This window comes from Mus caroli, unplaced genomic scaffold (genome assembly GCF_978045245.1).
Source record: "Mus caroli unplaced genomic scaffold, Mus_caroli_1 scaffold_3, whole genome shotgun sequence".
Lineage (NCBI taxonomy): Eukaryota > Metazoa > Chordata > Mammalia > Rodentia > Muridae > Mus > Mus caroli.
This window is the reverse complement of record NW_028227258.1, coordinates 57,861,156-57,933,244: the sequence shown is the minus strand read 5'-3', so window position 1 is coordinate 57,933,244 and position 72,089 is coordinate 57,861,156. Positions and strand designations below refer to the sequence as shown.

Sequence of the window (72,089 nt, the reverse complement as noted above, 5' to 3'; positions counted from 1 at the left end):
ATATAAAATACCTTGGTGTGACTCTAACTAAGGAAGTGAAAGATCTGTATGATAAGAACTTCAAGTCTCTGAAGAAAGAAATTGAAGAAGATCTCAGAAGATGGAAAGATCTCTCGTGCTCATGGATTGGCAGGATTAATATAGTAAAAAAATATAGTAATATAGTAAAAGTGGCTATCATGCCAAAAGCAATCTACAGATTCAATGCAATCCCAATCAAAATTCCAACTCAATTCTCCACTGAGATAGAAAGGGCAATTTGCAAATTCATCTGGAATAATAAAAAACCTAGGATAGCAAAAACTATTCTCAACAATAAAAGAACCTCTGGTGGAATCACCATGTCTGACATTAAGCTGTACTACAGAGCAATTGTGATAAAAACTGAATGGTACTGGTATAGTGACAGACAGGTAGATCAATGGAATAGAATTGAAGAGCCAGAAATGAATCCACACAGCTATGGTCACTTGATCTTTGACAAGGGAGCTAAAACCATCCAGTGGAAAAAAGACAGCATTTTCAACATTCTTACTTCCTTGTACAAATCTCAAGTCTAAGTGGATCAAAGACCTCCACATAAAACCAGAGACACTGAAATTAATAGAGGAGAAAGTGGGGAAAGGCCTCGAAGATATAGGCACAGGGGAAAAATTCCTAAACAGAACAGCAATGGCTTGTGCTGTAAGATCAAGAATTAACAAATGGAACCTCATAAAATTGCAATTCTGTAAGGCAAAAGACACTGTCAATAAGACAAAAAGGCCACCAACAGATTGGGAAAGGATTTTTACCAATCCTAAATCTGATAGGGAACTAATATCCAATATATACAAAGAGCTCAAGAAGATGGACTCCAGAAATTCAAATAACCCCATCAAAAAAGGGGGGTACAGATCTAAACAAAGAATTCTCAACTGAAGAATACAGAATGGCCGAGAAGCACCTGAAAAAAATGTTCAACATCCTTAATCATCAGGGAAATGCAAATCAAAACAACCTTGAGATTCCACCTCACACCAGTCAGAATGGCTAAGATCAAAAATTCAGGCGACAGCAGATGTTGGCAAGGATGTGGAGAAAGAGGAACACTCTTCCATTGTTGGTGGGATTACAAGCTTGTACAACCACTCTGGAAGTCAGTCTTGAGGTTCCTCAGAAAATTGGACATAATACTACCAGAAGATCCAGCAATACCTCTCCTGGGCATATATCCAGAAGATGTTTCAACTGGTAATAAGAACACATGCTCCACTATGGTCATAGCAGCCTTATTTCCAGAAGCTGGAAAGAACCCAGATGTCTCTCAAAAGAAGAATGGATACAGAAAATGTGGTACATTTACACAATGGAGTACTACTCAGCTATTAAAAGCAATGAATTTATGAAATTCTTAGAAAAATGGATGTATCTGGAGGATATCATCCTGAGTGAGGTAGCCCAATCACAAAAGAAGTCATTAAATATGCACTCACTGATAAGTGGGTATTAGCCCAGAAACATAGAACACCCAAGATACAATTTGCAAAACACAGGAAAATCAAGAAGAGGGAAGACCAATGGGTGGATACTTCGTTCCTCCTTAGAATAAGGAACAAAATACCCATGAAAGGAGTTAAAGAGACAAAGTTTGGAGCTAAGACGAAAGGATGGACTATCCAGAGACTACCCCACCTGGGGATTCATCCAATAATCAGCCACCAAACCCAGACACTATTGCATATGCCAGCAAGATTTTGATGAAGGGACCCTGGTATAGCTGTCTTGTATGAGGCTATGCCAGTGCCTGGCAAATGCAGAAGTGGATGCTCACAGAAATCTAATCCCAGTTCTTCACAAACTATTCCACAAAATAGAAACAGAAGGTACTCTACCCAACTCATTCTATGAAGCCACAATTACTCTGATACCTAAACCACAAAAAGACCCAACAAAGATAGAAAACTTCAGACCAATATCCCTTATGAATATTGATGCAAAAATACTCAATAAAGTTCTTGCTAACCGAATCCAAGAACACATCAAAACAATCATCCATCCTGACCAAGTAGGTTTCATCCCAGGGATGCAGGGATGGTTCAATATACGGAAATCCATCAACGTAATCCATTATATAAACAAACTCAAAGACAAAAACCACATGGTCATCTCGTTAGATGCGGAAAAAGCATTTGACAAGATCCAACACCCATTCATGATAAAAGTCTTGGAAAGATCAGGAATTCAAGGCCCATACCTAAACATGATAAAAGCAATCTACAGCAAACCAGTAGCCAACATCAAAGTAAACGGTGAGAAGCTTGAAGCAATCCCTCTAAAATCAGGGACTAGACAAGGCTGTCCACTTTCTCCATACCTATTCAACATTGTACTTGAAGTCCTAGCCAGAGCAATTCGACAACAAAAGGAGATCAAAGGGATACAAATTGGAAAAGATGAAGTCAAAATATCACTTTTTGCAGATGATATGATAGTATATATAAGTGACCCTAAAAATTCCACCAGAGAACTCCTAAGCCTGATAAACAGCTTCGGTGAAGTAGCTGGATATAAAATTAACTCAAACAAATCAATGGCCTTTCTCTACACAAAGAATAAACAGGCTGAGAAAGAAATTAGGGAAACAACACCCTTCTCAATAGTCACAAATAATATAAAATATCTTGGCGTGACTCTAACTAAGGAAGTGAAAGATCTGTATAATAAAAACTTCAAGTCTCTGAAGAAAGAAATTATAGAAGATCTCAGAAGATGGAAAGATCTCCCATGCTCATGGATTGGCAGGATCAACATTGTAAAAATGGCTATCTTGCCAAAAGCAATCTACAGATTCAATGCAATCCCCATCAAAATTCCAAATCAATTCTTCAACGAATTAGAAAGTGCAATCTGCAAATTCATCTGGAATAACAAAAAACCTAGGATAGCAAAAACTCTTCTCAAGGATAAAAGAACCTCTGGTGGAATCACCATGCCGGACCTAAAGCTCTACTACAGAGCAATTGTGATAAAAATTGCGTGGTACTGGTATAGTGACAGACAAGTAGACCAATGGAATAGAATTGAAGACCCAGAGATGAACCCACACACCTACGGTCACTTGATCTTCGACAAGGGAGCTAAAAGCATCCAGTGGAAGAAAGACAGCATTTTCAACAAATGGTGATGGCACAACTGGTTGTTAACATGTAGAAGAATGCGAATCGATCCATTCCTATCTCCTTGTACTAAGGTCAAGTCTAAGTGGATCAAGGAACTTCACATAAAACCAGAGACACTGAAACTTATAGAGGAGAAAGTGGGGGAAAGCCTTAAAGATATGGGCACAGGGGAAAAATTCTTGAATAGAACAGTAATGGCTTGTGCTGTAAGATCGAGAATTGACAAGTGGGACCTCATGAAACTGCAAAGCTTCTGCAAGGCTAAAGACACCATCAATAAGACAAAAAAAAGACCAACAGATTGGGAAAGGATCTTCACCTATCCTAAATCAGATAAGGGACTAATATCCAATATATATAAAGAACTCAAGAAGGTGGACTCCAGAAAGTCAAATAACCCCATTAAAAAATGGGGCTCAGAACTGAACAAAGAATTCTCACCTGAGGAATACCGAATGGCAGAGAAGCACCTGAAAAAATGTTCAACGTCCTTAATCATCAGGGAAATGCAAATCAAAACAACCCTGAGATTCCACCTCACACCAGTCAGAATGGCTAAGATCAAAAATTCAGGTGACAGCAGATGCTGGCGAGGATGTGGAGAAAGAGGAACACTCCTCCATTGTTGGTGGGATTGCAAGCTTGTACAACCACTCTGGAAATCAGTCTGGCGGTTCCTCAGAAAATTGGACATAGTACTACCGGAGGATCCAGCAATACCTCTCCTGGGCATATATCCAGAAGATGTCCCAACCGGTAAAAAGGACACATGCTCCACTATGTTCATAGCAGCCCTATTTATAATAGCCAGAAGCTGGAAAGAACCCAGATGTCCCTCAACAGAGGAATGGATACAGAAATTATGGTACATTTACACAATGGAGTACTACTCAGCTATTAAAAAGAATGAATTTATGAAATTCCTAGCCAAATGGATGGACCTGGAGGGCATCATCTTGAGTGAAGTAACACAATCACAAAAGAACTCACACAATATGTATTCACTGATAAGTGGATATTAGCCCAAAACTTAGGATACCCAAGATATAAGATACAATTTACTAAACGCATGAAACTCAAGAAGAATGAACACCAAAGTGTGGACACTGTGCCCCTTCTTAGAATTGGGAACAAAACACCCAGGGAAGGAGTTACAGAGACAAAGTTCGTAGCTGTGATGAAAGGATGGACCATTTAGAGACTGCCGTATCCAGGGATCCTTCCCATAAGCAGCTTCTAAACGCTGACACCATTGCATACACTAGCAAGATTTTGCTGAAAGGACCTAAATATAGCTGTCTCTTGTGAGACGATGCCGAGGCCTAGCAAACACAGGAGTGGATGTTCACAGTCAGCTATTGGATGTATCACAGGGCTCCCAATGGAGAAGCTAGAGAAAGTACCCAAGGAGCTAAAGGGATCTGCAACCCTATTGTTGGAACAACATGATGTACTAACCAGAACCCCGGAGCTCTTGTCGCTAGCTGCATATGTATCGAAAGATGGCCTAGTCGGCCATCATTGGAAAGAGAGGCCCATTGGACTTGCAAACTTTATATGCCCCAATATAGGGGAATGCCAGGGCCAAAAGAATGGGAATGGGTGGGTAGGGATGTGGGGGGCGCTATGGGGGACTTTTGGGATAGCATTGGAAATGTAATTGAGGAAAATATGTAATAAAAATATTAAAAATTAAAAAAAAAGAAGACACACACAAAAAAAAAGATGGAACACAGAGCCCCCAATGGAGAAGCTAGAGAAAGCACCCTAGGAGCTGAAGGGGTCTGCAATCCTATAGGTGGAACATCAATATGAACTAACCAGTACCCCCCAGAGTTCATGTCTGTAGTTGCATATGTAGCAGAAGATGACCTAATCGGCCATCATTGGGAAGACAGACCCCTTGGTATTGCAAACTTTATATGCCCCAGTACAGGGGAATGCCAGGGCCAAGAAGCAGGAGTGGGTGGGTAGGGGAGCAGGGCTCAGGGAGGGTATAGGGAACTTTCGGGATAGCATTTGAAATTTGAAATGTATATAAAGAAAATATCTAATAAAAAATAAAATAAAATAAAAATTACCCTATACTTCATAAATATGTAATTCACTTATATGTCAATTAAAAATGCATGCACAGTGTTGGCAAGGTATCTCGGCAGGTAATGGTGTTTGCTGCTAAGCCTGATGATCTGAGTTCTGTCCCTGGGACCCACATGATAGAAGAGAACTGACTCCCAAAAGTTGTCCTCTAACTACATGTGCACTGTGGCGTGTGCCCCTACCCAGTAAGTAAGCAAATGTAATTTAATTGCAAATACAAACATTTAATCATATATCAGAGGGCCTAGGGAAAGTCAACTTTATTGGTGATATTCTTTCTATACTCTGTTGGCTTTTGTGATGGTGAAGGCGCCAGCCACTGGACCTGTTGGGGGCATGAAGAGTGTCATCCAAAGACCTCAAACTTGAAAGAACTCCACCAAAGGAGCTTCGCAGACACCCAATAGCAGGCTTTACGGTGCACGTTCCCAATCGGCCAGCACTCACAGGATTTGCCCAGCTCTAGGAAGGAGCCCACCCCTCACAGTGGGGAAGACAGACATTTCTCTCCCATCTGCCAGCTCCAGGCAGAAATCCTGTTGCTGTCATGAGGCACAGGCTGGTTCAGCTGCTTTCCCACAATCTGGTTCTGAAAGAAACACACGGGCCCGCTCAAAACACATCCATCCTCGTTCCCCATTTGATCTTCCTCCCACATGCTGTTCAGATTAATGCCGGAGTTTTGTTTCCATCTGTTTTCAGTCCGTGGCTAGAAACACACAAGTCCGGTTCTGGCCCTCTGTGGGTCTAGGCATTCTGTCACAGGGCGCCGATTTGGAGCAGGGGTTGGCCATGGGAGACCCACGACAGACCAACTCATGTCTTATTTCAAGTCAACAGACACTGGATGTGGGCCTTCTCTCTGCCAGGAATCCTCACCCAGTAGATGCCAAGACATGCAGCTATTCAAATTCAGGCAGGCTTCCATAACTTCCCGTGTTCTCCCTGTGACCTGCAAGAACTAAAAAACGACCCATGGCCTGCCTCTGTGACCTCATCTCCCACCAAGTCTTCTCTTCTTACTCTTCCATGGCTTCCCCCACAGTACCTTTGCACTGCCCATAGCATGTCCTTTTGCTTCACTAATAAGGCCCTCTCTCTCAGCAACTCAAGTTTTTGTGCAAATATCTTTCTCAGTTGAGAGCCAGAGGCCAGCCACTGCCCCATCCTTCTCTTTCTGTTTTGCATCACATCTGTCATATGATGCTTTGGCCATGTCCTTAGAAAATGTAACTGGGAAAGATGGTTCTAGAGAGGCAGACATGAAGGAGAGAAGAAACAAGGAAAAGACGGAGGCAGAGAAGACCCAAGGGAATGTTCTCTCTGTGGCGGGAGTTTTGGAACCAGATGGCCTCGTGGGACACCTTCAGATAATCTGCCAGCCCGGAGTGTCTTCAGGTGCCCGTGCATCCTGCGCTCTCTTTCTCCACTCGGTCCCGGTGAATACCAGTAGTTTCATGGTTCCCCGTGGTGAGACGTGGCTTGGTACACAGTCTCTCACCTAAGTGGCCATAAGAAATCCCCATGGACAGCAAGCAAGGGACTATAATGGTAAGTCTGTGAAAAGCAAGGGGGACAGAGGCTGAAGGAATGGCGGGGGCATATAAAAGAGGCTCCCTGACTTCAGGGATAGATTGAGATCCAGGAGTGCTCCAACACAAGACAGTGTCCGGGCCAGATTCAAACCCTTAGAACCTTCCAAGATGGTCTCCACCTCTCTTAGCTTTATCTGCTTGTGTTCCCTGGTGCATGGGCAGAGTCTAAAACTGCACCTGCCATGTGACAATTTTCAGCATGCTTTGAGAGGATGAAAGAGCTACCATGCTGTATAAGACAGACTCTGAGCTTTTGTTGCCCAGGGAAACCCAAACAAGCAAGGGATGTGCACAGTGCCAATCATGGAGGGCTGTGCAGAGGCAGGCTGGTGCCTGCAGGGGCATCTGTCAGTGCAGCAGGCCACCAATCTCAGAGCTCCAGAGGTTCCGCTTCAGATGTGTCTGGCTTCTCTGAGGAACCAAGAGCACTAGTGTGGGAGGAAGGACATCTGGACTCAGTGACCCATCAACATCTGGGCCTGGAGGGAGTGCCCTGATGCTGACGTTCCCATGAGAACTCACCAATGGGAGCTCCCTGATGCTGATGCTCCTGAGTACTCACCAATGGGAGCATCCTGGTGCTGATGTTGCTAATGAGTACTCACCAAACATCTAGCTGTGCCAGTTATAGGCCGTGTTGTCATTAATGATCTTCCTCCAGTCTTGATGCCATATATTAGAAAGGGTGGGATGTTCCTCATTTTATAGAAGAAAACTAACCAGAGTGTAGAGGATCCTAGTAGATCCACCAAGCTTTGCTGGCCAAGAGATCTCAGATTTGAACTTGAAACTGACCAGACCTAAAAGACCCATCCCAAGGTCATCCAGATAGTTCTTAGTTCTGATGACCCAGAACCCACACAGTGAGGCCAGAACCAACTCCAGAACATTGTCCTCTGACCTTCACAGAAATGCCACTGCACATGCATATCCATGACTGATTGATTGATTTAATATAAATATAATAACAAAAATAAAGTCCTTTGCCACTAAGCTGCATCCTTAAAATGTCAGGGTCAAAGGGAAGAGACCAGTCCAGGTTTAGAAGAAGGCGATCACACACTGTCCAGGACTACTACAGCTAATTATATGGTGTTCTATGATTATAAGGACTAATACAGATGGTGACCTGTAGGCCACCAGTCCTCTCCTCCATCACCAGCAGCGTCTTTCCAGCCCTCAGATCCACAAGCACCAGTGTCTTTATTCCGTCCATGATGACATGCACAGGGACCCAGCTGTCAAACAGTGGAGATGCCACCCGAGGAACCATGGTGTGCACACAGCACACTCTACCCTGAGGTGGAGCACTGAGCCTATGACAGGACAGGGTGACTGATGACCTCGTAACTAATCCACATCAGCATTGTCCAATAGAAACATAATATGAATTACATAGAGGCCTCTATATATACATATGGGGAGCTGCCAAAGAATAAGCAGAAATATTCTTTTTTTAAAAAAAGAAAAGAAAATTCCACATACTCCAGAAGGCATAGTTTGAAAACAAGCAAAAAGAGGTGAAACTAACATATTATCTATCCACCCAAATCTAATACATCATAAGTATTATTATAACACGTAATCATATAAAAATTTGTTTACTTTTTTCCCCTTTGAAACAGGGTGTCATGTAGCCCAGGCTGCCCAAAAATGAAATTTTTGAAATTCCGATTCTCCTGTCTCTGTTTCCAAAATGCTGGGATTATAAGCATGTGACATCACATCTGATGTATTTCTAGGGCTGAACCCATAGCCTCTTGCATGGTAAGCAAACATTCTATTAAATGAATCATATTTCTAGGTTGAATAAAATGTATTGAAATAATTTACACTCTAGTTCAAGAGCTTAGTTGCTAGACACGGCTTGAGGTTGCTGTTCTGGACAGCACGAATCTGCTGCTGTTGATAGAGGACGCACACACCTACACACATGTTCATGTGCACGCGCACACCTGTATTCACATTAGAACATCACAAATAACAAGAAGCGTTTCAAATCCCTGAAGCAAATCACACCAGTTAGAGTCTCACGCCCAGGCATCTGGGTACCACACTGTAGACAGCCTGGGATGCAGAAGCAGGGATACCTGAAATCATATCCAGAGAGCAGACCAAAGAGGAAGCCAGTCCCTCACAGGGGGAGCGAGGGAAGGAAGACATCTGGCTTGCTGCCCTTTGAAGTTCAGCTCACCTTCTAGTATCTGGAGTTGAAGGCCAAGGAAAGAGCAGGAGGCCTTTAAGCAATTGAGGCAAGAGAGCAGAGGTCTTCGGTCAATTCCTTGGGAAATGGGTTTCATATGAGATTCAGGAGAGAGAAGGGAGTGATTGCAAACTTGTAAAGTTAACAATTTGTGCGTCCAAGCAGCATCAAGCTGCAGGAGGAGGAAGCCCTGACACGTTAATGAAAGCCTCAGCCCTAGACACATTTACACTGAAATGAATTGATCTCAGGACAGACTCTCACAAGCAATGGATAACAGGGACAAGTGAGGGCTTGGAGACTGCTGGGGGGTGGCAGGTGTTCTAGGAATGGGGTGAATTGAAATGGATCATAAAAAAGAAAGAAAACATTTCCACCCCCACCTTGGGAGTCCCCAGTGCCATTAGAACATGCATTCATTGAAGGAGGGACATCTGCCACCAGCAGAATGCCTCCTGTCCCCCTTCCCCCTGCCCCCTGATACACTAACCCCTGTCCCCCTGCCCCCCTGCCCCCCTGCCCCCTGCACCCCTGCCCCCTGCTCCCCTGCCCCCTGCTCCCCTGCCCCCTGCACCCCTGCTCCCCTGCTCCCTGCTGCCTGCACCCATTTGAGACTGCACCACCTGAGCAACACTGCCAGGCTCCACAGGGAGTGTGCCGACTTGCTGCGTTTGTGAGGTAGAAGCCTGAGCCACATGTTAGACACATGCAGGAAATGCATCGTAACAATCTGATGTTTATAATTCAGAGAGGAAGGCAGAGTCTGGCATGGGACTGATCAGGTTCCAAATCTCTTTCCTGGATTCAGATTTAAAAGAGAAATGTTAAGGGAAAGTCGGTGGTGATATGGGTGAGTCCCAACAAGCCACACGTTCCTTTCTATAGCTGTTTGTAGATTTCTGAAGTCTCTTGGTCTCTTCTCACAAGGACGGTTCCATCCGTGTGGAAGTTTACAGAGCTCTGAAAACTGCCTCTTATGATCATTAGCATCAAGTTCAGAGATTCTGATTTCCCATGAGTTCATTTGCAGGACAGCAGTCTCCTTTTACTGTAATACCTTCCTAATGTTTTATTGTTGTTGCTGAGACCTTAAGTGCTGCCATCTGAATGCCTTGTCTAGTTTCACTGATGTTAACCAGCCACCCAATCATAAGCCAGTCTCCAAAATTTCTCTCTGAGACAAACCACAGCTTAGATTGGTCTTGTTCCAGCTCCCTGGCACACGCCCGTTGGAGAAGACACTCGAGCCTGAGGACTCTTCAAAGCCTTCTGTCTGGGCTGCTCCCCTGCAGATGCACTGAGTCACTGCTCACATTGGGTCTCACACGGGATGGGAGGGTTTGTAGCTCTTGCTGGAAAGTCCATTTCCTGGGCTCCCTGGCCTCACATTTAAACTCTACAGTCACACCACACAAGAAGAGAATCAGGAAGCTGGAAAGCAATGGAGTACACAAAACTCACCGGAAGGATGACAAAGAGTCATCCCTGTGAGCCTGGCTCTTCAGAGTCATCCTGTGAGCACGGCTCTTCATAGTTCATCGAGGCTGAAAGATGTAGCCTTCCTTTTAGAATAAGAAAACTGAGGAGCTGGAGGGACAGTTCAACAGTGAAGAGCACTTCTTGTTCTACACCCAGCTGCTTCACAGCCATCCCTAACTCCAGTTCCAGAGACTTTGATGCCCTCTTTTGACCGCTGTGGGCATCAGGCACACACAAAGCACACATGCAAAAGGCAGACAAAATAACTCATACACAGAAAATAAATAAATCTAAAAAGGAAAAAGCAAAAAATAAGGAGATGGCCCAGTTTGCAGCCATGGCTCACCTGAAGCCTCAAACAGTTGGTAGTGGAGCAAAGAGCCAAATACCCTTCAGCCAAGACGCTTAGCCAGTCTGTCCACGTAGCATCTCTTCCTGCAACAGAGATTTCAGACATCAAAGTTGGTTGTCATTAGCTTTATTTAATCAAATAGTGATTGTTTAATCTCAAATCGCACTCCCTTTTCACCTACGCTATTGCTAAGATCCTTCTTCTCTCAGCCTTCTGATGGTGATGGCACTTGGGCAAAATAATAAATAATTTCACTCAATAATTAACAATAAGAGAAAAAAGTAAAATTTCATTCGTTTTTGTCTGTTTATTACTTGGACAGGATCTCACCATGCAACCCCGGCTAACCTGAAACTCACTATTTAGAACCAGGGTGTCCCCACATCTACAGCAATTCCCCTGCCTCTGCCTTTCAAGGGCTCAGACTACAAGAGAGCATCACTATTTGATTGGAAATAAGATCAAATAAATTCAAGAAACTAGCAACAATGAAGCATTTGTCCTATACCGTTTTTACAGAAAGGGATGTCAGCATACAGAAAAGGAAGAAATGGCTGGTGGTGTGGGGTTGCCAGAGGATGGTGGTTTTTAAAGTTCTCCAGTCTTGAGAAATTCCAATCCCCATTTCCCGAGGGTCAGAACTAACGAATAGTTTAGAGCTTGTGACTGCCCCCTTTCTCTAATCATGGGTTCAGTTACACGCCAGATGACTTTTTTAAAGTCTGTTTTTATTTCATGTGCACCTGTGTTTTCTGTGAAGGTGTTGGATCCCCTGGATCTGGATTTACAGACAGATGTGAGCTACCGTGTGGATGCTGGGAATCGAACCTGGATCCTCAGGAAGATCCGCCCCTGCTTTTAACTACTGAGCCATCTCTCCAGCCCAGGCAGACTACTTATAACTTTCCAGCCCTCAGAGTTCTGAGACAAACAGGCACGAGCCACCAGTGGGGGGTGGGGGTGGGGGGGCTCCATGCCTCCTGCTTATCTCTGACTCTGATGAACTTAGTCTAAGCGAACCTCATTAAAAATGGAGCGTAGTGACATTTCTTACAAAAACCCAGATTTCAAGGAAACACCTACTGGGGATGTACATTGTGAGAAAAATATACGCATGCCAATGTTTAAGAAATTTCTCTACTTTGAGCAACAACAACAACAAAGCTACAGGTTGCTGAGGACAAGAAGCCCATGTTGCCAAAGGTGTGAGATGCATGCTGAGCTTGGGAGAGTATGGGCCCTACTAGGATGAGCAATGTGAGCAAGCCTGGGCAGTGACTTCCCTGAAGACAAGTCACCAAGTCACCAGGGCCACCTGCTAAAAATAAAAGCTCCTGAACTTTGTGCCAAGCCTCCTGAGTCAGAATTTCCCAGACAAAGGGCTGGTCAAGCCTGTCTTTAACCTGAGTCCTAGGTGACTCTTCTCCTGGGGCAAGCAAGGAGACAGTGGACAGTATGAGTGAGCCCGGGGTCTGAGGTGGCTGGATGCAAAGGGGAGGGGAGGCCAGAAATGTGGGAAGGAGACTGGGAGCGTGAGACTGAGTAATGACAAACGTCACCTGAGAGCAGGGCCACCAGGATGTCAGTGGGATGCAGGGCAGATGGAAGGGCAGGCTCCAGGAAACCTGTGGCTCCCTCCTGCCCTAATGTGGAGGAGATGGCAATGTGGGCAGCAAGGTGGTGCTGATGTCAAGGCATCACTTGTTGGTCAGGAGCCTTCTCTGGGAGCCAGTCCTTCCCTTCATCTGGAGGAAAATACGCAACAGAGTGACCCAAGTTGCTAAATGACATCACTTGCTCAACACTCAAGCTTTTTCTCTTTTGACGCATTCATGACAGAGCCCCGGGAGACTCCAGTGGAAAGACATCCCAAAGGTAGCGTTTAGTGGCCACGGCACAAATAGGAAGGCCCTTGGACTACATGAAAATTGGGTTGACAGCCCAGTTTGACAAGAACATCCCAGTGAAAAGGCACTTTGGCCCACAATTCTTTCTACAATGAAAAGACAGCAATTTCCTATATTGCTTACTGTGTGTCCAACGATTTCCTACATAGTCTATGTGTTTAGATGCAAACAGTCCTCATTATAACAAGGTAACTGAAGTTGTGATATTGTTCCTGCTTTACTGATGAGAAAAGTGAGGCACAGAGAGATTATATTACCTTCTCTGCTTAAAAAGGCAAACAAGGCTGGAGAGATGGCTCAGAGGTCAAAGGCACTTTGACTCTGCTCTTCCAGAAGTCCTGAGTTCAATTCCCAGCAACCATCTGTAATGGGATCCAATGCCCTCTTATAGTGGTCTAAAGACAGCAACAGTATACTCATATACACAAAATAAGTAAATCTTTAACAACAACAACAAAACCAGAGGTCAAACACAGACAGTCTGGTTCTAGAACTGAACTCTTGGCCTCTCTCTCTCTCTCTCTCTCTCTCTCTCTCTCTCTCTCTCTCTCTCTCTCCCTCTCCCTCTCCCTCTCCCTCTCCCTCTCCCTCTCCCTCTCCCTCTCCCTCTCCCTCTCCCTCTCCCTCTCTCCCTCCCTCTCCCTCTCCCTCTCCCTCCCTCCCTCTCCCTCCCTCCCTCTCCCTCTCCCTCTCCCTCTCCCTCTCCCTCTCCCTCTCCCTCTCCCTCTCCCTCTCCCTCTCTCCTTTCCCTTCTCCCTTTCCCTCTCCCTCTCCCTCTCCCCCTTCTCCCTCTACCTCTCTCTCTCTCTCTCTCTCTCTCCCTCTCTCCTCTCCCTCTGTCTCTATCTCTCTCTGTCTCTCTCTGTTTGTGTGTGTGTGTGTGTGTGTGTGTGTGTGTCCACCTAGGGTGACAAGAGGCAATACAGAATGGTCAGAGTCTGTGCTCATGGCATCTGAGAGCAGCCATCTGTTTCAGTGACATGAGAAGTTTGCTGTAAGTGTCACAGCAGTTGGTGTGTGTGATGGAGCATGGCTCTAAGCTGGGTTAAGAAGTCCTGGTGATGAGCTTCCATCCACTAGATAGAGGAAGTCAACAGGAGTTGTGGCCAATAGGGTAGAGACTGGGAGAAAGGACCAGGTTCATACATTCATTCAATCAGCAGGTGTTTGCTATCATACCCCACCCCAGGCCCCACCTCGGACCCCACCCCAGACTTCACTCCAGGACCCACCCCAGACCCTGGAGACCTAGTGCTGAGAAACAGCTACCTCCCACCTTGGCAGATCTGACAGTGTGGCAGAGGTAAGAAACTGAGAAGAAACCCAAGGGACTAAAGTCATTTTGAGGATTTTAAGGCAAATGAAGGAAAGAACTGGAATTTTACAGCTCCTTAGTCTGTAATGACAGGAGACCTGTGTGAGGAGGGAGCACGTCCACAGGAAACAGCAAAGGGCCCAGTGGGAAGGCCAACGAACTTCAGCACACTGGACAGAAAAGCTGGGGTTGGAGAAGCAGAGCCTATGGCTTAGGGACCTGGAGGACTTAGGGTGATTTTTTGTGTGCCCTGGGAGACACTGGTGGGCTTTAAGCAAGGAAAAGACACAGTACATGTGTGTTTGCGTGTGTGTGCATGCACTTTAGGAAGCATCGTATGCTCATGCATGTGGAGGTCAAATGTCAAAGCTGGGTGCCATGCATTATCCAGGAGCCTGCCACACTCTTTTGTTTGTTTGCTTGTTTGTTGCTGCTGAGGCAAGGTCTCTCAGTGGAGCGGGGAGCGTCCCGTTAGACTTGTCTGGCTGGCCAGCAAGCCTGAGAATCCCTCCTTCCTTTGCTTCCCTGGTGGTGCTGAGATCCCAGGTGAATGAATCTCTCTGACTGGTTTTCCAACGGAAGCTGAAGCTTGAACTCCGCAGTTCCTCCTGCTTGTACAGAGGCTCTTTACTGACTGGGATGTGTCTTTGTTGGTGGTGTGGGTTTGGGGGTTTTAGGGCTGTTGTTATTGTCCTTGTTTGTTTGTTTGTTTGTTTGGTTGGTTGGTTGGTTGGTTGGTTTTTAATATTTTGCTAACCTGGCCAGAGAACAAACCACCTGTAGGTTACCACCTCTATCACACTGTCAGATCTGCCAAGGTGGGAGGTAGCTGTTTTCTCAGTAATAGGTCTCCAGGGTCTGGGGTGGGATATGCGGTAGGGTACAGGATAGAGTCTGATAGTGAACTCTGGCATGACTTTTTTTCTTTTGGTTTTTGTTTTTCGGAGACAGGGTTTCTTTGTGCAGCCCTGGCTGTCCAGGAACTCACTCTGTACAGCAGGCTGGCCTTGAACTCAGAGATCTTCCTGCCTCTGCATCCTGGGTGCTTGGGCAGTACGTAGACAAGGAATAGCCATGGAAGTGAAGAATGGGGTGCATTTTAGAGACAGGACAGTTGCTCATGTGTTTCCCCCACCAGCGTTCAGAACATGTTTACAGCAGTGGAGTTCAGACCACAAGCCACTGACTGAGCTGTAAAGTATGAATGCAAAGAGAACCAGAAAGGCCACACACTTCCACATGTGCCCTGGTGGGAAGGACAGACAGACACAAAAGATGCTCTATCTTCCTAGAAGCAACGGGCCCATATCACTCTCTAGGTGTGTCAGAGCTGAAAGGCAGTGCCAGGTTGTCTTGGGTGTTTTTTAATGAACCTGAAATCAAGGGCAGTGCTCCAAACAAGAACAATGCCTGTTCTGTGGAGAGCTGAGCAGGCTCCCCACACCCACGTGGACCAGTCATGGCAAACAAGCTCAGAGACTGAGGTGATCGGGAAGTATGACCTCCTAAGACCCTGAGCCTCAAGCGAGCTCAGAGTAGAGAAGAACAGACGACCAATGGGCCACACGGCCACCTTGAGAACATGCGAAGAGAAGAGACAGGGATACCAGTGAGTGATCGATGCCTACAGCTGGGACTCACTGTGGGGAGTCTGTTGAAAATGAAGTAAAACTGAAGATGAACGTTAGGTTCTTAGCTCTGTCAATAGACTTTTCCTTTTTTTTTTTTATTACATATTTTCCTCAATTACATTTCCAATGCTATCCCAAAAGTCCCCCATACCGCCCCCCACTTCCCTACCCTCCCATTCCCATTCTTTTGGCCCTGGCATTCCCCTATATTGGGGCATATAAAGTTTGCAAGTCCAATGGGCCTCTCTTTCCAGTGATGGCCGACTAGGCCATCTTTCGATACATATGCAGCTAGAGACAAGAGCTCCGGGGTACTGGTTAGTTCATCATGTTGTTCCAACTATAGGGTTGCAGATCCCTTTAGCTCCTTGGGTACTTTCTCTAGCTTCTCCATTGGGAGCCCTGTGATACATCCAATAGCTGACTGTGAGCATCCACTCCTGTGTTTGCTAGGCCCCTGCATAGTCTCACAAGAGACAGCTATCTTTGGGTCCTTTCAGCAAAATCTTGCTAGTGTATGCAATGGTGTCAGCGTTTAGAAGCTGATTATGGGATGGATCCCTGGATACGGCAGTCTCTAGATGGTCCATCCTTTCATCACAGCTCCGAACTTTGTCTCTGTAACTCCTTCCCTGGGTGTTTTGTTCCCAATTCTAAGAAGGGGCACATAGTACTACCGGAGGATCCAGCAATACCGCTTCTGGGCATATATCCAGAAGATGTCCCAACCGGTAAGAAGGACACATGCTCCACTATGTTCATAGCAGCCCTATTTATAATAGCCAGAAGCTGGAAAGAACCCAGAGGTCCCTCAACAGAGGAATGGATACAGAAATTATGGTACATTTACACAATGGAGTACTACTCAGCTATTAAAAAGAATGAATTTATGAAATTCATAGCCAAATGGATGGACCTGGAGGGCATCATCTTGAGTGAGGTAACACAATCACAAAGGAACTCACACAATATGTATTCACTGATAAGTGGATATTTAGCCCAAAACTTAGGATACCCAAGATATAAGATACAATTTGCTAAACGCATGAAACTCAAGAAGAATGAAGACTTTTCCTTTTAAATAAAACCAATAGTCTAGTAACTTACGCTAGCTTCCAAATCTCATCCCTTCTGTTTATTTACTTAGTTTGTAGCTATTTACAAAACATTTGAGACCAAGACTCTTTATCAAGCTTTAACAGGCTCACAGCTGCCCGAGATTACTGTTGTAAATGCAGAGTCTGGCTCGGCAGGTCAGCAGTACCCGAGCTGCCTTCTTACCTGACTCTGCAGATGCTACCACCGCAGGCCCCACTTAGGCTAGGAAGGTGCACTCACTACTGTGTGTTTCTGTCACCATCCCCTGAGGAGAGATTTATCTAGGGTCCCAGTTGAGGTGGGAAGGTGTAGTGATGGGAACCACTGGGGGGGGGGGTCTGGGGAGCAGGTCGCAGTGTCTGTAGCTCAGAGCAGGAGGCACAGAAGGGAATTCCAGCAGCCATGGGCTTTCTCCCTCCCCACCCCTTTTTAAAATTCAGTCCTTCACTCTCCATCCATGGGATACTCACCTGCAACATTTCAGGTGGATATCCCCCCTCCGTTCATCGTCTGCCAGCACCCTCACTGACACACCTCTGGGCTACCTCCATCTCCTAGGTGATTCTGAATGCAGTCACATGAAGGAGGAGGGGCAGCCACCACAGAGGCTTTGGGCCTGGCACATATCCCCTTCCTGTGCCCTTTCTCACCCTGCTTTGACTTGAATAAGATAAGCTCATGCACCATTCACCACTGTCCACAGAGCAAACGTCATTGAGAGAAAGGGTGCATTCAAGTGAGTGAGACACAATGCTGCCTTTTAAAGAAGAACAGTAAGCATGGTGGAGGACTGAGAGAGACATGGAGTGAACATAGCATCTTAGGCCTGGGTCCTGCCAGGCCACATATACACGAATTGTGCCCAATGCCCCAACTCCATCTTCACACCAACCTTGAAGTAGAAAGGGCTCTGCCTTACAGAGAAAGAAAACCAGGTTTGGAAAAGATAAGTAGATTTCCTGGTTCACATGAGCACTGAAAAGTGTGTTTGGATTCTAGCTTTGTCTCTCTGGATCTGGAATTCCAACTGTATCCACTCACATCACATGACTTGTGTATACATATGCGTATGAGTATGTGTATGTGTGTGTGTGTATAGTGAGACATACTGACAGCTTCCTACAGGAGTCCAGGAGTGAGGTGGTGGATGACCCCGTTGTAGACCCATCCGCTAAAGAAATATGGAAGAACTGCACCGAATTTGTCTGGCCTACCAGAAAATAGCAACAGTGGGAACTTCTTGCCAAAAACATAGTTTTTACTACTGCAGAAAAAAAAAAAAGACAGGTTTTCTTAACCGTCCCTAAGTTCTCCTTTTATGGACTGCAGTTCCACAGTCCACAAAGCCACAGGCCCAGCCAAGAGACACTGGCATCTCTGGCCCATGACTCCAGATGCTAACAGACATTTGGTCTGCAACCACCCGGGAGCAGTCTTCTGGGACATGCCTGTCTCTCTCCGAGGAGAGCAGAGCTCACCCTGGACATCCTGGGTGGGAATGTGCTTCAACAATGCACTGTGGGGCAGAAATCCTCACAGTGAGGTTCCTTTTACAATGGCTGTCCCTTTTCTGGAGTCCCTTGATTCTGTCTTGACCACTCACTTACCCACATACATGTCTCCCTCCCAGCTTCAGCCACCCACTGCCCTGGTTGACCGCTAATTTGGAGCCCTGGTGGGTGGTGTCACATCTGGCTTTCAGAAACAACTCCATTTTCTCTCTGTCTCTGAGTCACTGTTGCTCGGCTGAAGGCAGGAACAACAAAACCTACTGAAGTCATCGAGTCTTGTCCAGTGGCCACTCCCTGCTCTGCCTCAGAGAGGGGGCCACCTGAGGCTCTAGGTGCCTGGATGATAGCCACATGTTCCATTCCATATTTGGAACACAAAGAAAACCAAGACAGTCTGTCATTAGAGGCCAAGATACCTGGAAGTCAGGCCTTCCCGGAGAGTCACCAGCAGGCTTTAGTTATATTGTTCGTTCATTCCCACTGACGCCTGCTTTCTATTTCCTGTCCAACACACAGGAAAGTGAAGTCCACCAGTTAGAGAAAGGATCCTATCAAGACTGCAGGTGTTTCCCCCAAAACAGCCCAGCTTCATCTCTAGGCTTGTTACCCACTTTCCCTGATCCCACTCATTGAGTTCTGGGACAGAAGCTATACCAGGCCACAGAGGCAAAGAACAGTTTGTCAGTAGATGCCCCCACAAGCCCAACCACCTGCCACCCCAAAGACAAGAACTCATATCTTAGTATCAACAGTATATTTTGTCCTTAAGGAGTTAGAGAGAGAACCGGACACAATATCATGCCTTTTGCAATGTATTATGGAGGCCTGCAGGGGTCCCATCTCTTTCCACTAACTGTTGACTACAAGGTAGCACTCAATGCCCAGGGATGATGCTTGAATACAAATTGAGCCCTTGCCATCATGAAAAGAGCTAGGTTTTAGGGGTGATTTGCTTAAAAGCCAGATCATAAATCAACTGTCAGTTTTTCTTTCTTCCAGGCCTGGCAAGCTCACCTTTACATTGAATTAATCGCATCTGAAACTTGACCTCGAAGCCCCACCCCCTCCCCCTGGCCTGTTGGAAACATGTGCACAGGGGCCTTGCAGTCAGTGCAGCAAGAGCTTAAATTGTTCCACATTTTTAATAAATGAGCCAGAAACCCATGGGACAACTCCCATTGACCCCAGCACTCGACATATTGATCAAATGAAGTAGGCAGAGTCAGATTGGCAGTGACCAGATTTGAGGGAACAGTTACAAACCGTGGCAGGCCTATGCCTGGACAAAACTGACCCACACTCTCCATCGAGGCCAGAGCGCCTCTCAGCCTTCAGAAAAGCTCAGAAATATTAACTGCCAGTAACAGCTCAGCTGGGGAGGTGGGGAGGGACAGGGCAAAGGGACGAGAGGAGAAGAAGGGGAGGAAGACAGGCAGGACCACCTGCCAGAGATGGAGGAGCCTTTGCAATCTGCACAGAGCCAGGTCTCTGGGACTTCTGCCATCTTCTTCCTTCTCTGATGCTAAAAAAAGAAATTTGATGGCAAAAAAAAAAAAAAAAAAGTTTGGAGTTTGCTGTAACAGGGCCTAGGAGTCCATGGCATAAGTCAGCCTGAGTGAGAAGCCCACAGTGACACTGGAGATAGGCTTGGCATGGAGATCGGTTCCTCCCCAAGGAGCTAACACTTTTTGGCAAGAAACAAACAGACATGAAAATCGATGTGGCAAGTGGCTACTCTAGGCCTGTGCCAGAATCTGGAATGTACTGCAGAGCAAGCCACAGAATCCCATTCCCTCACACACACAGTCCAGCCAGGCAGGTGATGCAGTGGCAGAGACGTGACAGGGACTAAGAGAATCCATGGGACCACAGAATCCACGGGAATACCACGTCAGATGCACATGCTTGGCAACGTTCCCATAGAAGCTCTCCATACATGCTGAGGCCAAGGACGCACGGGACAGGAGTCATCTGCAGGGCTGTCAGAAGGAGGACTGACATGTATACAAGCTTGGGGCCAGAGAAAGTAGAGTGCCCTTGGGAACCAAGAGAATGACTTTACAATGCAGAAAGCAGGACCAGCAGGGGAGCTGATGAAATTGAACAGCCTTGACAGTCCCAAGCCTCAGGAGCTTAGACATAGGCACCAGCACAGAGCTGGGGTACACAGAAAAGGGAGCGACGGAATTCGCTGAGCATGGCCGGAGAATGCTTTGCAATGAGCAGCCTGCTAAAGAATGACTAAGGTTTGCTCCAGATGTGAGAAGACTGCTTCAGAGGGAGGAAGCCGAGTAATGCAAAGGCAGTGTGGCTCCGGCAAGAGTAACTTTACACTCTCTCCAGTCCCAGGTGAGATCCTGGATGAACAACACATGCTATGCCAGGTTCTCTGAGGCTCAAAATATGGAGTCTTAAGCTCCAAGAAAGGTGGAGGGAACACGCATGGAGTCCACGATCCTTCAACCCAGGGACCCTCCTGCAGAGAACAACCTGTATCCAATATTCAGAACCATAGGCCAGTCAGCTGGAGTCACATTAGGGGGACGAGGGAAATGATCCCTTTCTAGAGAGGCATTCATACGCCAGCAGTCATGGCCCTGGTCAGATATTGCGTAGAAACACCATCCAGAACAGGATCCTCGAAAATCATGCCAATTCAATCAGCACAACTTGGTGTGTGCTGTTCCAGACAGAGATGTTACAGAAATGTCACATTTATTCTTTTATCACCCTCAAAGAGGAGGTTAATTTACAAGTGAGAAAAATGGCAGTCAAATATCCTGCCCAAGGCTTGGCATGATTAGTAAGTGAGAGTGAGAAAGGTCCGAGACTTTATGGGCCATATTTCCCTGCTGTTACTACACCGTTGCCCTAGACATGCACATGTGCACATGTACACACACACATACACCCATGAAGGCAGAGGGCTGAAGAGTCTCCAACTGAAACAAATTCTACATAAAGCAAGTTCGGGACAGCCCTCAGAGGCACTTCAAATCTGTATCACTCCTCAGGCAGGCACCCCAGCACCCACATGCATGGATGAGAATATAAAAGTTGTGGATGAACAATAAAGAATAAAGAAGCTGACAACAGGTATCTCAGAGAAAGCTGACTAACAGGCTAAGATCCTAATATGGCTGGCCTAATCTCCAGCACAGATGTCCCAAAAGGCTGAACTGACCTGGAGAATTAAAGATAAGACATGGAGAAAGCAGCCCTCAGAGGTGGTCACTCTGAGAATCACCTGTCCCCCAAGCACAGGAAGGAACTGCAGAATTTGAACTTGTGAGTCATTCCGTTTATCTGTACCACCTCTGTTGAGTCATTGTTAACCAGTGGGCTTGCCCTTGTGTAAGGTGTGTGTTTGCATCTGGGCCCACACATTCAGCAGACAGCACCAGCCAGGGTGACTCATGAGTCCTCACGTTTTGTCACCATTAAGTCTTGTCAGAGATTCTCTATGCTTGTCTGACTCCAGAGAGAATGTTGTTCCACAAATGGGAAGCCAGGGCGCAGGATGGGAAACCACCCACCAGCTATGTCTGAGTGTGTTCATCTCTCCTCAGAGTTCATCCACCAACTGCCCCCTCTTCCTTCTGCTGTCTTCAGCTTCTGTGTCAGTTCCTAGAAGATTGGCAGGAAACATAGTTTCACTGAGGGCCATCACTGTCTATTACAAAACTCTTCAGGGTCTCAAAGGTTCCCTGGTTCCTCTCATGCACTCTTCTGAAAGTCTATTCATAGTCTTTGCCAATGGTGTCATCCCTCACAGGAAAACAAAATTCATATCTTCATATGTTACTCACTGCCCAAAACCCTCTCATCTCCTGCCATACACAGACCCTGTAAATGTTGGTTTCCCACACACACACACCAAATGTTATGGCTCTGTCAAGAGGGACAGGTCCTGCGACCTGTAAAATGTGGTCACAGCTGAGCAGTCCAGAGATGAGACCCAACCTAACCTGTGTCTGTCTGGATCACCTTCCTGGGATATTATGGACAGACTTGCTCAGGAATGACAATCTTAGCATCTATGCCTTCCACAGGTAAATTGAAAGCTGAGGTGAGATGGGGAGACAGGAGCTGCTTCCCCAAGCCATAACCAGGAAAGCCCAAACAGTGGGTCCATGGTAAGGGGAGAGTAAAGCTTACCTGAGAAGTGGGGCTGAGAGAAAACCCACTCATTCCTGAGTCCCTAAGGCTTAGAACCCAGAAGGTGCTCTCCCCAGTGTTAGCCCTCAAGCATGGAAGGCCGTAGATGAAAGAGTTAAATGTCCACTTACAGTGAAATAAAAATGTGACTGAAAATGTCTGAGTCACAGAGTACCTACAATCATATACTATTTCAGAAATGGTTTTTCCTGTACTCATAAAATGCCCCCCTCCAAATTCTTCATCTTTCCCTTTAGTGTGAGCTCCTGGGTCTCCCTGGACCCATCTTCTGCGTTACCAGACATCCATTTCCGGAGTGTCAACACAGTTTTCTGTGGATGTCGTTTAGCATTATTTATAAGCCAATCCCAGGATGTCACTACATGCCACAGAAAGAAGTGACAGAGACACAGAAGGCATGGAGAGGGGAAAGGAGGGATGGATTTATAACTTCAAACGCGTTACTCTTTTTCTTCTGGAAAGTTCTTATTCATGGCCTAAAATTGATTCTCCTCTGAGGTCTTGCTTACGATTGCATCTGTTACTTGTGATAGGAAGATGTATCAGCAGCAATTTTTTTTCCTATAAAACATGTCTAAAGATTTCAAAAACCCTTCGAATGGACTTTGGTTGGGTTTGTTTCAGGCCAGGCCTTAACGGTACCCCTACACTGTCATTGCGATCAACTAAGAGAGAGTTCACTGTGACAGGAGAGCTTTCCAGTGGCAGGGAACATAGAGCTGTTCCCTTGGAGCCACTTGGTTAAATTCTTACATGTTGGTATTAGTGTATTAGTATGGCATTATAGTCATTGCTGTATCTCATTTCAACTGTACATGCACCACTTGAGGCTGCACTGTGGTTTTTATCCCTCAGATGGTATGATCAAGATCTCCAAGAGATAAGCTTGCCTCAGGCCACACTGTGTATAAGGAAGACAGCCAGATTATATATATATATATGTTCATATTATTCTCTTGGCTGGTAGGATATGGATCTGGCCTTCATCTTTACATGAGGGTTCTTACTTGCACCTGAGCAGTCGCTCGCTTCCCAGATGGATCTTGGCACACCCCTCCCCCTTGTCTAAGAAAGAAAGAAGCACATAGCTACTTTCCTCTGTGAGACAGCAAAGTTCACCAAGTGCCTTGGAGGAAAGCCGAACTATAATCTTACAGAGCAACAACCACCGTGGGCCAGGATTTATGCGTCATTTTATGACCAAAATTTCTCAACTCAGGTAGCTGTGACCCGCAGAGAAAAGGAAGCTTAAAATAACAAGGAATCACTGGGTCATGGCGCACACCTGTAACCCTAGCACTTGGAAGGCAGAGGCAGGCAAACCTCTGAGTTCGAGGCCAATCTGGTCTACAGAGAGGAAGTTCCAGGACAGCCAGGGCTGCACAGAGAAACCCTGTCTTGGAAAAAAAACAAAAAACAAACAAAAACAAAAAAAACAAAGACAAAGGAAGAGGAAAAGGAAGAAGAAAAGGAGGAGGAGGAAGAGGAGGAGGAAAAAGAGGAGGGGGGAGGAAGAAGAGGAGGAAGAGGATGAGGAAGAGAAGGAAGAGGATGAGGAGAATGAAGAAGAGGGGGAAGAAGAGGAAGAAAGAAAAACAAGAACAAAAAGAGAACAAGAAGAAGGGAGGGAGGGAGGGAGGGAGGGAGGGAGGGAGGGAGGGAGGGAGGGAGGGAGGGAGAGACAGAGAGAGACAGAGAGAGACAGAGAGAGACAGAGAGAGACAGAGAGACAGAGAGAATAACAAAGAATCTGAAAGCCTGGATTTCAGGATGAAGACAAAGCTAAGAAAAGGTGGAGAGGTAGCTGAAAGCCAGCCTCCGGTCACCATTCTGACATGGGGCTACTTGTGTAAAGCAAATATCAGTGGCCACATTGACACAGTCACGGGACATGATTCTACCTCAAGCCTTAACTGTCTCACTTGTCTTAACTCAAGAGCTCACTTGTCTCTTTAGTTGGAATTTCACTGTATTGCATTATTTCTGCATGTGTGTGTGTGTGTGTGTGTGTGTGTGTGTGTGTGTAAGTGCAAGTGACCATGGAGACCAAAGGCATCAGATTACAAGAGCTAGAGATCTAGAAAGTTATGAGCCACCCAACACGAGTGCTAGGAACTGAAATCAAGTTCTCTGCAAGAGCTGTGCTTGCCCTTAACCACTGCCCCATTCCCCTTTCATTAGAATTTACAGGAAATAACCAATTGCCTCAGGACATGAGGGGCTCCTCCCAAACTGTTTCACTGTAGACAAATCATCCAGGCTTGGGTGAGAGGAGCTAAATCATTCTGGAAGAATCCATTGTGTGAACTAGACTCCCACCCCACCCCCTCTGATTTTGGATCTGGTATCCTAGAAGGAAAGTCCAGTGAATCAAGAGAAACAAAGAATGAGAAAAATGGCCTCCTCTAAGAGCCCAGTGCACTTGCTAAGCACCTACTGTGGGCCATATGCCCCAGTTATACTGCTGGCATGGCCTGGCTGTGTAAGGGTTTTAAGCTGAGCCCAAATTCAACTGGAACTCCAGGCCAGCCCCTGGTGGGGTAGGGGGAGTTGTTGAAAGTTGAGACAAGGAGAAAGCACGCCACTATACCACATTTAAAAGCCTGTGGCTCAGACCTAGCCACATCTCTGACATCCTTTGGTCAGGTTCCCTGTGGTCAGGCACAGGGCCTGACAGCCTCCACTAACCAGAAATCTGGAAATCTGGAGCTATGAGGGAGAGCTGGAGGGGAAGGAGGTTGCCAGTCAGGCAACTGTTCCACAAACCCTGGCCCAGGTACAAAAGGTAAGTTGTTCTCCAAACACAAGAGCCAAAAAGACCAAGTCCCTATACTCTGCCACTCCTGGGGCTCCAGGGAGGGGAGAGAAGGAGGCCCTCACCATGATGCATCTTGTTGTGTTTGATCCCTCAGAAATTATCCCCTACCCTTGTCTAGACCCTGTGAAGACTAAAAGAAGCATTCTTACCCCAGTGGGCGGAACTCAGAGTCCCGTGCAGAGCTGCAGTGCACTGGAGGGTATGACAGTCAAGAATGCTTTCATAGATGTGTTCTGCTGCCTGATTCCGTCTGGAATGCACAGCCCTTGTCCCTTTGATCTTTAATATGGCTGCTTGCAGGGGCCTGGTCCCATATTCTCAGCTCCTTCTGCCATGTTCCACATAGGGTCTCCACCCCAAGTTCCTGGACACAATTCTGAAACCCTGGTTCCTAACTCCCTCTCCCTCCCTTTCTCCCCAACCATTCCTGAAGGTATGTATGTATGCCTTCACGCAGACCACCAACAGCCTGCACACAGGCACACAGACACACACCAGCAGGCACCTGACCACCCATGGGCATCCTCTGCTCATCATGATGAAGGGACACTGGCCCCTCCTCCTCTTGGGTCTTCCAGCCAGTGTTTCCAACACCCCCAAAACAAAGATCCAGTTGCTTCGAAACCAGCATCTGGTATCTTGGCTGGGACTTCTCCTTTTTGTTTAGTTTTTGCTTTGCATCCAGATGTTGGTGTCATGTAGGCCTTGCCTGGAAGTCCTGCAATCCCAGCAAGACGTCGTGTTTTCCATTACCACTCGGGTAAGTCATCCCAACTGGGAGATGGGAGCTGCAGCTTGTCCTTTCTGAGCAAGAGGCTCTGCCGCTCAGCATCCGAGGCTCAACTTGCTCAGAGACACTTAGTTGTGAACACGCTGCTCACTGTCTTTTTTACAGGTTTCAACAGAAAACTGTTGAGAGCAAAATGCTGGAGTCTGATCTTTGGGCTGAGTGGAGAACCCAGAGATATCAGGTCGCTTTCCCCAGAATCTAGGAATGTTACCTCATTTTGGGAAATGAATCTGAAATTAGAGAAATGGCTCAGTCTATAAAGTGTTGCAGTACAAGCATGAGAACCCAGGTTTGGGTCCCTGAGACACATAAAATGCTGGGTACTGTAGGGTTCATCGGTGATTCTAGCACTGTGAAGGCAGAGGCAGGGTGAGTTCGGGCCGCTGGGCTGCTAGTGGCCTCAGAAGTTCTTGAGACCAATTTGGCTCATCTATTCCTCCCCCTAGGAGAGAGGCAAGCACATGCTAAGTGTCCAGTGGGAAGACAACCTAGGACACTATGACAACACAGCTTAGACCTGTGCAACCACTGCAAAGTTCCTGCTGAGTGGAGTCCTGATGTCAATGGAAGACCTAAGGGTCTCATCACCTTCTGGTCAGTTGTAGAAAACCCTAAAAGATGAATTCCACAAACCCGTGTGTGCTGGCAAGCAAATCAACCTGGCATCCTCAAATTTGCCCCATGGTAAATGTGGTTTCTTGTGCAGAAATGTGACTGGCTTGATTAACAGTAGCCCCTCCTGGCCAGACCTAAGAAGCATGACTGGGCAGAGTTCATCCCTCTCGAATAAAGAGCAACAATCTCCCCAAGACCGCTGACGGGATCTCTGCCTGGGCACATTGGTGATAGGAGTACATCTGCCCATCTCTGCTTCCCGCTGAAACCTCTGCTGTGGTAAAGAACGATCAAGCTTACTGTGCCGGGCTATCACTAATGGCAGGCCCTATGCCAACGACTGTGTGTTTACAGGGCAGAGGGACCTGGCTAACAACCTTACCACTGTAGAATGCAGCCCACTGAAACATGCCTCAATCTTTTCACCTGCCATCATCTAGGACATAGTCACCCTTCCCTCCCAGGACCATGCTGTCTGGAAACTCAAGAACTAGAATTTTCACAAGAACCATGACAAGAGTTTGAAAAACAGATAAAGTTCTTGATGGCAAAAATAAATAAATACCACAAAAAACACAAACCTTTTTAAATGTAGTTATAACCAATTTGATCTGAAGATTTAGAAATTGTATTGCTGAGGCTCAAACCTGGTGGTCTTTTAACTGTCTGTACTTAAACCCTGAGCAACTGTGTAAGACTAATACAAACCAGCAGATGCCTGCCCCAGCTTCCTTTGCCAATAGCATATTCTCTTTCTTGAGTGTTTCTTACTTGTTTATCCACTTGCCCCATGAGGAAAGAAACAGAAAGAAGACACTCAAGAAAACCCAAGTCTATAAATAAAAAGTCATATCTCTACATATGAATGAGAAAGTGGAAGAAGAGGGGGAAGAAAGATTTGTGCCCAGTCACCCCAATGTTTCTAAATATGCAAGAGTTTGGCATTATGTGGGGATGGACTCTGTGACTGGTGCTTAGAGGATAGAGTCCCCTTTAATTTGACAGCCATATCCTACGGGAAACGCTAAATCTACAACTAAATAAGAATCAAAACAACTATTCCAAAATGATGAAATTTGGGGATTGAATCGAACCGTTTGATGCTACTGAAAACACATCAATTTTGGCGAATTCCATGGGAAGTGGTGCAGAGCCTTCCTGTCCGGCCACTGGTCGCTGTGGTTACCTGGGTGGCACACTTTCAGAGCCATGCTCTCTGCTTTCCTCCTCCTTCAGACTCAGCTCATCACTAACACTCAAGGGGCTTCCGCTGGACCGCGGGTGCCACATGATAGGAAGGGCAGCCATTGTTCAGAACAGGAAAGTGCATGGCAGCGAGAAACAATAACAGGGAAGGAGAGAAGAAAGACGGGGGAGTGGCGAAGATAAAAGCCAAGCAAGAACATGTAATTTGAAGAGGAAAGGACAACCAGACCACTTCAGAGGTTTAGCCGAACTGAATGAACTGAAGACAAGGCCAGCAAAATGTCCCCGTTACCCTCGGCTGTGCTCAGGTTATTTATGTCCTTAAGAACCCCAAGATCCAAGAATTTGCACATTTTTAAAGCATCTACTCATTCATCCAGAAATGACTTGTGGACTTTACAGGGCTCTGGGCTTCATTCTAAGGCATTTTCAAGGTTATAGCACCAACCTGGTGTTAGAAATTCCAAAGGTGTGCCACAGAGATGAAGAGGAGGACTGTGCTGGGCCAGTGCCTGGGAGGGGGGCACTCAGATCTGGCTGGCTCGACTTTCCCTAGGCCCCTCTAGGCTGAGATGGATCAGGTCTGGCTGCCTCGCCTTTCCCTAGGCCCAGAGAGGCCCCTCTAGGCTGAGATGGATGAGAATGGGGAGAATTTTTACAGCAGTTTTTGAGCTGGGGACATAGCTCGGTTGGTAAGAGGTTTGCCAAGCACACACAAAGCCATCTCCTCATACAACAGGGCGTGGTGGTGAATGCCTATAAGCCCAGCACTCATAAGGGGGAAGCAAGAGGATTAAATGTTCAAGGTCATCCTTGGCTACATATCGAGTTAGAGGGCAGCGTAAGCAACACAAGACCCTGCTTCAAAAAATTAAGTCAATGATCATCCCAAATTTGTTTATTTATCCCCCCATTATCTTTCCAGATGAAGACGTGAACTGGTCATTCTGTCTCCAAATCACACACTACACTGATTTCCTGGCCTTCCTAGCATTTCTTGCACAGTATGCTCTATCCAAATACAACATTAATGTGTACAGTGCAGCGGGAGAACTGGTCGGGAGCGAGGACATAAACCAGCAGAGAAGTGGATGGAAGCAAGCACACACACCTGAGTACTCAGGGAGGCTGCGTAGGCCAAAGACCCAGGGGAGAGAGAGGGTGGTAAGAAGAAAAGGCTCTCACACTGGGGAGGCCCAGGGAGAGGGGCAACTTGGAAACCTGGAAACTTCAAGATAGGATTCTGTGGAGTCCTGTGAGCTGGGGAATGACTGCATGATCAGAAGGCAGAAATCGCACGCCCCTTTTCCTCTGACGCATCCAAATATAAGAAGAGAAATGTGTTGTAAAACTTGTGCAACATTTCAGGAAAATACTTTGGAGATGGGATACCCTTGGCTTTGAGTTGGATCTTCTAATAATACTCTCTGCCTGTCTCTGTCTCTCTGTGTCTCTCTGTCTCTCTCTCCTCTTTTCCCTTTTTTCCCTCTTTTCCCTCTTTTCCCCTTTATCCTCAGTGAAAAGGCCCACCGGACAAAGAACTCTAGGTCCCCCAGCAAGCCATCAGCAAAGCACTAAGGCTCTCAGACCAACAACCTACAAGGACCCCTATCCTGCCAAAAGTCATGTAGCTGGAAGCAGACAGAACCCAGACTGAATCTATATGATGCAGAAACTCCTATCCGTCCTGTAATGATGGCTATGAGACTCTGTAGCAGAGGAATGGGCTAGGCTACAGCACAATCTGGGCTTTAGCAACCCGAGCCCACGTTATGCATCCACACCTAGCTGACACAGGGCAGTTCCTTATGATGAGGACGGTTCTATCTAGGCTCAAGACTTTTGTTTTCCTAGATTGTACAGAGCCCAGACACCAGATCCACAGATCGCATTAGTCACGATTGAGTCAGCACTGGGAGGAAAGCATTCTTTGGAGGGACACTGGGGGCTCTGAGGTAGCCTAACTGTTGCTGAGACTCTTGCGGGAACAAAGGCTGCAGGCAGCGAAAAGGGAACACCAGATGTGTGATTCAGAGACCTGGCCTCCACATTCTGAGGCTGGAAGGAGTCAGACCCAACTACTACCCAGAGGTTGGCCTTGACACTTGGACTTCTTTCTCTGAACTGAGAGGAAAAAAACAGATGTTTTGGTTTTGGGTTTGCCTTTAAGAAAGAAGGAAAGGCATTGATGTTCACTGAGAGACAAACACAAGCCATTTTCAAAGTCTGGGGAAATGGAACTGCTGGTCAGGGTTAGGAGAGGGAGGAAAGGCTCAGAATCAGTAAAACCTCTTAAGGAAGCTTTGGTGAGTCAGAAGTATATCTGAAACGATAATAAAGGTCCCCAGAGTCAGAGAGCCTGAGGATGGCTCAGGAGTGTCGTCTGGAGGCAGGGGGAGGAGTCTACTCTGCCACTGCCTTAGACCCTCCAAGGGAGAAGGAGACTGTGTCGAAGCTGCCGGGAAATCTCCAGGGGACACATGAGCTTCTGGCTTGGTGAGAAAGAAGAGAGGCTTGGAGAACCAAGAGGAGTCTATCTCACCAGAACAGGGTTCTACTATGCTTGGTGAGAAACTCCAGAGGGAAGCAAGTGTGTCCTGGGTGGGGTGAGGCAGACTCAACCATAAGGAAGCCAGAGGCACTTTTCAATGGCAGAGGTAGAGGAGGCTGAGGGCTACAGATGAGGCAGAGGCCAGAGGTTCCTGTTGGCTTGGCGAGAGCACAGTGATAGCGGTTAAGTTCATTGACTTGACCAGTCTTCAAACTCCAGCTGAACATGATTCATCAGTAGCTTCAACAACAGCAGCTCATCTGAGTACTTAGAGCCAAAAGCCCAAGCCTCCTCCAAGACTGTCTCCAGATGACTGCAGATTTCAGGAAAACACTGGCATGCTGTTTCCCTGTGACAAACAGTGGCAAACAGAACCCATTCAAGTGCTGGCTAGTTTATGTTAACTTGACACACGCTAAAGTCATTTGGGAAGAGGGAACATAAGTTGAGTAAACTCCCTCACCAGATTGGCCTATCCTTGAGTTTTCTTTTTGTATTTGATGTAGGAGGGCTGTGGTCCTTTGAATCCATGTGATCCCCGTAGACTCACATGCTTGAATGCTTGGCCTATAGGGAATCAGGAGGTGTGGCCTTCTTAGAGGAATGTGTCACCATGGAGGCGGGCTTTGAAAACTCATATATGCCCAAGCTACACTGAATGTGACATAGTCTCTCCTCCTTGCAGCCTTTGGATCAACATACAGAACTGTCAGCTCTGTCTCCAGCACCATGTCTGCCTGCATGCTGCCATGCCTCCCACCATGATGATAATGGACTAAACCTCTGAAACTATAAGCCAGCCCCAGTTAAATGTTTTTCTTTATAAGAGTTGCCACGGTTATGATTTGTCCTTGCAGCAATGGATACTCAAACTAAGACAAAGGTTCAGGCCACTGTGAGCAGTGTCACCCCTGGGCAGATGGTCCTGAGGTCTATAAGAAGGCAGGCTGAGCCAGTCGGTAAGCAGCACTCCTCCATGGTCTCTGTTTAAGTACCAGCATCTAGGTTCCAGCCTTGTCTGTGTTTCTGCCCCAACTTCTCTCAGTGTTGTACTGTATGTACTGTGGAACTGTACATGAGCTAAATCCTTTCCTCCTCAAGTTATCTTCTGTCTTAGTGCTTCAGCAAAATAATACACCACTAAATCTAATGACCCGAGTTTAATCCCCAGAACCCACACGGTGGAAGGAGAGAACCAAATGACCCCACAAACAATCACAGATAGATAGATAGATAGATAGATAGATAGATAGATAGATAGATAATACATACATACATACATACATACATACATACATACATACGTATGTACATATAAGACAGACAGACATGCAGGCAGGCAAATGTAAAAAAGTAAATACACTTCTACCTTTATTCTTTAAAATTTTTCCATCAAGCACTTTACCACATGGCTAATTAGCATAGAGGGAAGAAACTTGGACCAATCTTCGGGGAGCTGGGTCTTGCTTCCAGCTCCATCCTGACAATCTATGTGACCTTAAACTAACTTCCCTCACTCCATATGCCAAGCAAGGGGCCAAACCAGATTCCCTCATGTCCCTGCAGCACCAACATTGCAAGTTCCTGCAAACAGAGAACACGAAGCCAGCTCTGAAGACCAAGCGGGTCAGTTCTCAGTTATTTCACTTTTCAAATAAAGGAAACATTCCAGTCCTTATCTGTAACCTTCTGGAGACTTCCTATCCATTGATAGGATTCCCTGTGGGAAGTGTTTTGAAATAGTGGTCATTACTGTGAAATGAAATGCTGGAGATTAATCTGCAAGCAAGGCTGAAATTTTTGAGTGATTTTTTTTCCCAAACATATGAGAAATCTTTATCCAACTGGACGTGGGCAGATTATTTTCTAAAGTATCTTATTTGTATTCTTGACACTAGGTTTAGCAGCAGTAAGGAGTTGAAGCCAGAGAGCTTGTCACTTACTCAGAAAGCTGTTGGGGAAGATAGACTGACAGCTGCTGGTAAATCACATCTAAGCCATCTCATGTCTAAGTTCCAAATTATCTACAAGTATTACTCCACACACATCCATGCAACTTCACCATGAGACAGCAAAGAACTTCAGTGATAGCCACAAGGTGAAAGAGGGGCTTTCTCCTGGCCTCCAGCATCCCCAGAGGCTCATTTCCTCTCTCCTCCTCCTCCATCTCTCCCCAGTATTCTCACTTCGCACATGAACCCCAGGCCATTTAATCCTATCTTATACGATGTCAACAACTCCAGATAACCTACAACAGTGTCTCAACCCAGACCCACAAACTTTACATGAAAGAAAGAAGATGAAAAACAGACAAGGAAGCGGCCTTTGATTCCAAATGCTGGAATTTTGATTATCCTGGCCAGGCACTTGGGGACTCTGCAAAGTTTTTCTTTTTCATAGCACCGTTACCAGTAAAAAGTACAACAACACACTTTACAATAGTGCACAGCATAGTTCAAAGATTTTACACTTTATTTTTTAGTCATTCGACAAGGACGTTATTGTGGTATTCTGGATGCTGCATTCCCTTTCATGGCATCTAAGCTATGAATTAGCTATGGCACTGAAGTCAACTTCTTAATAGTACTATGTTGAAAGGAATGCAGTTCATTCTGCCCCGGGGTGGGAGAGTTGAGGTTGGTGAGTCTTGAGTGATGAGTAACAGTGGAAAGATAAGCAAGGGCTAGCCAGATGATGAGTGAAGTCCAGTGGGCAGTCAAAGCAAGATGAACCAAGAGGGGCATGGAAGAATGGATCTACAGGAGGAGGATTGAAACATCTTCTAATCTAATCCACTAAAGCTGGAGTTCAAAGGTAGACACCAGGGGGCTGGGAGGAGGAAGGGCAGATGGGGACCAACCTGTGAAGGTTTTAAATAGCACCCTGGAAACTCAGCTTTCATTCTTTAGGGAGCAGAGAGACATGATCATGACGAATTCTGCAGTTTAGAAAAGTGCTTTTATGATCACTGAAGAGAATGGATCAGGAGGAAGTAGCAGACTGCTGGAGATCGATAGGCAGACATTTCACTCTACTCTTGATCTTTGTTCTGTTTGCATCTCCTTCCCAAACTTGATCCAGAGAAGTCCTTTGTGGGCAGTGCCATGTCTTATGCTCCTTCATACCCTAGCCCTGCCCAGAATGCCTGAGGTAGTGTGAGCACAGAGTGAGTGCCATTTTGAAGAATGAGTAAACAAACTATAGGTAGGGTGGTAGCAGTGTGAATCTCTTAGAAACAAAAGGCACATTCAACAGATATTTTCTGAAGTATACCTGAAGTATTTGGTTCTGGCTGTGGGAAGCCACACACGCCATTACAAGACGGTGCTGGCTACCGCTGGCCACTGCCCATAAGTTCAGGTAAACAACCAATGTGCACATGTGCATAAGGGTTTCGCGCCAAGTCACAGCCCATCCCAGGGAATGTAAATGAGGTACTGAAAGCACAACCAATCAGGTATAGACACGCCACTCCTAGGCCTATATAAGCAGCACCAGTTCTGGGACTCAGGGTCTTTTTTTCTATGCTGCTTCAGCTAAAGAGATTGTTGTGTTTTCAGATGATTCAAAATATTTCACAGATGAGTGATTGTGTTCGGCTGTATCTACTAAAGCTAATGCTACCTGGATTCAAGGGGTGTGGCCTGCCAGTATATCCATGATGCTTGACATAGGGAAGGAAATTGGACTAGAGAACTGGAGCAGATGCAGCGGCAGTTGCAGATCCAGATTTTAAGCCTTAATGGAACTCGAATAGAACCCATCACTGTTGGCGATTTTACCTCTTGGCTTACCTCTGCATTTTCCTACTTTAAGGAGTAGGTGGGAGTTGTTCTTTTTGGCACTGCCATATGCTGTGGATTGGTATTCATGCTTTGGTTGGTTTGCAAGTTCAGATCTCAACAGAAACGTGACAAGGTGGCCATCACCCAAGCACTCATGGCCATTGAACAAGGGGCCTCCTCTGGAGTATGGTTATCCATGCTACATAAATAATAGGCATTCTAGTCCTTAGCTCTAGCACCCCACGGGTCTGTGTACCCATTGCACTGGGATGAGTAAGACTCAATTTCCTTGATCAGCCCTTGCACATCGCTGAGGCTATGCCCATTGCATGCGATAGGGTGATCATGGACTGCCAAAAACGAGATCCTTCTTGATCGTTGCGAGCTGAAGAGGCTAGCGACTAGATCGTTGGATTAGGCCATAATAATAAAAAAGGGGGAGATGTGTGAAGCCACATATGCCATTACAAGATGGCTGGCTACCACCCATAAGTTCGGGTAAACAACCAATGTGCGCATGTGCATAAGGGTTTCACGCCAAGTCACAGCCCATCCCGGGGAATGTAAATGAGGTACTGAAAGCACAACCAATCAGGTATAGACACGCCATTCCTAGGCCTATATAAGCAGCACCAGTTCTGGGGCTTGGGGGTCTTTCGCCTTCGCTATCAAGCTCTCCCAATAAATGTGTGCAGAAGAATCTTGTTGTGGCATCTTCCTTGCTGGCTAGTCGGGCGTCCACATCTGGCAAAGGAAAGAAAATTAAAGTTTATCTATAGGACAGCTCAGAATGTCTTTGAGCTTTTTGTTAACTAAGGACAGTGAGCAGTTTGAGAAAGGCAATAGTGGGATAGGAACACAGAGACTCTGTGGCCAGGGTCCTGAAGTCTGCAGATTGGAATCTGTTCCTGAAGTTCCGTGTCTGATGGTGTTGCTGCCCAATCCTCCACAGGGACAGGTGAGCCCAATCATGCAACTTCCGCCATTTTCAACATGGGCTGGAAACGTCAATCCCAGTGAAAGAAGGACCCTCCACTCCCCAATAAATACAATAAATAAAAATGGTGTTCAAAGATCCCTGCTTCATTCTCTCCACAAACAAAAGAAAAGATGGGAGCAGGAGGGACAAAGCTAAGCCTCTGCTCTTTGATCTTTGAAGATGTCAGCTCACTGCAAAGAATAACAGCACAGCTCTGGCAGAAACCCCAGGGGCCTGCGCAGAATTCTTCCCATCAATGCTCCTCAGGTCTCTCAGGTTGGAAACACTGGGCTGGAGGCACAGGGCCTTTACGGGGCTCACTTGGTGCCTGGAAGGAGCCCTATAAAGACAGTTAAAAGGACGACGTTAGGGCTGTGGTTACTTCTGTACTATGTAGCCATGGGAAAGTCATTTCAGCCCCCTAAGTCACACTAGATGTTTGTCTGCACGTGTGTGTGTGTGTGTGTGTGTGTGTGTGTGTGCATTTTTTTAACTGCTCAGCACTGACATAATTCTGGGACTCCAGGTGCACCCAGATGGCACTTCGATTGAAAGAAGCACTGTTACCTTATCCCATAGGTCCTGTTGGGTCAGATGGACCAACACCGAAAGATCTAAAAATGCGCACTTTCTACTGTATCTACAGACACGATTCTGGAAGTCTGAAAAATGAGGTGTTGCCTTAACAAAACCTAAACTGCAGGAGTAGAGTTGGAACCAGTCCCCGGGTAGAGCTTGAATGGCTGTAAGAACTTTAAGGAAGAGACAAGGTAAACTTGGGCTTCACGGCTCAGCCGATCAGTAAAGTCAGACTGCTCAGGGGGACAGTGAGTTCTTGGGAAGTGAGCAACGCCTTGCTGGGTTTGTGAAGAGAAGCCCTCTATGTCACAGAAGAACTTGGCCAACATTGTCTCCTGCAATGTACCTAATGGACTAGCTAATTTACCTAAGACATTCTCCAGAAGTCTTTGAGGTACCACCTGGAAGAAAGAGGAGCTGAGAAAGACAGGGTTGGTCTGGGTTTTAAGGTTCTGAGATAAATAATACATATATATTTCCAACTAAGGACCCTAGAGCACAATGATCAAAGGGTGAGCCAGGCCAGGCTGTCACCTCCTCTGTTAAAGATCTCAGAAAGGCAGAGAAAGGGGTGGTTCTCGGCATCAGCTCAGAAAGGTCTGCGTGCTCAGAATCTATTATTGAATTTAAAGAGCTCTGATGCCACATCTAAAAAAATAAAATAATAAGAGCTTTAAAAGGTCATTGTCTCTCAACCATTGTCAGACTGCTGTTATCATCAGACCGCTGACAATGGTCAGCAAATGTGTCAGACAGTACAAAAGGAGCAGAGACCTTTAAAATCCCAAACTCCTACAAGCAGAAAGAGTCTAGAAAACCAAAACCTTTCACTGCAACCACATGACCCCTTCCCTAGAAGAGAGAGGATGCTTCAGACAGGGTAAGAACTTCAGGGAATATCTCTGGGTGGGGATGGGCTGATTTCTGAACAAGCAATTACATTTGCCTGGCTGGGTTTCAGAATCTGTGAGCCAATGAGTTTACATAAGCTCGGGTCTCTATCTTTTGAAACAGAAGTATCTATTTTAGTGATCTTGCATCTACGTCTCTGCTGCACAGGTTTACAAGGACAGATAACTTAGTTTCATGGTCCACAAACTGAGCAGAGTCCTACTTACAGCTGGGCTTGAGAAATGATGACTGAAACTACGGAGCTGGTTTGAAGGAAAGATTCTGAACTGTGAGCTGATGTTATAATGGAATGACATCTTTCAGGGATTGGGGTGGTATTGTGCATGGGTACAGAATGTGAATTATTAATAAGTGAAAGATATACCATGGTACCCACGTTCCAGAATGTTCCAGAATGACTCCAACTTCCCGGCTTACACATCCTTGTATAGACGGCTCCCCTACTGTTTTTAGGTTTGTCTGTGAGACAATAGGGTACGATAGACATAACAATGTGTCACTCTGATTTGGAAACTATGCTGCGCTGTGGTTTCTCCCCTCTCAGATCTCCCATTCAGGAAATGTGGCTATCATGTCTTGTGCCACCTTCCAGGCATGCCTCCTTGAGGTGTAGAAGGCCCAGCCATGGCCACCCAGTGACCATGAAGAAAACTCCCCACCCCCAGTTAAGCCATAAACATGGACACATAGATCAAAGCAGTAAGTGGAAACAAAAAAAAAAAAAACAAGCCTGTGTCATATGATCCGTTGGTATTTTGCCAGCACATCAAAGCTGTCATGTGAGGAAGAGAAAATCTAACGGAGAGACTGGAAAAGGTGCCTACCGTATACATGGAAAGAAAATCAATCCCATAATTAAAGTTAATTATAGGTGGATCATATACCTAAATGTGAAAAACAAAACTCTAAAGCATCTAAAAGACACTAGAAGATCTTTGCAATCTACACAGTGTCTCCATCTAAGACAAAAAATGAAGAGTTTTAATAAATCCTAAAACCTGTGTAACAAGTAGGACCTGAGGGTCCCCTGGAGGAAGGACTAGATTGGCTACCAACCCTGAAACTAAGTCTCCTGATTTCTGACAGACACTTCTAGGCATTTCTCCAAGCGATTTTCATTTGAGAATGTGCGTCCATGCAAGATTTGTACAAAAATATAAAAAAGAAACTCAAAACAAGTATCTTATCAACAAGAAAAACACAGATGTGATGCACCCGTACAATTAAATACGATTCAGCAATGAAAAAAAAATGTTTTTGTAAACTTCTGGTGTACACACATTGTAAGTCAGTTTCAAAATACATGCTGAATTGAAAAAGCCAGACATGTATGCATGACAAAGCCCACACTATATAACTTCACTGACGAGACAATTAATAAATTGTCCGATGTGAAGTATTTCTGTTCAAAAAGCAAGTTCTGGACAGGGCACGGATAATTACCTAAATGGCGAATAGGTAGGAAAAATTGTTCGATCTCATTAGTGTAAGGAAGTGAAAATATCAAACCCCTCATAAGATGGCTAATACCACCTTTCCCAAAAAAATAATGGCATTTGCTATGACAGGCACTCTCGCATGCTGCTGATACAAATTGATGCAGCTTCTTTGGAAAATAGTTTGGCATTGAGTTTTATCCTATAACCCAGGGATTTATGCAGCAGAAATCCATGCACATGATCACCAAAAGACCTACAGAGCGTTCACAGTGGCTTTTTCTACAGCCAAAACTGCAGAGAACCCAAATGCCCATGAACTGGAAAATCTACACTAAGTTGTGGACTCCAAGTGCAATGGAACATTATGCCAACATGGAAATATGTAAACTATACTTGACAACATGAAAAAGGAAACTGATAGTAAAGGAAAAATACCATATGTTTGAGTTCAAGGTCAAAATGAGGATAGGAAAATCAATTGCAGCATTAGAAATTTGTTGGTGTCTTTAATAAAAAAATATTTTTAAAGCTTGACTTTAAGGAAGCTTACCCTTTGGAGATGGAGGAGTGGTCATGAGAAAAAATTCTGGAAACTGGTCTCTTTCCTCATCCAAGTGAACGGACGTTACACAGGTACTTCTTAGATATAACTAATTGACGGCATTTGTTTGTGATAAGCCTTTCTCTGTGTGTGTATAACAATAGTAAGAACTGAACATAAATGTATGCATGACAGGTCTCGCAGGTGTGAGTTCTCACAAGGGCATAGCCACACTCAGCACCCTCTCACCCACAGTGCTCCAACAAGGACAAGAAACATTCCAGGTTGTCATGGCAGATGCTGGCCTCCCTTGCCTATCCTCCCTGGATGGAGGTGATAGAAAATGGAATGGACCAGAAGCAAAGCCCTTCAGTACATCGCCAGCCTACGAAAGGGCTCTCACCACTGCCCTCATTTCCTCAGAGCTGGAGAAGAATCTACTGAAGAACAGAGGCCCCACCATAGGCTAACTGGGTAACTGAGAAAGGGTTAAAACTCTCCAGCTGTTGGATGTAACCTCTATAAAATGAGAATAAGCAGGCCACTCCAAATGGTTCCATGAGGAAACTAGAAATGTGTCTATCAATGTGCTCAGCCGAGCTTCTCCAGAAAGCCACTTCTTCTGTTCCTCTTCAATGTTTTCTGAAGAGACTCAACCTCCCCACAGTGACCTCCCGACCCAGATCGGGCGCTCCTTGGAAAGCTGGCATTTCAAGTATTCTGTTACCGTGTTGGACTATGTCCCCGACTTTGATTCTGAAAGCAAGGGCCCCTCTCTGATTGGAAGGCAAGTTCGACCTATGGGAACTGCCCATCTGGAAGATGGCTCTGTCCTCTGAAGTAGGTTTCCAGAAGGCCCCTTTCCTTTCTCCCTTATTTATTGCTACTCATGGGGACAGTTTGTTGACAACCCCCTACCCCCAGTTCCCGAGGGTGAGGGAGGACCTTGCTCCTTTAACACTTTATTCTCTATGTGCCTGACGTCTTCTATGCAGACACACTGATGTTTAAGAGGTACATGGTTCGTTCCAGCCACTCGTCAGTTAAACTCATCCCCATGTAAAGGCAGGGGAGAGAGCACGGTATTATGCATATTCCCTTCCTTCCTAACCCGCAGTACACCTCTGCCCCATCCGTCACTGACCAGCAGCAGCTAGTAATTGGTTCTATCTAGGGGTTGAGCATCTAATGGAGTCTATGGGACCATCTCCAAAACCACCTCCCCAACACTGTTCCTATTTCTTCTCATCCTTTACACCACTGGCTGCCAAGCTTCAAACTACCCTGTTTCCCTCCTTTTGTGCACGTGCACAAACACCCTCCAAACACATCCTCTCATAGGTTTTGGGCATCTCTGGCACCCAGCTTTTATCTCCACTCTCACTCTTCTTCAACACTGAATTCACAGCACCCGGCCATTAAGGAGACACTGACAGTGCCCTCCCGGGCGCCCTAAAGCTTCTTGTCCCTCCCTCAGAGTCACCAAAGCAGAGACAGTTTACCAAGACCCTAGTTCAGAATTCATAATTTTGTGCTCTGTCTTTAAAAAAAAAAAAAAACACCACTCCCCCAAACTGTAACACAAACTGAAGTGTTTGTTCACACAGAGTTGCAATCTGGAAAATGACGTCACAGGAGACCAGCCCCTGATTGACTCCTGACTCCGAAGCTCACACACCACACCCTAGCCTCTCTTGCTGTGTTTGCTGTTGGCAGGAAGCTTCGCCATCTTCCCTGCTTTCTGCAAAGACTATATTTATAGAGTAAAAGAGCTCTAAAGATGTTCAGTTCTGTGATCAGTCACTGCTGCCTCCTGTCCCAGGAACGAGCCGAACTGCTCACTGCCAAGCTGCTTGGCACACAGCACCAGCTGGCTTGTCGGCCTCAGCCCTGCAGGGAGCTGGGACAGGCAAGTCTCCTCACCTCTTTGCATAGCAGCCCTGGGTGGATTCAGCATGAATGCAGTGATATACCACCAGAGGAAAGGTGAACTGAAACATTCCTGCCTGGACAAAAAAAATCGGTGCTCTCTGTCTTTGCAGTCTCAGTAACACTAAACAGGAATCCTTCACTACAGCCTCCCCGGAACCCTGAGTCAACGCCTTTGAGGTTCTACTCCCTTTGGAGCAGACACAAAAAGGCTTTCAATGGCCCTGGCTTATGAAGACGTTGTAAATTGATACAACCATACTAGGGGATGAAGTAGCATTCTCAGCAGAGTTGAAGATGGACGTTCTTCTTCCCGGTGTGAATCTCAGAAGCGATGTAATCTGATCTGAGGATGCTTAACATAGAATCTGTAACAATAATGATGGAACTCAGAATGGAAGAGGAAAGGAAGGGGGGAGTCAAGAGAGAGAAATGAAGAGACCTGGAACAACTGAAACGTCCACCAACCCAGGCGTGCACTAAAGCATAGTGTGGTCCTATGAGGAGCTGTTGGTGCGGCTGGGGAGAAGCGTTTGCTGTCTGACCACGAGGCCTTAAAATCAGTGTGGGCCCTTGAATTCAGATCTCCAACACTCGTGAGAAAAGCCAGGAGTGGTGGCTTATACCTATAACCTAGCCCTGGGAAAACTAAAGACACAAACATCGCTGAGGCTCACTAGCCAGCCGCATCAGTGAGCTCCAGGTTCAGTGAGAATCCTGGTTTCAAGCTACGGTGGAGAATGATGGAGGGCAATACCCAATGTCAACGCCTTACCTCCACACGTATGTACACACACCCTGTCATGTGCATAACATGTACATGACACATATTCTACATACAAAAGAGAATACAGTGAATGAACTACAAGTGACTTATTAACACAAATAAATCTCAAAAATATATAGTTAAGTTTAAAGAAAGCTAAGTTGAAAAAATTGGGATTTCAGTTTTAACCACTTAAAAATAAACATACCTACTGTGTGTTGTCTGTGAACATATCACAGTGTTACAGAAGGTGACACTTCAGGGGGTAAATGGCTACAAGGTAGGAGGTTAGGGTTAGGGGAGATGGTTATAGCTGAATTTGCAACACTTTGTTTCCTTAGATAAATATTTGAACTAAATCTGGTATAATATTAACATTTGGTTAAGCTTGTGGTAAGAACATTGAGTATCGATTGCATCACTGCTGAGCTGCTGAGGCACTGTCCAGTTTAAAATATAATAGGTGTAAATAATTCTCTAAATGTTCTCCGGGCTTTTGCCTCACTCACAAAAGAGAAAATGTCCAGTCTGGCCAAGTGGAAATTTACAATAAACAAAAACTAATAGGAAGTTCACCAACTCCTCCAGCCAGTTCCTGACACTGTAGCCACTCTGACCTCTGTAGCAGGGTCTCCTCCCTCCTGCTCTGGCCAGGCCTGTTGGCTCTGCCTGGGGCTGGCCGGCAGAGAGACAAGCACAGGAAGAAGGAAAAGATTCCTCCCTGCTGACCTTGGAACTGGAAAAAGCTACATTTTACTACATCACATCTCCAGTGTGTGGGACTCTCCTCCGTTCTACTGTGGTCCTCAGCTTGGTAGTGATCCCTCCTTCCGCTGGCTTCTTCAGGACTTGGGGTACACAGGGACTACTTTCTATTGCTGTCTCCACAAAGACATCAAGGCCTCTTGTCAGTTTCCCTTCAATTTGAACTCATCTTTATAAATGGTACCTTCATGAAACCCTCCTTAATACCCCGCTCAAGTCTGCCATCTTACTTTCTTCTGGGGCCCTAATCTCATGCAGCACACAGGAAGAGCAGGACTCCTCGGGGATAGCAAAAGTGCTCAAAGGGATGTGGTGGGGAAAGAGAGAAAAGCAAACAAAGCAAACAAACAAAAGACAAACAGCAAGACTAAAGAGGTAGCCTCAGCAAAGGCTTTTGTATTAGACTAACCACAGGAAACTGCCTCCATGGGCAACTTTGCCCTATAAAAGACTCTTCCATGTGGTCAGCCAAATAATAGGTTTCAGACCATGGCGTCATGACCATAGGATTGATGGAGGCTTAAGGAATGGTAAGAAGCAAAATGAATATCTCCCTCCAGGATAGATATAATGTTATCATCTGTAGCAGAGTACCAGACTTCTAGACAGGGATAGAAATGCGACTTCTATGTTATGTTGCAACTCCCACAGAGCCAAAAAGGTCCTAAATCTGTAACCTAGTTCTTACAGAGAAGAGATGTGCATGCAAATGTTCACACCTTGAGCTATCTAGAACACAGAGAGCTAGATGGTCCCTTAACTGTCTAGCACATCCTTTGAAGACTGAGTGTGCACTGTGCCATAGGGGTTGAGAATCCTACTCACCATCATGCATGTGCTAACCATCACACATGTGCTTGCTCACCATCACACATGTGCTTGCTCACAATCACACATGTGCTTGCCCACCATCACACATGTGCTTGCTCACCATCACACATGTGCTTGCTCACCATCACACATGTGCTCACTATCACACATGTGCTTGCCCACCATCACACATGTGCTTGCCCACCATCACACATGTGCTTGCTCACCATCACACATGTGCTTGCTCACCATCACACATGTGCTCACTATCACACATGTGCTTGCCCACCATCACACATGTGCTTGCCCACCATCACACATGTGCTTGCTCACCATCACACATGTGCTTGCTCACCATCACACATGTGCTTGCTCATCATCACACATGTGCTCACTATCACACATGTGCTTGCCCACCATCACACATGTGCTTACCCACCATCACACATGTGCTTGCTCACCATCACACATGTGCTTGCCCACCATCACACATGTGCTTGCCCTCCATCACACATGTGCTTGCCCACCATCACACATGTGCTTGCCCACCATCACACATGTGCTTGCCCACCATCACACATGTGCTTGCCCACCATCACACATGTGCTTGCCCACCATCACACATGTGCTTGCTCACCATCACACATGTGCTTGCCCACCATCACACATGTGCTTGCTCACCATCACACATGTGCTTGCCCACCATCACATATGTGCTTGCTCACCATCACACATGTGCTTGCTCACCATCACACATGTGCTCACTATCACATGTGTGTATGAGTTTCCAGTTGGGTTTCTTATCCATGGAAACTGCCAGGAGGAGTGGGTTTGGGAGACACGTTTCTGTGGCAAGAAGGTACAGCTTGAATCCTGACCGAGGTGAAGGAGAAAGCTACACACAGAGAGAAGATGCAGAGAGCAAACCAGCTTGGCTGGAGGAGCAAAACATTTATGAAGCAAATGACTTCCTCCTATTAATCTTCTCCCAGGACCAAAATTAATCTTTCTTTAGAATTGTTAGTCTGATGAAATTTATTATCCTGGATGACAATAAGTCTTCCCAGGTTTAGAGAGAATTTAAAAGCATATGATGTATTCGTCCTGAGATGATTCCCAGACCCACTGCTACTCCTCAAAACTAATATTTTGGCATTTAATAAGCCAGAGAAATTGGGTCATGAACTCAACATTAACAAATTTTAAAAACTCTAAGTAACATTTAATGTTGGCGATGTTTTGATCTTGTAATTTCTGCTATGACACTTGAGTTCAGCACCCTGTGGAAGCAGACTGCCAGAAGACTGTGCTCAGGGTAAGATCAGCTGTTCTAGGTCCCAGTTTTGTAATTTCAACTATCCAGATTCCGGGTGCTCTCTGACGGCTGGTGGAATGCTGTTCTCAACCTTCCAAAGAACTGCTCAAAACGGAATTAAAAAGGACTGCAGTAAGACTCTGGGGCTAATAGAATAGAAGGAGGGGGGTGATCTCTTACAGGAGCATGATAATGTGGCTTCCCTCCGTGTCAGAGGTCCTGCAGACATCCCCATCTTGATGGCTAGTCATAACAACAGCATCATCCCCAGGAAGGGCAGATTCCAGTCCTGCAGGAAAGTGTGGCTCTCTCATCAGTCTGGGAGCTCATGTCTTACTGTTTCCAGGACCCACGTACGTTGGTTGAGTTGCTTATTCTCAGAATGAAGCCATTATCACATCAACCCTGAGCCTTTTCGCAGAGCTGGAAAGTGACCAAAGACCAATGAACAGATGAGTCAAATTGTCCCTCAGAAGGAACCTGGCAGTGAGCTACTTCTTAAGTCTCACACTACAGAAGAGAAGACTCAGACTCAGAGCTGGCAAGTGCATTGCCCAAGCTCCTGTAATGAGCGTGTGAGATTGCATTTGACTACAAGTCTATCATTGCCTAGCAGTGGTACCCAGGTCCTCCCATGGCAGTACATGGCCTACCTCTGTAGCCTAGAATGGTCAATTTCCTTTTTTTGTTGTTTTCTTTCTTTGATTCAATTACTTTTGTATTTGTCTTCAAAACAGAAATGAAATGTGTCTCCAATGTTATTCTATCATATGTAACCTAGGCTACGTCTACTGGGGGCCTGCAAGTGCTAAATCTGTACGCGTAATGTAAGTGTGCGGTCAACTTCTATTAGACTTGACTATGGAGGGGAAGTTTTCAAGCATCAGACATGGAAGAGAATCTAGACTTGGACAGGGCACTGGGAAGCATGAATGTGCTTATGATGTAATTTGGTCCCCCAAGAAGATTACGCTGCTGCTGCTGCTGCTGCTACTGGTAGTGATGAACGTTATAGGAAGAATGTGAGATATATTTCAGGGTAAAATTGGATATCAGGAGGAAAAATAATGGAGGATTTTTGAAAAGTTTTTGTTGTTGTTTTGGTTTTGTTTGTTTGTTTGTTTGTTTGTTTTGGGGGGGTTTTTGGTTGGTTGGTTGGTTGGGTTTTTTTTGGTTTTTTGCCCATTTCAACACTGAGCATCTGGACAAGCTCGTGGAGGTGCCCCCCGGTGGTGGAATGCACTAGTTTGTCTCAGACAGAAGGAAGAGGGCAACACTCTTAAGAGACAGTGGCTAGAACTGAGGAGGGAGAGCTTGCCTGACCAGCCATCAGCAAACCCTCTGCTCAGGCCTCCCTGCCACTCTGGAATACCTGAACTTGACCATGGAGTAGCAAAGCTATGAAAACAGGAAAAATTAGAGAAGAGCAAACCGGTCAACCTACAGAGAGGCCTTGCCCTTGTTATCTTTACCACCAGCATTTTCCTACCCAGAATTCCAAAGTCCCTTCTCCTCCAGGAAGCTCCCTGAACCACCATCTTTTATGATCTATCTCAGAGCTTCACTCCCTAGATCTGGGCATATCCATCACTACCATGTCTCTACCAGTGGCATCTTTGAGCACACGAGACTAACTTCTGGAGGGCAAGGGCGGCCATTCCATCAATCATTCAATAGCTCCCTCGAGCAGTCGCCCTTTTCCCAGCTGTTGCCTTCTCTCCCAGGGCCCCTCGCCTCCAGTCTCCCGGAAGCTCTCCTATCTACCCATAGTCCTAACAACCTCTTGCTAAAGCTGAGTTTTATCAAACAAAGCTTAGAAAGAAATCTATGTCACAGAAGAGAAAGGCACTTAAGCCTTGGCCTCTGTAAACCATCTGCGTATGTTGGAATCCCTTAAATGTGCAGACTTCTCTATTTCATAAACCTCTAACTCAATTTTGTTTCTTAAATATTTGTAGAATTTCCACGAGAACATCCAACAATGACCGGTGGCAATGGTGATGAAAATAGAAGCAAGGAAATGGGATAAGAACAGCAACCCACCAGGGCCACCCAAGTGGGGAAGCCAAACCACAGGGGAGCTGGAAACTCCAGGGACAGCGGCCTCTGGGGAAGTCTTCCACTCCCTCCTTTCCAGAGCAAAATCTATAGAGTCACATGCCACATGCCAGTTCTTTTTGAATCACCAAAAAGTGCCTGGCCCGGGCTCCATTGCTACATACACTGCACCCAACAACATCAGTTCACCTGGGGGCAACCAACCATGAGAGTATGAAACCCACTGTAGTGTCGCCCGATTACTCAAACCTGCAGCAACTTGGGTAAATTCCATAGCTCATTCCTGGCAAGAAAGCACCGTACCCCTCTTTCAGGGAAGGGTAAACTTGAAATATGAAATTCTCACGACGTACAACATTAACAGAGCCCCTCCTGGGTGCTTATCATTCCCTGTTGGCTCCACCGTACCTTCTGTACAGCAGACTGACAGTTTCAACCTTTCAAGAATCTCAGGCTTAGTGTGTTCCTGAAGATAAGAATTCCCCACAGAGCCTTCCCCACCACTACAGCTAACAATAGCATCTCCTCTTCTAAAGCAGCCCCCCCCCCACAATAAGAGCCCAAACCAGACCCCACCACACCCAGTAATGGGAACATCACTGACAAATGTTTCTCATCTGAGCCCAATCATTTTATAGGGCATTATACAGAGCCACAAATGCATTCCATATGTTTTCCATCTCGGAAATCCCAACGCCTCCTCTCCAAACCAAATCACACTACTATTATTGTTGTTGTTGTTTAACATTTGTTCGTTTTTACAAGAGCAAAGAGCAGCACAATCATTTACTAATGCTCTCTCCTCTGGAGCCCACCCCTGCACACTCAGATATCAAAGATGACTCAGAGGGCTGCATTACATAGCTGTGACTTTGGTGTCCTTCCTCCACCCAAGCTACGCACCCACCCTTATTTTCCAAAGAGAGAGGGAGAGCAACAGGGGACCCGAGTGGGATTTTTCTGATAGAATGAATGTGTTGCATGACAACACATAACTGTTAGTGCAACTAAAGCAGAGAGATTCCAGCTCCTTCTGAGCGGTGTGAGCACAGGGGAGCCTTCATGAGCCTGGATGAAGCAGATACGACTCTCCAGAATGCTCGTGCACTCTCAGGGAGACATTTGCAATGTAGAGAGAATGAGATTGGGCCCCCTTAGGCTCATATGTTTAAATACTTGTTCCCCAGTTGGTAGAACTGTTTGGGAAGGATTATCAGGTGTGGTCTTGTTGAAGGAGGTTGTATCTTGGGGGTGAGGCAATGGGGAAGGGGGTTGAGGTTTCAAAAGGCTCACATCATTGCCTGCACATTAAGATGTGTGAGCTTCACTGTTATAATTTTCTTTGGTCATGATGTCTCTTCACAACAATAAAAAAGTAACTAAGACACAAGTGGGCACCAAGAAGTAGGCTATTGCTACAATAAGCTTGACCATGCTGGGTTTTAGAGGAATGTAGAAGACTTTGGGACTTTGACCTAGAAAAGTGGTTGGACACTATAAACAGAATTTAACAGGTCATGCTAGCAAGACCCTGGAGGATAGTGCTGAGAACTGTGTGGACTATGGAGGCCAAGCTCAAAAGATTTCATTGGGAAATGATATTAGCAGCTAGGCTAGAGATTGTCCTTGCAATGTTTTAGCAAACAATGTAGCTGCTTTCTATCCTTGTCCTAAGGACTTGCTTATGGTTAAATTAAAAGGTAATGAACTGATTGCTTTGGCCAAGGAGATTTCAAGGCATCCTAATATTGACTCTGTCCCTGTTTGTTAGTAAGTAATCACTCTTTTTTTCTAATTATTTACTTTATACTCTGCTTACTGCCTCCCTGCTGGTCACCCTCTCCCACAATCCTTCCCCCATCCTACCTCCCCTTCTTCTCTGAGCAGGTGGGGACCTGATGGGTATTCCCCCAACCCTGGCACATCAAGTCTCTGTGAGGCTAGGAGCATCCTCTCCCACTGAGGTCAGACTAAGCAGCCCAGCTAGAAAAATATATCCCATGGACAGGCCACAGGTTTGGGGATAGCCCTGGATCCAGTTGTTCGGGACCCACATAAAGACCAAGCTACACATCTGCTACCTGTGTGCAGGGAAGCCTAGGTCTATCCTGTGCATGTTCTTTGGTTGATGGTTCAGTCTCTGAGAGCCTCAAGGGTCCAGGTTAGTAGTCTGTGATGGATAGTAATCACCCTTACTAAGATGTGCAATGAGAAAGCGAAAATGGGGAAGAAAGCAATAAAAAAAAAAAAGCAAAGCAAAGTTTGAAAAAGAGCACCAAGAAATTTAACCTTAGGAGAATTAACAGAGGCTTGATCCAAACTGGAATAAATGAAAGGTGACCTTGGGGCAAGAACCCACCCAGATAGACTCCCAGGTTTTGAAAAGGAATTTTCTGTTCCTAAAAGCAACGGCAAGCAAAGGCTTGTGAAACGTGATTCAAGAATGACAAGGCTCCATCCCAAGGGAGCAGCTGCACTGGACGGTGTTCTCACGCGGGTTTGGCTTTAGAATCATGAAGGACACATGAGTAAGGAAAGACTATGAGGTCAGGTATGTGACAGTGGAGTCCCTGGGCCGCCATTGGCTGCATGGAGGCCCCGAGCCGCCATTGGCTGAAGTGGTGACAGTGAAGCCTAGGTTGCATTGGAGGCCCCAGGATGTTGGAGGTGACAGATTTGTGGGATCCCAGGCAAGGAAAGCTGCACACAGGGAACACAGGGAATGGAACCAGCCCAAGAGAGAAGTGTGCAGTAGGCAGCAAGGCCGGACAGGAAGAGCCATGACTCTAGTCATGGAACTATAACGTAAGACTATAACATGTTTGCTCTGCCGGGTTCCCATCTTGCTTTGGTCAAATATTTCCTCACTCTTCTCTGATTTGTCCCTTTTGGAATGGTAATATATATTCTGTACCATTGTATATTGGAAGTACATAACTTGCTTTTTTTTCCTAGTAAAACTGAGCATTTTAATCAAAAAGCATAGTAAGTATACTTATTAAATACCACTTCCTATACAGCTTTATGCCATCTAACCATTTTTAAATTTCAGTACAATGGATCAAAGACCAAGAATACAGGTTACATGCATCAAGGCTAGACTACAAATTGTCGTCATCATCGTCATCATCTTCTTCATCATCAGTTTTCTTTCCAGTGCATTTGCTGACTTGGCTGTATTTTGTGATACTATATTAGTAGTAATAAGAATGGTGTTGGACCCAATTAACGATGGATTAATAAGAACATTCGGAACTGCTGGTGTTGCAGGGATGGAAGCTTTTACAGCAGGGGACAGAGAAGCAGGCATCTGTACTGTAAACCTCTGCCCTGGGTGAGGGGCATTGAAGTGCCTACTTTAGTTGAAACAGACATGGTTTGTGGAGTTGGTGTGCCTACTGTGGGAGCACTTCTTGGTCTGCTAGAAACTGAACCAACACTTAACCTTGGAACTGTTATTCTTCCTGCAGGAGTAGGTGTATTTATTTATTTATTTATTTATTTATTTATTTATTTATTTATTTGTAGTTTGGAGCAGTTAAGCAATATCTATCTATAAGGTGACAATCTAAGACCCGAAAACGGTTTGATCAATGGCAAAAGAGGTTGATTTCTTTGTCTTGCAGTATCTAATAAAAGATCTCCTGGGGGAGGAGAAGTGAAGACTGGTCAGCACGGCACTGGATTGCCAAGCGTACGTCATCTGCATCAATAGTAGCTTTCTTAGCATGGCTGGAATAGATTTTAGCATCATCTAGAATATCAGAAGGCAAACTCCAGCAGCTGGTTCATAACTCTTGGCTCACGTTTTGTAATCCCCATATCCTTCAGGATTTGTGACATCATCTGTGCATCTTCCGGCATGCTCTTGGGAGACGCCATCTTGCCAGACTCCTTGATAACCGGTGATCAGACTTCTCCAGCTAGATCTCCCACATTAACGTACCTCAGGCCTGATCTTGATGCAAGTTCTTTGCCTGGTGTGGTTTTTCTAACCCCTGGTGTACCGGTGAGGAGGATATTTGGAAGGTTCCCCCCAGTCCTCCTTCACACGCAGCCAGTGCCTCTATAACTTGCTTTTTATTTTACGGGGGTGGGGGGGAGGTAACTAAGAGTCTTGAGTCTCAGAAGAGACTTTGAACTTTGAACTTTTAAACAGTGTTGAGACTGGAAGACTCTGGGGACTTCTGAAGTCAGACTGAATGTATTTTGTACTGTGCCCTGATCGCAAGCCTGTGAAGGCCAGGGAGCGGAGTGTGTGATTTGAATACAACTGGCTCCCACAGGCTCCTATGTTAAAATACTTGGTCTCCAGTTGGTAAAGCTGTTGGGAAGGATTGAGCCTTGTTGGAAGATGCAGGTCCCTGGAAGCAAGCTTTGAGGTTTCCAACACTTTCAACATCCCCAGTGTGCCCTCTGCCTCCTTATTGTAGACCAAGGATATGAGATTTCAGCTGCTCTAGCCAACATGCCTGCTACTTCCTCTACTGCCTCACCATGGTGGATGCTGAATCCTCTTAAGCTGTAAGCCAATTCAATACTTATTTTTTTATAAGTTGCTTTGGTCATGGTGTTTTATCACAGCAACAAGAATGTGACCAAGACAGGAGTAAGACAGTGTGTGAGTCTGTGACTCTTCTAGAACTTTCCAGGAAAAGAACAATCTTCTAGGAAATCCACTTGAGGCATTACCTCCCCAACCAGTTCTAAAATTCTAGAAAGATAGCGTCTGCCTAACTATACCCTGCCCTGGCACTCTCAGGCCAAAGTCATAGGCCAATCGGTGTACTTGAACATTGCAGCTCATTTTGACGATAACCTGAGCAGAAAGGACATAGAAGATTGATTGGCTATGAGATGGTATGCAACTTCACCCAGGGCTCAGAAGCAAGATCCACACTTTGGGACAAGCCCTCCTTTGCACACACCTGCTTCCCCCATTCACGCTCAGTGTGGCTTCAAATTGAAGATTCTTAGAGGCTGTTGCTGAGGAAGTATGCCTTGGGGGGTGGGGGTGCACTGTTTAAAATAAATAGCACCATCCTTCCCAGTAAACTAAAAATATGTGAACATACAGACTTTTCTCAGCTGGAGACTCTCGTACATTTTTGCTCCACCTTGGTGCCTGTTAGCACTTGTCTGTTAGCCAGAACTAGCCTAACCCAAAATAAATGAATGGGTAGAAACGATTAATGGGAAAACCCCAGACGGAGCCTGTGTCTTCCAGCAGCTGCTTTTCATGACCCAGGATGCTTGTGTTTGTGGTTTCATGTTGCATGAATAGACTGCAGTCGTATGTTTGCTGGAGGAGGACTGTTCCTTGCTCATTTGAGGAAATTCAGTAGGATTGCATTTGATGGTGGGCTGGAAAATCGTCGCGACTTTCAAGCCATTACCTCCACTCTGCCCGTGTAAATGGATATGGAATAACACGAGGTTTTAAACTTAGCTGGCTATCACTCCAGGAACCAAAGCCATTTCTTTAACAAAGGTGACTGCTCCAAGCCTCAGTTTCTACCTCCTGAGGATGGGTGTAATGTAGCCAGTGAAAGGAAGGGACTGATGCTCCTTATCACAAGGACTAAGCAAGCCACATTTTAAACACGCCTGGCCCAATTTCTCACGCCTGCCCGTGAATCACTGGGATTCACACTCCTACTGCAAGCATCCTAAACCTCAGCCCTCAGGCTCCACCAGGCTCCAGGAAACTGCCTTACCAGCCCTTGGTATCAGTGGTGTATGGAAGCTCCTACCCCCACCACCCAGCCATCAGGAGTCACAGACCAACTCCAAGAAGCTGAGGCGCCAGCAGAAGTGAAGCAGGGGAGGAAGAAGGTGTCTGCATACCTTAAACCAAAGGGTCTCTGCCCAGGCTAGACCCAGCTGAGCCCTGGAGGAAACAGGATGGAACAGAGACTCTCTCAGCTGTCATCTGCCCAGGCCTCACATTGCCTCTCTCACAGTCTTGCCTAAATCAGGCCCAAGAGTTTTAATCAAATGTGTGAAAAAGAAAAAAAAAAGAAGACAACAGCAACAAAACAAAAACACTCCTCTTCTCACACATGGGAAGGGCAAGCCTTTGCCACCCAGCATCCAGAAGGAGCTGGCCCTTGGAGAGGAACTGTGTCACCTGGTGCCTTCTCACATGTGATAATCAGCTGGCAGAAGAGCGAAGTGTGGGAAAGGCCCTAGAAGAAGAGAGAACAGCTCAATGTCAGCCCCAGCCCCCTCCCCAAAGTGCTCCAACTGTGGCTTCCTCAAAGTGACTCTAATTGTTTAAACAAGATTAAACAAGCATGGAATCTGAGAGGGAGAAGGGAGAAATTTGAAAAACAAATAGCAAGGGAATTTTTCTTTCCAAAGGCCCGAAACAAATCTAAACCGTAAGAACAGCTTTAACCTAGTAACCTTTTAAAATCCCAAATTGAATGTGTCCAACAGAATGTGTCCAGAGGAAGAGAACATCCCAGAGTGAACCCACACAGAGGAGACAGAGGGGCAGTGAGTCCATAGCCACCACTTTCACTGTCCCATCAATGAAAACACACGCACTCACACATGCACACACACTCACATATGCACACACACATATATGCACACACATGTACAGACACACATGCACACACACTCACACATGCACACACATACATATACACACACACTCACATGTGCACACACAGCCCTAATGCATTTCTGATCAGAACACCAACATCAGCCCCATAAAATAAAAACATCATACACCCAGTTTAAGTCCCAAGTATGGCGCAGTAGATCCACCAAAGAGCACTGAGATTTAAGGATGCCAGGATGCTCCTAACTCCTCCTTGGCTCTAGATCTCCCATTCAGTCATTACCCGGCCTTGCACAGTTGGTCTTTATCCTGTAGCGTGCCCTTTCCCTGTCTTTCTTGACTTGGGAAGCCCCACTCGCTCTTTTCTGAACACGGCTAGAAAATACTTGGCCCAAGTCAATCCCCAGAGCCCAGGCAAAAATGCTGGGTGTGACGGTGCACAGTTGGAATCCCTGTGCTGGGGAGGCAGAGACAGGAAGAGCCCTAAGGCCCTCTGGCCAGCCTAGTCTAATGGTGAACTCCAGGTCAGTGAAAGGCCATGTCTCCAAGAAGGTGGGTAGTATTCCTAAGGATGACACCTGAGATTGTCCACTAACTTCCATATGTACACACATGCAGGAACATTCAAACACACACACACACACACACACACACACACGGGCTTTTCAGCAAAGCATCCCCTTGCCTGTTATCACTGCCTTCCGGTGCATATTTCCAGCCATTCACAGACATCTTGACAGCCATTGGCTTCCACAGCTCTGCCTCTCACAGAGTTGAACTTAAGTCACTGTGCTTCGGAAACACTTGCACTGGCAGCACCGACTCTGTTGCAAAACATAGGGTGTTTTCAGCAGATGATTGTGAAGCTAAAACGGTTCTGATTCTATGCAGGTGATGCAGGATGACCCCTTAGTGGTCAGGAGGCAGGGTGACAGGATCCAGGAGTTAACTTAGCTACTAGAAAGGATTCCCCATCAGGCAGACCAGAAGCCCACCATCTCCTCGTGCACCCCTCCTTGGCACACACTAACGTCGGTCTCTGGATGCAGCAGGTAAAACACTCCGCTGGCCTGGCAACCTGCCGTTTTAATGAAGCCACAGACTTCAGGATCGAAAGGGATTCTAGAAGCCACAGGATCTCCTCCAGAGATGCTCAGTCAAACTCGGTGGCTTTCACGTCATAAAGGAGGCATCCTGCCCTTGTGAAATGGGCTTCACTGTTATTTTTTAAAGAATGCTATGTGAGCAGTTGGCCTCATTCATAACAGCTACCCTTCACAGTGCTCCATGGGGCTTCCTGCTGGGAAGCTACACTTAAATTCTTATGTTCCATTCTGAATCTCTTTTTGGAGACAGTGGGGATTGTTCAAGGGTGACCAGGCACCCTTCAACAACTGGATAGTTGTTACACCATGTTCCTCACTTAACCCACACAATCCCAGAGGTCCCTGTGCTCCTGACTCAATAAAGTCTCACTTAAACAAGACTCTAACAACCAAGAATGGGAGACAATCAAAATGTTCTGGGATTTTTTAAGATGATTAAAAAACAATCAAATAATAAACCATAGGTATTTTATAATCTTCTTTTCCCATATGTTTCCCTTTGACCAAGGTAGAGCCTCCCCCTAAAACTCTCTCTTTGGCTGTTTCCAGCCTAGCAGACTGAGCCCCTCTCCACACTACCCACCCCACCAGCCTCCTGATTTAAAACAAAAACGAAAAACAAACAACAAAAAAACTAATCTTACTTAGTTCATGGCTTTTAAATGTCTCTTTCCTTTAGTCTCCCACTTCCTATCTCTGCCCTACAAACAAGTTCTAGGAATGCCCTTGGTGTTACAGCATATTCTTTAACCCCACATCATGAGGTGAAGAGAGACAAAGCCCCCAACACAGCATCTCTCCTCTGCAGCCCCCTTTGCTGACACTGATGTTCCAGTTGCCCGCTCCCACCACCTGGATCATTCTGAGAATGGTCCTTTACATAATCACCCTGTCTCTAAAGAGAAGCACACAGTACTGAACACAAGAATGTAAGTGTAGTTTCCCAGTGTAGAGCTCCATAAAGAGGGGCCGTTACGAATGAGGCTGAAGACTACAAGACGCTTATTTCACAACTAGGCGTGTGCTTCGAGGTGTGCACTAATATGTGCCCTGGTCAAGGCTAAGCATTGCCTGGCAACATGTTCGATTTGAGGGTCTCTCAGGCAACCCCAACCCTTCTACCAAAAGCATATGTTCACTAACATAGCAAAGTAACACCTTGTGTTGCTCAGAAACATTAAAGCAGCAGGAAGGCTGGAACCCTCAAAGCTTGTCCATAATTAATATTCACTGATGATTTAAACCATTTCTGGTCAGAACTAAGAAGTGAGAAAGGGTCTGTATTTGCTGTAGCCAAGCATTGTGTGTGTCAAGCATGGCGTGAGAGAAGAGTAAGTAGAGAAAAAAGGATGCATCTGAAGAGACTGACAGGAGCCCAGCAAGAAGCCAGGCTGCCAGATCCTGAGTGTCTCTGCCAGCCTCGCTCACAGCTGGTTGAGGAGAGACAGCCTGGGAAGAGCACGGCGAGAGTGCCCTCTAGTGGAAGGATCCAGAGTTTGGCTCCCCTCTGCTCTGGGTTCAGCCTGGGTTTACATTTTCTGTAACTTCTTCACTCACTTATTCAGTAGGCATGGGTTGAATTCTCCTTGTGTGCTAAACACCACGATGAACACCAGGGAAACATATCGCTAAGACTTGACCATCACTCCCAAGAGAGTTTCAACCACGTGAGGAGATTGGACAACTCCTGGGAGGGGTGCATGCATGTGTGTGTGTCCCTGTATGTGTATGTATGAGTGCGTGCATGCATGTGTGCACATATGTGAATGTAAGTGAGCCTGTGTGTGCACATGCACATGCATGTGTGCATGTGTGTGTTTGTGTGTGAGTGTAAGTGTGAATGTGTGAGTGTACGTGTGCATGTGTGTGCATGTATGCCTGTATGTGTGTCTATTGTGGGGCTGTGCAGAGGTGGTGAATCAGGAGGATCTGCCCAACAGATGTGACCCTCAAGCTGAGAAGACGTTTAGTTGACAAGCAAGTGGACTATAGGTGTGTCAGGCAAGACAGCTGGGGCTAACGATGCTCTGACCCATCTGGGGAGAGAGAAGGTGAAAAGCCAGAGAAGGCTGAGAGGATAAGCCTATGGTTTCTCATTCCTTTAAACATGACAGGAAGCTAGACAAGCAGCGAGCTGTTTTACAGATTCACGAATGCATTACTCTGATGGGAAGGGAACAGAAATTGATCCTCAGGGAAACAAGACTGAAGGCCAACAGAAAATGAGGGTCTAAATTAGAACCAGGACAAGAAGCCGAATGGAGGAAGAGATGTCGTAGAGAGCAGGTCAGCAGGACTTGCTTACAGAGTGGGTGTGGAGAGGAGGCAGGAATGGGAAATTCTCAATCAATTCCCAGCTCCAGCTTGTGGGGAGGGGGCTAGCTTGATGGTGTGTTACTCATTAAACCAGGGATGGGGAGAACATATATGAGGAAGACGGTAAGTTCTATTTTGAATATGGGGAATTGGATGTGGCTAAGAGGAAAATTCTGGGAGGTAATTGGTAATTGACTGTTTAGTCTGCAGCCTGTGGAATTGATCTAAGGGTTGGCAGCAGTGTATGGCATGGGAAGGGAAATGGCCTTCCAAGGGAGCAGCCACCATAGAAAGAGAACAGCTGCGGGCAGGCTCTGAGGCAAAGCTCTCTGTTCAGAGTGGAGGCAGATGCCCAGAGAGCTGAGAATAACTGAGAAAGAGAGCCAGGTAGGCAACTCCTTAGCGGTTAACAATCCTCTTGGAACCATGAAGATTAAGAGTCATGTAACAAACTCAGCATGCGGTAGGCACGCAGAGCTAGCTACCTCCCCTACTGTAGTAACGTGGCTAGGAAAGTCATTGTAACAGAGCCCCCACCCACAGTAGATCAGCTTGTGTGAAGGATAATGGGTGTGGCTCCTCCCACTGATGGGAGCAGTGAGAGGTCTGGGTCAGTAAATAGATGTGTGCTCTCCACTGAGTGGGCACTGTTGACTGATGTCTTCTGTGTTGACTGAAGTTTAGGAACGGATTCTGACATTTAGATCCCAGTAACCTCAATGACCTCCCCTGATGCCCAACAAGGCTGAAAGGTAGAGATGACTGGCATTTCCTATTTATAGATAAGCACATCAGATTAAGAAACACTATGCAAGGTGCCTAATACTCCTCAGAAAAGGGGGGCCCTCTTTAAATCATGTCATCTCCAGGCTGTCCCTCTTGGGGAGTGAGAATCAGAAAGGAACATGAACACACACACACACAGTCACACACACACACACACACACACACACACACAGAGAGAGAGAGAGAAGATGGCAGCCACTCTTTGCCAAATCTCAGGGGTTTTTTTCTTGGTTTTATAAGTGCCTCAGTTTTGCATTGGGAAATGGGACTAATGGGTTCAGTACCTCCCTTCCTTCCTCCTAAGGATGATCCTATTAGGGTCATGTTGGAGGCTTCTGGAGCTGAAGGGGGATGTGAAGGCCCACACGGGCTGTTCAGTTAAATGGCAGGAAGGCGCAGCCCTTGCCGCTAACTCCCAGTAGATGGGTATAAGTTAGATCAGTGTTCGGATGCCTGACACTCGCTGTAGTCACTTCTGAAGCTGAGGCCAAGTGGGAGCATGACAGTTATCCACAATAAATAGCAAGCAAATGGGAGCTCAGTTCGGGCAGTGGACCATCCGCTGAAAGGAAATGAGCTGCAGCTGAACTCAATTCTAAACTGAGCTACGTTGGATCACGATGCCTGCTCTCTCTGTTCTGCACCCGCCTCTTCCCCATTTCTAAGTTCCAGGTCCAAAAAACATAAGGCTGGGCTTCTCTATCAGATGCAAGGTACAGAAATCTCTCCTTGGGGTTTCTCTAAAATGTCTCCCTTTTATGTGCAGTACATAAACAAACACCTCTAACTAACCCGTCGTCAAGGGAAATGAACCACCCTGAAGGCATTTGGCCACCTCAGCGTCAGAAGCAACTAACCCTCGGGTGTCTGTAATGTTCTGTGACCGCCTTCTCGGCAAGCCTAGCCCACCCTCAGCCCACCTGTTCCTGGAAGCTACTTCCTCTGCAGGTTCTTAGAAGAAATCAGTAAGTTTCCTTTGCCCCACCCTACCTCTGTCCAATCGGTGAGGTGGGTTCCAGGAGCCACTAGCTCACCTCAGTCATTCACTCACCCTGTTTCCATGCCTCCAAAATACACTGAACTTTGGGGCATGGCTGGGGTTCATCATACTCTCCTGGCAAGGCTCGGAAGCCTTCCGTGGTCACATCCACCCTGAGTGGCTCCGTCACTAGCACAGGCTAGTCCTGCAGAGGCCCCAGACAAGTGTTAACAAAGAGTCAGTGCGGGCAGGAGATGATCACATTCAACAGCTATTTGTTGACCTCCCACTGTCTGCTCTGCAGTGTACTAATGTAGCTTTGGCCCAGCTCTGAGGAAGAGCAGGGAGTATGGTGAAGGACAGTCCTTACAAGGAGAAAGCAGTGTCACCTTCTCACTTGGCACCATGGTCCACTAACAAACAGCCATTTTGTCTCTACCTCAGGAAAAGAGGCTGGCATTGCTACTGGCCAGCCAATGGCATGGTTTCCATGTTCACATGAGAGAAACAGAGGCATGGAGATGCCAATGATGTGGTAAAGGTGTCCAGCACTGTGCCAAAGATGAGACCCTGACTGTAGATCCAGGGTCCAGGAATGGAAGACACTCTACCACCCTCACCCTTAGACACAAACACAGACCTCTGTGGACTGTAGCCCAAACAGTAGATGGTGGATGCCAGGAGAACGTGGACCAAGACCGCGTGTTAAATGCATCTAAAGAACCATCGAGGAGAAGGGCCAGCCACCCTGGAGTCTCGGGAAGAGAACAGATACCCTTCACCCAGTTCTGGGCTTCAGGGCAGCAGGGGAGTTGGTCCCCTCTGGACTATTCTCTTCCGCCCTTAACCTTCATCACGTTGCCCCTCCTCGGGCCCTAAGAGCAGCATTGCCATTCTTCAGTTAATCAAACTAACTGTGAAGAGATAACCTGATCTCAAATGGTGCGTATGTTCTGGAGGAAAGCGAAATTAACATTTCTCCTGCTACAACCAAGAGTTCTGCCAAGTGGACTCTACGGGAAGACTTCCCGTACCCGTGTTTGGTTCCTAGTACCTATGAGGTGGCTCACAGCCACTCATAAGTCCAGTTTCAGGGGGTCTGATGCCCTCTTCCGACCTCGGTGGGCACCGAGCACATATACATATATGTGGGCAAAACATTCATACACATAAAATAAAATAAATACGTATTTACAATTTTAACATTTCTTTCTTTTTACAGTGAATGTGCATGTGCGTAGTACACGTGTGGAGCTCAGAGAATAGCTTGTGAGACTCAGTTCTCTCCTATCCCGTGGAGTTCAACTGTTGACCCAGCTCCCCAGCTCCCTATAATGATTTGCTAAAAGGCCCTACATGTCACTTCCAGGCCTCCCCACCATGATGCACGCTCACGGGTCAAATAAACTTTCCTTCCTTAATTGTATTTGTCGGGCATTTTCTCATAGCCATGAGAAAATTGGCCCACACACCCATCCACCACTGCCCCCTTTTCTCCGTGTCTTCCAGTTCAGAACCATTCCAGGGGAGACCAAGCTGCCATAGCTCACTTTTTCACACAAGCCACACCTACCCAAGCCTACAGTTTAATTACAGTTAGGTCAGATACCCTCCCAATCAAGGAATGGTCTTGTAGGAAAATCAAAAAGGCTGTTTGCCAGAGCCTGGAGCTAGGAGGGAAGTTGGGTAGAACCACAGTGACACCCACTCCCTGTGTTCAGGCTTGTCTTTCCTGTCCCTTCATGTTGGCCTGGGGGCACGAGTTTCCTACTTCACACCTGCAATTCCTGGTAGCCTGTCAGATGAACCCCTGCTTCCTACATTCAGCCAAAATCTAGACCTTATTCTAGCTTTGATATTCTCTCTCTCTCTCTCTCTCTCTCTCTCTCTCTCTCTCTCTCTCTGTGTGTGTGTGTGTGTGTGTCTGTCTGTCTGTCTGTCTGTCTGTCTGTCTCTGTGTGTCTGTGTTTGTTTGTGACTCTGTATGTGTGTGTGTGTCTGTCTGTCTGTCTGTCTCTATATGTCTGTGTGTATATGAGAATGTGTGTGTTCACATATGTGTCTCTGTGTCTGTGTTACTCTCTGGAGCATTAATTTGCCTACTTCCATTGTCTTGTTAACTCATCAACTAGATTACAAAACCTTCAGAGGCAAGGAAGCTACCATTTTCCCTGTCTATGATAAGTTACTGGATGCAACATGTCAGGAAGGCCAGAAGCATGTGTGAGAGAGCATGTAGCATGTAACTAGTTCAGGGAGAAGAATGACTGGCTCCCCATCACTGTTCAACACAAGACAGACCTGCAAGCACATGGATAATACCACCAGCCACACTAGACATGGTTCTGTCCTCTGCTCTGTCCTCAGGGGTGCAGAAATAGGGGCAGAGCCATAGCTCATGAGCTATGGCTCTGCCTCCCCTAAGCATCATGACTGAGCCCTCATCTTCCCTAGGTCACAAACCCTCAGAGTTCCAGGACAAAGCCTTTCATATATTCAGAAAGCACCATTACGCCAAGTGGAAACTCAGCCATCTAATTTGGCTACTTGCACTCAAGCCACGCCCAGTAAAACAACAGGGGCCGAGAGCATATTGTGATTAAAATGTCTAGTCTGTGGAAAGAAACAGCCAATAAAATGTTTGCTGCACGAGCGTGAGGACTTGAGTGTGAATTCCCAGAGCCCACATAAAAAGCTGGTGGTACACACCTGAGATCCCGGTGCTGGGAGCCAGAGACAACCAGGTCCCCCAGAGCTCACTGCTGGCCAGCACAGTGAAGTGGCTGGCTCCAGATTCAGAAACAGAACCTTGTCTCAAAACAAATCAGGTGAGAAGCAATAGAAGAAAAAACCCAACACTGACTTCCGGTCTTTGCACGTGCATAAGTGTGCAACAACTCCACCTCAGTGCACAGACAGGCCATGTTCTAGGTTTGGTTCTATCACCTGGATGTCCTTCTGCTCTCTTGTCTAGCCATTCCTCTCCGGTCCTTGCTATCTCCCAGGGGTGCTGTGCAAGTCACAAGGTATGGCAGCCATAAGATGGGTGCTGTTATTGTCACTGTTGTCAACAGTAGGCAGACAGTTGGGCCTAGTGCAGCTTAGAGCACCCACCCTACCCCCAGGGACTCATTGCCTCAGACAGACAGGTCCAGACCTACATGTCGGAAACAGACCTGGCAGAAATGGAAACTAGCCAGACTGTGCTGTGGTATATACACAGTGTGTATCCAATGAAACCAAGCAGTGGTTTGTTCTCAGACAGACTTGTCTGGGGTCCCCACACTTGGGGAAGTGAAGGGGTGGTGACTCCAGCTAGAGACATGCTACTTCCAGATGATCTTGGCGAGTTTGGTTCACTCAGCAACCTGCCGCATTAGTATTACCCTCCCTTCTGCGGAGGAGGAAACCGGGGGTGTGAACACTGAAGCTTGCTCACACTGGTCTGTGCTCCCAAAGGCTCCTCAGAGCAGCAATCTCAGGCTAACCAGGCCAATACTCTCAGGGTGGTAGTAGAAATCCCAGCTGGGTGTCTCCAGTGACACCAACCTCCATGTGGGTGGTACCTGAACACTAGAGACTGACAGGAAGGTTCCCTAGTTCTAAGAAGGTCCAGATTTACCTCCCTAGAAAGTGGGACTCTGACACTATAGTTGACACCCTCACAGAGAGGGAGCACAGCACACAAGTGTCTGGGGGAACCTGAGAAACCCAACTTCACAGTTGCCTGCCTGGTCTGGTTCCTGAATGTTCCTGAGTTTGAAAGATATCAACATCCTTCACATACATACTGAAGCAAGTACGTGGGACAGACCCAGTGACTTTTCCTACAGGAAGTGACAGCTAGGAGTCTGGGGAGCTTCGGAATGAGCTTCAAGGTCTCCATGTGTCATAATCATCCACATTCCTTTTTTTTAATTATTAGATTTTTTTCTTTATATACATTTCAAATGCTATCCCGAAAGTTTCTTATACCCTCCCTCCGCCCTGCTCCCCTATCCACTCACTCCTGTTTCTTGGCCCTGGCATTCCCCTGTACTGGAGCATATAAAGTTTGCAATACCAAGGGGCCTCTCTTCCCAATGATGGCTGACTAGGCCATCTTCTGCTACATATGCAGCTAGAGAAACGAGTTCTGGGGGGGACTGGTTAGTTCATATTGTTGTTCCACCTATAGGGTTGCAGACCCCTTCAGCTCCTTGGGTGCTTTCTCTAGCTCCTCCATTGGGGGCCCTGTGTTCCATCTTACAGATGACTGTGAGCATCTACTTCTGTATTTGCCAGGCACTGGCATAGCCTCATACGAGACAGCTATAACAGGGTCCCTTCAGCAAAATCTTTCTGGTGTATGCAATAGTGTCTGAGTTTGGTGGCTGATTATGGGATGGATCCCCGGGTGGAGTAGTCTCTGGATAGTCCATCCTTTCGTCTTAACTCCAAACTTTGTCTCTATAACTCCTTTCATGGGTATTTTGTTCCCTATTCTAAGGAGGAATGAAGTATCCACCCATTGGTCTTCCCTCTTCTTGATTTTCTTGTGTTTTGCAAATTGTATCTTGAATCACCCACATTCCTAATCAGTGGTTCTGACCCCTTCAAAGATCCTAGAGACAATCCCTAAAGAAGTCAGCCATCCTGCAGTCGGAATTCACCCTAGTGATGAGGAAACCACAGAGGAGTCGGGCGGATGCTGGGAGAGCCAAGTAATGAGTTTCCAAATGGCATTCTGGAGGCACCTCAGGGCCAAGGGACTCTAATCTAGATGTGGCCTATTTGCTTCCAGGTCCCTGGTAATCAACAAGTCCTCTCTAGTAGAGATGGGTTGCTTTGCTCTGCGGACCATCCCGTGAGGTTTTGCAGAGATGTGAGAGATTATGACGATATCTCGAATCACAGGAGTGGCCTTTCCCACACACTTCCACTGAAGAGCAGAGGTCTGGAACCCAGGAAAAAGGGTCAGAGAAGCATTAACTTAGTGCCAGTAAAGACCAAGCTGCAAGATGGCCCATCTCCTCAAGGGAAGCCCCCAGTTCCTCCCCTTGGGTGACCCAGGCAAAGGAAGTTTCCATCAAGACAGGGCCTGACTCAACCTCTCCCAAGCAAACCAGACACCAGCCACCAAACAGCCAGCACAAGAGTTTCCATAATGAGATGCTTCCAGGAAAGCCCCATAAAACCTTTACTGTAAATTCAATAAACTAGGTTTTGCACATGGTGGGGGTGGGAGAGCCTGGAGCCACACCGCCACCTCTAATATCCCCCCTCTTGTCACACACAGAAGACAAAAAGCCAGGCCCAGCCTTCTCCCACTGCCAAGATCTTTCTGTCTCCCAAGTCACCTCAACAGACTCTTCCCCACGCAACCAGCACCACCAGACCAAGTCTAGCCAGGCACATAGACAGTCCTGCTGACACTCTGCCTTCGCCAGCCAGCCGGGAAGAAGCCAAGCCCTCACATCCTTGCAGGCCACCAGTGCTCAGGGATAGAGTTGTTACAATGTTACAATGCTCACAGTTCACAGAACAGTAGCCACCTGGTTCAGAAAAAAGAAATGCATCCCCAAACCATTCATTTCAAATCAAGATGCTTAGCCTAAGGGAGAATCGCTACAGTGTTCCCTCTGTCCACCCTTCACTAGGTCTTCCTGAACCATTCACCATGATCTACACTACAAATACCTCACCCTTGACCCTAACATTGAGACCCTGAATTTTACTTACACACACACACACACACACACACACACACTGGCACCCCAGAGCTGAGCTTGCAATGTGTTCAATGTGAGCACCTCAGCCTGGACTATGTAAAGATGCAGGGAAGAGCAGGCCTTGGCCTTGACTATTTGGAAAGGTCTTGGCAAACCTTGCGCTGGAAAGTGAGGTGGATGGACTGTGTGGAAGGGAGCGGTTTTACCAGCACAGGCTAGAAAATCAGGACTTGGTGGACACGCAGAGCCCTCCAAAGCATTCAAAGCCGAGGGCACCGAGATGTCAGGGCTCATACACTGATGCTTGAAGGGACTCTCATGGGTCACTCATTCTCTCTGTGGTACCAATAAGCCTGCTGTGGACCAAGCACAGCTCTGCCAAGGCTAGGTTCTAGGGGATCTAGTGAGGTTTATAATAAAACTGAATCGCACTACCCAGGGGAAGGAAGAGGGAGGGAGGACTGGAGAGGAGGGAGAACTGGGAGCCTAGCTGAGCCCCTGGCACACTCAGCCTGGTGCTCTGACTTGCCCACTGATGCCCCACAGGCTTGAGAAGCAGCCTCCAGGAGACCCAGTTCCCAGCAGGCTCCACATTCATGACCCTATCAAAAACTGGGGGTGGGGGGGAACAACCCTTCTCTCTTTGGGGGGGTACGGTTTCACATTCCTTCCCTGCCTCTTTGCTGGAGGACCACAGAGTCCTCAGCTGCAATGTAAGCCAGTCTAGAAGACATCCCACCCCACTTAGATTGTGGATATTTTCCAGATTTTTTTTAAAACTGCTTATTTGGGGAAACTATTTAACTCTAGGCCTGGCCCAAGGACAAGCTAGTCAGCCTCCACAGTTGGAGAGTCCAGAGGGCAGCCAGGCATCTGCCTGCAGGCTTGGAGGGCACCCCATCTGCCTGTACTTTTCCATGAATAGGAGGGAGGGGTCATCATGAGATTGGCTTTCCCAAGAAGGCTGCCTGGTGGCCTGGCATTCTGAAGGTTTTTCCAGCCAGATCTGGGGAAGTTCCTGAAACCAGACTGAGCTGTGCCCAGGGTTCCTGATAGGTGTGTGAGTACAGGCAACCTTGATCTCCTGAGGGTCCTACTCCCAAGCTCCACTTCCTCTCCTGGAGGAACCTGCAATGGTAGGTCTTTACCTGCCCATCATTTGCAGATCATAAGCACATTGGGCACTGGGCCCCACCAGCCTCTTCTCTAGCCTATGGTTATTCTTTGAAGGTGGATCCAGTCAGGTAAGGGAGCTATCTCAAGAAAGTACACTTCTGCCCCAAACAGAACAGGGTGTTAAGATATCATAGAGGTGGCCTCCGCTGTATGAAGACCCAGCTAACCTCTGGAATTTGGCTCTGACATCCTTGCAATAGGTGGCGCTAACACCTTCTAGTTTCTGAGCCTCAGCAAGCTATTCTACTTGCCCCAGAGGATGGTGGGTAGGATTCGTCTGTATGAGGAAGGTGGGCACAAAGCTGTTTATCATAATTATGAACACCAGAGGGCACCAGGCCTCCTCCCCATCCTGACTTGACTTGTGAAGGAAAAAGGATGAAGATTCAAAAGGCACCCAGAACAGCACCAAAGGACCAATCCCCAGCTGTGCCCAGCTGTGGGCCACACGGGACAGTCACCTTTAGGTGGTCAGGTGCACAGGGGGAGAAGAGGTTCTAGCATAGGCCTGCTCCTGGAGAACTCAGAGAAATGGGAAGCTCTAGGGAGGCCACTTGGGACTCAGAAGCGGACTCCAAATGTGCCCTGGACAGGACCCAACTTCCTGTTGAGCTGATTGGCTGGGGCAGCCAGCCACTTTCCACCCTCCTTCCCACCAGTGCCTGCCTCTTCCTGCAAAACCTTGGAATAAAACCATCATACAACACAATGTTTCCTTAAGTGCTGGTGTATTGGACAGTGTGTGCAGTATAGTCATTCCAAGTATGCTATTAAATACAAATATTGGTCAATGAGTGGGAGGCCATATTCCAGGTTATTAGTGATGCTTTTGAGCACCCCAACTTGAGATTTTAAAAAATTATAAATTCTACATGGTGCTTTTCTGCATTTTCCAAGTGAGCAGATTTATATTTTATAATCATAAAATCTGATCATTTTTAAGTTCACCAATGACCTTTTAGCACATATATTGGGTTGTACCCTCTTCTGATTACATATCTTTGATTACTCCTTATGACACATAGAATAAAATTGTGACTCCTTATAAGACAGGGAGACGCTCCAGGCCCTCCCCTCATCTTCCTTGTTACCACCAGGCAGCTCTTGCCTCAGAGTGAGAAGATGGAACAGGGTAGAGCTGGAAGACCCCTCTGAGGTAAGGACACTTGAACTGAAACCCAGGTGGGGAAGAAATCTGCGAGGTAAGAGTGAAGTGACGTTTTTGCTCCACTGAAGGAGCAGATGGGGACCAACAGGGGTGGAGACAGTGTGCCTGGCTCAGCCCTCCCTCCCAGCTAACTCCTGTTTTGGGGTCCTTTTTTCTTTCGGCATTGGAAACCAAGGCACAGAGAAGTTAAGAACCCTTTCCAAGGTCACACAGTTTTAAGCACTGTGGACTGTGACCTCTCATAACATCTCCCTTTCCTCTGGCATGTTTGTCAGAATGTCTAACTGCACACTGACATGGGGGCTGGTTTTGCTTCATGCCTGCCCTTCCACCAGACCTAAGCTTCATGAGGGTCAGGGTCCTGGCTGGTCTGTCCACCTCTACTCTGGGCTCAGTTTGAGAAGCCTGGCAGGCAGATAGATGTTGCTCAGTAGATGTTGACTGAAGGAACGAAGAGCACTCAAGCCTCCCAGATGACTATCAGCCATTTATAGCCCTGCTTGGAACAGCAGCACTGGCTAATAAAGCCTTGATACAGCACAGCCACTAAAGCCATCCTTAGTCTCTCCTAGGCTGGGTTTTTTTCTTTCTGTTTTTTAATGTTTGTTGATTTTTGTCTTATGCATCTCAGTATTTTGCCTGAATGTATGTCTGTACACCACATTTGTGCCTGGTACCCTCAGAGGCCAGAAGAGGGCAACTGGTCCCCTGGAACTGGGGACTTGGTAGTCATGAGCTACCAAGTGGGTGCTCAGAATTAACTCCTGGTCCTGTGGAAAAACAACAAGTGTTCTTACCACTGAGCCATCCCTCCAGTCCCCTCCGTGATTTCTTCACCTCACAGTCTTTGTTTGATTTGTGTTGTTGCCCTTGACTTTTGGTCTTCTGCTCCCACTTCTCCTAGTGTTGGCATCTAGGGTTGTGCCAGCGTACCAGCATTAACCTAACCAGGAGAGGCCAAAGAAGAAAAAAAGGGAGTCACTAGAAGCATGTTGGGATCCTGTAGGCAAAGGAAGGGAACAGAACTGCTTCCTGCTTCGCTCTCTCCCTCAGACAGCTGGCTTCCTAGTCTAGTGGCCAAGGCTTCTGAGCTTCACAGCTCCTGGCACTCACAGCCACAAAGATGGTGCATCTCCTCCTTCAATCCAGCCTGGAAATGTTTGACAACTAGCCAACAGGCCTGAATGAGTCAGAAGACCCTCCCTGTCGGTCTGCTGAGAGGCCCAAATCATGAAGCACAAATGAAGTTCCCAGAGCCCACCCCTCCCAGCCCCAGGAAAGGAAAATGGATCCATCGCAAGTAAGCAGTACTCTGGCACCATCTATTATGTGATACATTGGCCTCTCCAGAGAGAGCCTGCCAGTTCAGAACCGTTGCTAGGAAACAGTTCTCAGCTCACCATCTCATTGACCAAAGCTTACATTAGCCTTCTTTCCCCATCTCCCCTTTTGCATTTTACTCTCTGTTGCTTGTTGTTTGAAAATGTCATTTTATATTCTAATACAATTGACATCTGAGAACCCATCTCGATGGCCTCATTATGCCACCCAGGGAAATCTAGTGTCTCTGGAAGTCACCATGCTTCTGGAGTTGTTGAAAATCCAGCCCTGCATAGCCATCCTAGGTCACCGAGCTCGTCACTGTCCTGGAACCAGATTACTAAATCAAAACACTTGTGCCCCTTCCCACCCAGTCCTCCTGCATCTAAAGGAGCTATACCCTCTGAAGTGCAGTTCCCAGAAGTGTGTTGTTGTGATTGATGGGCTCATCTTTGATAGTTCTAAGGGGTGTGGAGGGTCCTGTGTCCTCTCCCTGAGCCCTCACAGGCCTTGAAGACTGCCTCCCTCAGCAGAGTATGTCACACTTCATGTTGTGTGACTCCCAAGGCCAGGCCAAAAGATCACTATAGTCTATCTATGTGTTCTCGTTAGGAGCCAAAGAAACTCAGTGAGCTTGCTCTGAGTTCAGTGTCTCCTGGTGCTGTCCCTGGGAGCCAGCTCTGAGAGCAACGGGCAGAAGGAGTGATGTATCTGCTAATATCAGTATCTGGTTGGCTTAGTTGGTTCAGGCTGCTATCATAAAGGTACCACAGATAGAATGGCTTCAACCACAGTAGTCTATGTCTCGTCTCTCACAGCTGAAGGCAGGAAATCTAAGATCAAGGTACTTACTGATCTGCTAATGGAATCCAGATTTCTTCTCAGTTTGCAGACAGATGCCTTCTTGCTGAACCTCTGCATGGAGGAGAGAATGTTGGTACCTTCCTCTTCTTACACTAGAAGAGGCTCCACCCGTGGCCTCATCTAAAACTAGTTATCTCCCAAAGGCCACATGGCCAGGTACCATCCCATCACACTGGGAACTAGGGCCTCAGTATGTGAATGTGAGGGACACACATGTTAAGGCTGGAGTGTTTATTATAGACTGACTCATAAGCTCTATGCTTGAGCCAGTTGAAGTAGTTGTGTCTTTCCAGGGATTCTTCCATTATGCTATCTAATCTCTTGGCACACAAGCATTTCCTTATAGTCCTTTTCATTGCTGTGAGGTCGGTAGTGATGCCTTTTCTCTCACTGCAGGCTTCAGAAACATAACTCTTGCATTCTACACACACACACTCTACACACACACACACACACTCTACACACACACACACACACTCTACACACACACACACACTCTACACACACACACACACACACACATACACACATGCAAACCTTTTGCTGTTATTCTTTCCTTACTTGTGCTTCCTTTGGCTAGATTGTCCTTCTACTTTCACTAGGAGGAGGAGGAGGAGAGGAAGCAGAAGGTTAAGTTATGGATTTGGGATCTTTATTGCTCTTATAACTCCACATAACTGTCACCGAGCTATTGCTTTTCCCATGAGGTTGGCCACGTTGTGATTTTGTTTTTATTCATTTTATACTGTTTCTGATGTCTCTGTTGTCTCGACTCAAGAGTCATGTATGAATATGTTGTTTCATTTCTCATTATTCCTTAGTTTCTCATATTTTTTCTAATACTGACTTCTAATTAAATTCTGTTGCGTTCAGAAGACAGATTTTGTATAGTTTTAACCTCTTTAAGCCTATTAAAGCTTATCTCTGGCTTAAGGACTCATTCTGGAGTATCTCCATGTGCAGCTGAGATGGTAGCCAGTGGTTGTGGGGGAGAGGTGTGCCTACCTGTTAGGGGGGCAGGGTTAATCATCTGAAGGCCTTCCTTCCCCTTAGTCTTTGGTCTAGTTGGTCTACCCATTGCTGAAAGAGTGATAGTGGGGATTGGGCAAATGGTTCAGTGGATAAGAGCATTTGCTGGTCAAGCATGAAAACCTGAGTCTGATCCCAGAAGCCATGTAAACAGCCAGGGGTGGCTGCGCACAAGCCTATAACCTTACCTCTGTGTAAGGCGGAGGCAGGAGGATGGCTGAGGTGTGCTGGCTGTCAGCCAAGCCAGCCCAGCCCCAGATTCACTGAGAGATCCTGTCTCAAGGGAGTAAGGCCCAGAGTAACAGAGCAGGACACTTAACATTGTCCTCTGACCTCTGCATGTACAGCACACACTTACACACATGTACATACAACCATAATATACATACAAGAAACTGTAATATTGATGATTCTAATTATTAATGGTGAATTGGTGAATTCTTCATTTAATTTTGTCAGTTTTTCTTCTTATAGACACATAGATGCATATAATTATTTCTTCCCGGTGTACTGATATTTCCATCACTATAAAATGTCTTTTTCTCTAGTAATACTTTTTGCCCTAAAGCCTGCTTCGCCTGATGTTAACATACTGTTCCAGCTTTCTTTTGTTTACTACCCGGTAAATCCTTCCATGTCCTTTTTCTTAGAACTTATGTATGTCATTGAATCTAATATTTGTCTTTTGTAATAAATATTTAAATGTGAATCTATTTGCTAGTTTCTGCCTTGGGTGTTTTAATCCATTCCCACTTTATCCAATTACTGATGCTGTAAACCTTACACCTTTCTCCCACCTCATTCAATTACTGAGGTGATAAACCTTACACCCACCAGGTCACTATCCATCTTCTGTTGTCTATGCCATTCCCTTGTTCCCCCATTACTGACACCTTTAGGGTCAAGTAGACATTTTCTTTTAAATTGTGAGTATGGCTTCCCCGTACCTGGCCTCGTGTTCCATAAAGTCAATTTCTTTCAAGAATCTTCATACGTTGTAAAGCTACCAGTTGTTGGATAGCCATTGCTTCAAGTCAGGCCTGTAATCCCAAGGAAGCTGAAGCAGGAGGATGAAGAGTTCGTACTCAGCGTCATAGTGAGTTTAAGGCCAAGACCCTGTCTCAAAAATAAAATAAAATTACTATTGTTTTGTAAATTTTCTTTGAAAGAAAGGAAGAAAGAAGAAAGAAAGAAAGAAAGAAAGAAAGAAAGAAAGAAAGAAAGAAAGAAAGAAAGAAAGAAAGAAAGAAAGAAAGAAAGAAAGAAAGAAAAGGTACAGGCAGAAATCTATGTGTGCTCTCTTTTCCCTTTGCCCATTTAGCTGCCCTTCACAATGAAGCCTTTCTTCCCCATGTGGGGACAAGCCACCACCAGCCACCCTTCCTTTCAACTGGAATGAACTCTTGTTAGTATTTCTTAGAGGAAAATTCTTACACTAAGCCAGTTTTCATTAATTTTTTTATCTTGGCATTTTAAGTTCTTGTTAGTTTTTTAAACAATACTGCACTTAATACGGAAAGCTCTTTCTTGACAGCCTAATTCTCTCAGCAGTTTGGCATCTCCCCGTCTTCTGATGCCAACGACTCCTGATGTTTTTAGCTGCTAATCTTAGGGAAGAGCTCACATATAATCTGGGTTACGTCGCCACTTTCAATATTCTCTCTTTGTCTTGGACTTTTAAGCATTGTGGTTATGATTAAATCCCCTTGGATTGATTCTACTTGGAGTTTGCTAAGGTTTTTTTTTTTTTTACATCCCTTAAATTTTTTTTCCTATTTCTTAATTCTCCTGTAAGCATCATTATATGTCTATATGCTTAATAAAGAAGCACAAATCTCAGAAGTTTACTTCCTTCTTACTTATTTGTGTTCCTGAGACTGGGTAATTCTAACACACTTTTCTGTCTGTCTGACTATCTTGGTTTGTTTTGACACAAGATCTCACTATGTAACCTTGGCTGTCCTGGAAACTCACTATGAAGACCAGATTGGCCTAGAACTCACAAAGATCTGCCTGCTTCTGCCTCCTGTGTGCTTCCATCAAAGAAGTGCTCCTACAAGCCCAGTTCAACTCCCATGTCTTTGAGTCAGCTGATTCTTCTGTCTGATCAAATTTGATTTGATTTGAGTCAAAGTGGCTAGTCCACATCACTTATTAAATTGTCTAGTTCCAGATTTTTCTCTGTGTGTCTCTTCAGTGTTGTGCTAATATACTCTCTTTAGTGAGACACTGTTGCCATAGTTACCCTTAATCTTGGGCCAGGGTTTTCTTTTCTTTGAACAAATTGACAAATGCCAATTTGAAGTCTTTGTCTACCAAATACAACATACAGGCTTCTCATCCTGGGAGAATGCATCTGCTTTCTTTTCTTTTTTTTTTCTTTTCTTTTTCTTTTTTCTTTTTTCTTTCTTTCTTTCTTTTTTTCTTTCTTTCTTTTTTTTCTTTTTTCTTTTTTTCTGCGATTACAGCAAAATAACATGGTTGTTCGTGTTCCAACTTTTGGTTGAGAACAGTAACTTTTTAAGTGGCCTTTCTCACAGCTGTACTGTCCACATTGTCCTGCCATGGCTGCCACCACTGCTGGGGACGTTTGTTCAGTACAATAAGTAGCCCTGTTTGTGTCCTGGGATGATTCTATGCCCTCTGTCGCCTTTGTCACATGCAGTCACTGAAG

At 46.2% G+C, this 72,089-nt stretch overlaps 1 pseudogene; it reads right to left on the bottom strand.

Moving 5' to 3' along the window:
• Positions 1-49,490: 49,490 nt before the first annotated feature.
• LOC110291895 (transcription initiation factor TFIID subunit 9-like) lies at positions 49,491-50,277 on the bottom strand (annotated as a pseudogene).
• Positions 50,278-72,089: the final 21,812 nt, after the last annotated feature.